The 72,089-nt window shown below is 38.1% G+C and overlaps 1 long non-coding RNA gene across 1 annotated transcript; it reads left to right on the top strand.

Moving 5' to 3' along the window:
• Positions 1–23,969: 23,969 nt before the first annotated feature.
• Positions 23,970–42,306, top strand: LOC142896525 (uncharacterized). The gene is made up of 2 exons (XR_012928369.1): positions 23,970–24,038; positions 42,227–42,306. It is a non-coding gene; the product is annotated as an uncharacterized LOC142896525 (long non-coding RNA).
• The last annotated feature ends 29,783 nt before the right edge of the window (positions 42,307–72,089 follow it).

A 72,089-nucleotide genomic window follows, 5' to 3' on the forward strand; every position in this document is an offset into this window, starting at 1 on the left:
GAAACATCTCTCCTGTTGTTCCTCAGTACATTGTAGGTTCCCCCATAAGGAAATAGTTGAGTTCTCAATTTAACATGAAAACTCATTCAGACAGTGGGATGTCATTTTTTATTGCTCTATTGTGCTTCTCTCGCTGAGTTATGCGCAGTGTGAGCAGAAAGGGTGAACTTGAGTGGAATTGTTATTTTCTACTGAAATACATGAGGGAAACATCTCTCCTGTTGTTCCTCAGTACATTGTAGGTTCCCCCATAAGGAAATAGTTGATTTCTCAATTTAACATGAAAACTCATTCAGACAGTGGGATGTAATTTTTTATTGCTCTATTGTGCTTCTCTCGCTGAGTTATGCGCAGTGTGAGCAGAAAGGGTGAACTTGAGTGGAATTGTTATTTTCTACTGAAATACATGAGGGAAACATCTGTCCTGTTGTTCCTCAGTACATTGTAGGTTCCCCCATAAGGAAATAGTTGATTTCTCAATTTAACATGAAAACTCATTCAGACAGTGGGATGTCATTTTTTATTGCTCTATTGTGCTTCTCTCGCTGAGTTATGCGCAGTGTGAGCAGAAAGGGTGAACTTTGAGTGGAACTGTTATTTTCTGCTGAAATACATGAGGAAAAACATCTCTCCTGTTGTTCCTCAGTACATTGTAGGTTCCCCCATAAGGAAATAGTTGATTTCTCAATTTAACATGAAAACTCATTCAGACAGTGGGATGTCATTTTTTATTGCTCTATTGTGCTTCTCTCGCTGAGTTATGCGCAGTGTGAGTAGAAAGGGTGAACTTGAGTAGAATTGTTATTTTCTGCTGAAATACATGAGGAAAACATCTGTCCTGTTGTTCCTCAGTACATTGTAGGTTCCCCCATAAGGAAATAGTTGATTTCTCAATTTAACATGAAAATTCATTCAGACAGTGGGATGTCATTTTTTATTGCTCTATTGTGCTTCTCTCGCTGAATTATGCGCAGTGTGAGCAGAAAGGGTGAACTTTGAGTGGAACTGTTATTTTCTGCTGAAATACATGGGGGAAACATCTCTCCTGTTGTTCCTCAGTACATTGTAGGTTCCCCCATAAGGAAATAGTTGATTTCCCAATTTAACATGAAAACTCATTCAGACAGTGGGCTGTCATTTTTTATTGCTCTATTGTGCTTCTCTCGCTGAGTTATGCGCAGTGTGAGCAGAAAGGGTGAACTTGAGTGGAATTGTTATTTTCTACTGAAATACATGAGGGAAACATCTGTCCTGTTGTTCCTCAGTACATTGTAGGTCCCCCCATAAGGAAATAGTTGATTTCTTAATTTAACATGAAAACTCATTCAGACAGTGGGATGTCATTTTTTATTGCTCTATTGTGCTTCTCTCGCTGAGTTATGCGCAGTGTGAGTAGAAAGGGTGAACTTGAGTGGAATTGTTATTTTCTGCTGAAATACATGAGGAAAACATCTGTCCTGTTGTTCCTCAGTACATTGTAGGTTCCCCCATAAGGAAATAGTTGATTTCCCAATTTAACATGAAAACTCATTCAGACAGTGGGATGTCATTTTTTATTGCTCTATTGTGCTTCTCTCGCTGAGTTATGTGCAGTGTGAGCAGAAAGGGTGAACTTGAGTGGAATTGTTATTTTCTGCTGAAATACATGAGGGAAACAGCTCTCCTGTTGTTCCTCACTACATTGTAGGTTCCCCCATAAGGAAATAGTTGATTTCTCAATTTAACATGAAAACTCATTCAGACAGTGGGATGTCATTTTTTATTGCTCTATTGTGCTTCTCTCGCTGAGTTATGCGCAGTGTGAGCAGAAAGGGTGAACTTGAGTGGAATTGTTATTTTCTGCTGAAATACATGAGGGAAACATCTGTCCTGTTGTTCCTCAGTACATTGTAGGTTCCCCCATAAGGAAATAGTTGAATACTCAATTTAACATGAAAACTCATTCAGACAGTGGGATGTCATTTTTTATTGCTCTATTGTGCTTCTCTCGCTGAATTATGCGCAGTGTGAGCAGAAAGGGTGAACTTGAGTGGAATTGTTATTTTCTGCTGAAATACATGAGGGAAACATCTCTCCTGTTGTTCCTGAGTACATTGTAGGTCCCCCCATAAGGAAATAGTTGATTTCTCAATTTAACATGAAAACTCATTCAGACAGTGGGATGTCTTTTTTTATTGCTCTATTGTGCTTCTCTCGCTGAGTTATGCGCAGTGTGAGCAGAAAGGGTGAACTTGAGTGGAATTGTTATTTTCTGCTGAAATACATGGGGGAAACATCTCTCCTGTTGTTCCTCTGTACATTGTAGGTTCCCCCATAAGGAAATAGTTGATTTCCCAATTTAACATGAAAACTCATTCAGACAGTGGGATGTCATTTTTTATTGCTTTATTGTGCTTCTCTCGCTGAGTTATGCGCAGTGTGAGCAGAAAGGGTGAACTTGAGTGGAATTGTTATTTTCTGCTGAAATACATGAGGGAAACATCTCTCCTGTTGTTCCTCACTACATTGTAGGTTCCCCCATAAGGAAATAGTTGAATTCTTTTTTTTGAAGGAGCAGCAGTGATATCTGTGCTGACTGACTGTAAAATAACTCCTAATTCATTTCAGAAACAGGAGAAAAATCCTGTTTCTGAAATGAATTAAAGTCTCTATGCAAGTAAACGGCTGCACTGAGCTGCACACAGCCTTAAACTTGAACATTCATTCATATTCATCTGCCTGGAGGAATAAACAAAGCAAAACTAAGATTCAAATGAGACTGACAATAGAGGAACAACAGGAAAGATTTTTTCCTTATTTTTTCCACCAGAGAATTACAATTCCATTCAAGTTCACCTTTTATGCTCGCATTGAGCATAAAGCTCTTGTTTTCTTTCACAAATTCCTGAATTCACTAATTCCGTGCCCCCACTCCCCCCCCCACACACTGATTAAATCAGATAACTTTTGAAATGTTTTTATTGTTTTTTCTTAAATAAAATTATTCCAGTTATTGATGAAAAAATTTCTATCTTGTTTCAGTGGTGTCGATTCCTTTTCATGGTTGATTTGATCTTATGCGTTTGGTGATGTGCAGTGGCACCATTACTCCTGTGGGTGGAGACACAGACCGTGTGATGAATATCAGGTGACGATCGATCACAGTCGACACTCTGTTGGTCTGAGATTGAGGGGCACTGTGCGTATTCCGTTGCTTGATGAACACTGACCTGGTGTATTGTCAGTCTCATTTGAATCTTTGTTTTGCTAGTGTTAAAATGTAAAGCTGTGTGCAGCTCTATGCAGCTGTTTTCTTTCATAGAGACTTTAATTCAGCTCAGAAACAGGAGACACAAAGTTCTTTAAGAGTAAGTCAGCACAGATATCACTGCTGCTCCTTCAAAAAAAAAGACAACATCTCAACTTGTTGAGATAAGGCCCATAACCACAATAAAAAAAGAAATCCAAGTGGTTGAATGAGTTTTCTTTTCAAAATTTGTGTGCGACTGTTTACTTTCATAGTTGTCTTGATTCAGCTGAGGAAAAAGAGAGAGAAAAAAAAATCCAACCTGTTATTCCACACACAATACAATTTGCTCAATAAAAAATGCTGCTGCTTGAAGAAAACAGACATCAAAGTGATGGAATGCGTGTTCAAACATTTTCAAAAACTTTGAAGTGTGAAGTTGTTTGTAAACAGACTTTTAGGTCTGATGATCAAAGCCGTTCAAACGCTTTGAAGTCTGAAGTTGTTTGTAAACAGACTTGTAAGTCTGATTACAAACCAATTAAAGTGCTTCTGCAGCTGCTGGCGTTGCTGATGCTGATTCTGCTGCTTGAATAACACTCAATTTACTGGGGAACACTAGAAAAAATATAAAAAAAAAAACTCTTTATGAATACAGGAGGAGCAGAAAATATTTTTTCACGCCATGACTGATGACAGACCTCTGTTGGTCTGAGAGGGAGGGGCACTGTGCGTATTCCGTTGCTTAATGTACACTGACCTGGTGTATTGTCAGTTTCATTTGAATCTTTGTTTTGCTGTGTTTATTCCTTCAGGCCCATGTGTATGAATGAGTGTTCAAGTGTAAAGCTGTGTGCAGCTCTGTGCAGCTGTTGTCTTGCATGGAGACTTTTATTCAGCTCAGAAACAGGAGAAACAGAGTTCTTTCAGAGTAAGTCAGCACAGATATAACTGCTGCTCCTTCAAAAAAAAAAAGACAACATCTCAACTTGTTTAGATAAGGCCCATAACCACAATAAAAAAAGAAATCCAAGTGGTTGAATGAGTTTTCTTTTCAAAATCTGTATGCGACTGTTTACTTTAATAGATGTCTTGATTCAGCTGAGGAACAAGAGAGAAAAAAAAATCCAACCTGTTATTCCACACAGAATACAATTTGTTCAATAAAAAATGCTGCTGCTTGAAGAAAACAGACATCAAAGTGATGGAATTCGTGTTCAAACATTTTCAAAAACTTTGAAGTCTGAAGTTGTTTGTAAACAGACTTTTAGGTCTGATGATCAAAGCCGTTCAAACGCTTTGAAGTCTGAAGTTGTTTGTAAACAGATTTGTAAGTCTGATTACAAACCAATTAAAGTGCTTCAGCAGCTGCTGGCGTTGCTGATGCTGCTTCTGCTGCTTGAATAACACTCAATTTACTGGGGAACATTAAAAAAGATATTAAAAAAAACTCTTTATGAACACAGGAGGAGCAGAAAATATTTTTTCACGCCATGACTGATGACAGACCTCTGTTGGTCTGAGAGGGAGGGGCACTGTGCGTATTCCGTTGCTTAATGTACACTGACCTGGTGTATTGTCAGTCTCATTTGAATCTTTGTTTTGCTAGTGTTCAAATGTAAAGCTGTGTGCAGCTCTATGCAGCTGTTTTCTTGCATAGAGACTTTAATTCAGCTCAGAAACAGGAGACGCAAAGTTCTTTCAGAGTAAGTCAGCACAGATATCACAGCTGCTCTTTCAAAAAAAAGACAACATCTCAACTTGTTTAGATAAGGCCCATAACCACAATAAAAAAAGAAATCCAAGTGGTTGAATGAGTTTTCTTTTCAAAATCTGTATGTGACTGTTTACTTTCATAGATGTCTTGATTCAGCTGAGGAACAAGAGAGAAAAAAAAAATCCAACCTGTTATTCCACACAGAATACAATTTGCTCAATAAAAAATGCTGCTGCTTGAAGAAAATAGACATCAAAGTGATGGAATGCGTGTTCAAACATTATCAAAAACTTTGAAGTCTGAAGTTGTTTGTAAACAGACTTTATAGGTCTGATGATCAAAGCCGTTCAAACGCTTTGAAGTCTGAAGTTGTTTGTAAACAGACTTTTAGGTCTGATGATCAAAGCCGTTCAAACGCTTTGAAGTCTGAAGTTGTTTGTAAACAGACTTGTAATTCTGATTACAAACCAATTAAAGTGCTTCAGCAGCTGCTGGCGTTGCTGATGCTGCTTCTGCTGCTTGAATAACACTCAATTTACTGGTGAACATTAAAAAAGATATAAAAAAAAACTCTTTATGAACACAGGAGGAGCAGAAAATATTTTTTCACGCCATGACTGATGACAGACCTCTGTTGGTCTGAGAGGGAGGGGCACTGTGCGTATTCCGTTGCTTAATGTACACTGACCTGGTGTATTGTCAGTTTCATTTGAATCTTTGTTTTGCTATGTTTATTCCTTCAGGCTCATGTGTATGAATGAGTGTTCAAGTGTAAAGCTGTGTGCAGCTATGTGCAGCTGTTGTCTTGCATGGAGACTTTCATTCAGCTCAGAAATAGGAGAAACAGATTTCTTTCAGAGTAAGTCAGCACAGATATCACAGCTGCTCCTTCAAAAAAAAAGACAACATCTCAACTTGTTGAGATAAGGCCCAATAACCACAATAAAAAAAGAAATCCAAGTGGTTGAATGAGTTTTCTTTTCAAAATCTGTATGCGACTGTTTACTTTCATAGATGTCTTGATTCAGCTGAGGAACAAGAGAGAGAAAAAAAAATCCAACCTGTTAACTTGAGTGGAATTGTTATTTTCTGCTGAAATACATGAGGGAAACATCTCTCCTCTTGTTCTTCAGTACATTTTAGGTTCCCCCATAAGGAAATAGTTGAATTCTCAATTTAACATAAAAACTCATTCAGACAGTGGGATGTAATTTTTTATTGCTCTATTGTGCTTGTCTCGCTGAGTTATGCGCAGTGTGAGCAGAAAGGGTGAACTTTCGTGGAATTCTTATTTTCTACTGAAATACATGAGGGAAAAATGTCTCCTGTTGTTCCTCAGTACATTGTAGGTTCCCCCATAAGGAAATAGTTGAATTCTTTTTTTTGAATGAGCAGCAGTGATATCTGTGCTGACTTACTCTGAAAGAACTCTGTTTCTCTTGTTTCTGAGCTGAATTAAAATCTCTATGCAAGAAAACAGCTGCACAGAGCTGCACACAGCTTTACACTTGAACACTCATTCATACTCATCAGCCTGGAGGAATAAACAAAGCAAAACAAAGATTCAAGTGAGACTGACAATACACCAGGAAAAACAGGAGAGATGTTTTCCTAATTTTTTTCACCAGAGAATTACAATTCTATTCAAGTTCACCGTTTATGCTCGCAATGAGCATAAAGCACTTGTTTTCGTTCACAAATTCCTGAATTCACTAATTCAGTGCCCCCATTCCCCTACACACACCGATTAAAGCAGATAACTTTTGAAATGTTTTTATTGTTTTTTCTTAAATAAAATTATTCCAGTTATTGATGAAAAAATTTCTATCTTGTTTCAGTGGTGTCGATTCATTTGCATGGTTGATTTGTTCTTATGCGTTTGGTGATGTGCAGTGGCACCATTACGCCTGTGGGTGGGGACACAGACCGTGTGATGAATATCAGGTGACGATCGATCACAGTCGACTCTCTGTTGGTCGAAAATTGAGGGGCACTGTGCGTATTCCGTTGCTTGATGAACACTGACCTGGTGTATTGTCAGTCTCATTTGAATCTTTGTTTTGCTATGTTTATTCCTCCAGTCTCATGTGTATGAATGAGTGTTCAAATGTAAAGCTGTGTTCAGCTCTGTGCAGCTGATTTCTTGCATGGAGACTTTAATTCAGATCAGAAACAGGAGACACAAAGTTCTTTAAGAGTAAGTCAGCACAGATATCACTGCTGCTCCTTCAAAAAAAAAGATAACATCTCAACTTGTTGAGATAAGGCCCATAACCACAATAAAAAAAGAAATCCAAGTGGTTGAATGAGTTTTCTTTTCAAAATTTGTATGCGACTGTTTACTTTCATAGATGTCTTGATTCAGCTGAGGAACAAGACAGAGAAAAAAAAAAATCCAACCTGTTATTCCACACACAATACAATTTGTTCAATAAAAAATGCTGCTGCTTGAAGAAAACAGACATCAAAGTGATGGAATGCGTGTTCAAACATTTTCAAAAACTTTGAAGTCTGAAGTTGTTTGTAAATAGACTTTTAGGTCTGATGATCAAAGCCGTTCAAACGCTTTGAAGTCTGAAGTTGTTTTTTAAACAGACTTGTAAGTCTGATTACAAACCAATTAAAGTGCTTCTGCAGCTGCTGGCGTTGCTGATGCTGCTTCTGCTGCTTGAATAACACTCAATTTACAGGGGAACACTAAAAAAGATATAAAAAAAAAACTCTTTATGAACACAGGAGGAGCAGAAAATATTTTTTCACGCCATGACTGATGACAGACCTCTGTTGGTCTGAGAGGGAGGGGCACTGTGCGTATTCCGTTGCTTAATGTACACTGACCTGGTGTATTGTCAGTTTCATTTGAATCTTTGTTTTGATATATTTATTCCTTCAGGCTCATGTGTATGAATGAGTGTTCAAGTGTAAAGCTGAGTGCAGCTCTGTGCAGCTGTTGTCTTGCATGGAGACTTTCATTCAGCTCAGAAACAGGAGAAACAGAGTTCTTTCAGAGTAAGTCAGCACAGATATCACAGCTGCTCCTTCAAAAAAAAAAAGATAACATCTCAACTTGTTTAAATAAGGCCTATAACCACAATAAAAAAAGAAATCCAAGTGGTTGAATGAGTTTTCTTTTCAAAATCTGTATGCGACTGTTTACTTTCATAGTTGTCTTGATTCAGCTGAGGAACAAGAGAGAAAAAAAAAATCCAACCTGTTATTCCACACACAATCCAATTTGCTCAATAAAAAATGCTGCTGCTTGAAGAAAACAGACATCAAAGTGATGGAATGCGTGTTCAAACATTTTCAAAAACTTTGAAGTCTGAAGTTGTTTGTAAACAGACTTATAGGTCTGATGATCAAAACCGTTCAAACGCTTTGAAGTCTGAAGTTGTTTGTAAACAGACTTGTAATTCTGATTACAAACCAATTAAAGTGCTTCAGCAGCTGCTGGCGTTGCTGATGCTGCTTCTGCTGCTTGAATAACACTCAATTTACTGGTGAACATTAAAAAAGATATAAAAAAAAAACTCTTTATGAACACAGGAGGAGCAGAAAATATTTTTTCACGCCATGACTGATGACAGACCTCTGTTGGTCTGAGAGGGAGGGGCACTGTGCGTATTCCGTTGCTTAATGTACACTGACCTGGTGTATTGTCAGTTTCATTTGAATCTTTGTTTTGCTAGTGTTCAAATGTAAAGCTGTGTGCAGCTCTATGCAGCTGTTTTCTTGCATAGAGACTTTAATTCAGCTCAGAAACAGGAGACGCAAAGTTCTTTCAGAGTAAGTCAGCACAGATATCACAGCTGCTCCTTCAAAAAAAAGACAACATCTAAACTTGTTTAGATAAGGCCCATAACCACAATAAAAAAAGAAATCCAAGTGGTTGAATGAGTTTTCTTTTCAAAATCTGTATGTGACTGTTTACTTTCATAGATGTCTTGATTCAGCTGAGGAACAAGAGAGAAAAAAAAAAATCCAACCTGTTATTCCACACAGAATACAATTTGCTCAATAAAAAATGCTGCTGCTTGAAGAAAATAGACATCAAAGTGATGGAATGCGTGTTCAAACATTATCAAAAACTTTGAAGTCTGAAGTTGTTTGTAAACAGACTTTATAGGTCTGATGATCAAAGCCGTTCAAACGCTTTGAAGTCTGAAGTTGTTTGTAAACAGACTTTTAGGTCTGATGATCAAAGCCGTTCAAACGCTTTGAAGTCTGAAGTTGTTTGTAAACAGACTTGTAATTCTGATTACAAACCAATTAAAGTGCTTCAGCAGCTGCTGGCGTTGCTGATGCTGCTTCTGCTGCTTGAATAACACTCAATTTACTGGTGAACATTAAAAAAGATATAAAAAAAAACTCTTAATGAACACAGGAGGAGCAGAAAATATTTTTTCACGCCATGACTGATGACAGACCTCTGTTGGTCTGAGAGGGAGGGGCACTGTGCGTATTCCGTTGCTTAATGTACACTGACCTGGTGTATTGTCAGTTTCATTTGAATCTTTGTTTTGCTATGTTTATTCCTTCAGGCTCATGTGTATGAATGAGTGTTCAAGTGTAAAGCTGTGTGCAGCTATGTGCAGCTGTTGTCTTGCATGGAGACTTTCATTCAGCTCAGAAATAGGAGAAACAGAGTTCTTTCAGAGTAAGTCAGCACAGATATCACAGCTGCTCCTTCAAAAAAAAAGACAACATCTCAACTTGTTGAGATAAGGCCCAATAACCACAATAAAAAAAGAAATCCAAGTGGTTGAATGAGTTTTCTTTTCAAAATCTGTATGCGACTGTTTACTTTCATAGATGTCTTGATTCAGCTGAGGAACAAGAGAGAGAAAAAAAAATCCAACCTGTTAACTTGAGTGGAATTGTTATTTTCTGCTGAAATACATGAGGGAAACATCTCTCCTCTTGTTCTTCAGTACATTTTAGGTTCCCCCATAAGGAAATAGTTGAATTCTCAATTTAACATAAAAACTCATTCAGACAGTGGGATGTAATTTTTTATTGCTCTATTGTGCTTGTCTCGCTGAGTTATGCGCAGTGTGAGCAGAAAGGGTGAACTTTCGTGGAATTCTTATTTTCTACTGAAATACATGAGGGAAAAATGTCTCCTGTTGTTCCTCAGTACATTGTAGGTTCCCCCATAAGGAAATAGTTGAATTCTTTTTTTTGAATGAGCAGCAGTGATATCTGTGCTGACTTACTCTGAAAGAACTCTGTTTCTCTTGTTTCTGAGCTGAATTAAAATCTCTATGCAAGAAAACAGCTGCACAGAGCTGCACACAGCTTTACACTTGAACACTCATTCATACTCATCAGCCTGGAGGAATAAACAAAGCAAAACAAAGATTCAAGTGAGACTGACAATACACCAGGAAAAACAGGAGAGATGTTTTCCTAATTTTTTTCACCAGAGAATTACAATTCTATTCAAGTTCACCGTTTATGCTCGCAATGAGCATAAAGCACTTGTTTTCGTTCACAAATTCCTGAATTCACTAATTCAGTGCCCCCACTCCCCCTACACACACCGATTAAAGCAGATAACTTTTGAAATGTTTTTATTGTTTTTTCTTAAATAAAATTATTCCAGTTATTGATGAAAAAATTTCTATCTTGTTTCAGTGGTGTCGATTCATTTGCATGGTTGATTTGTTCTTATGCGTTTGGTGATGTGCAGTGGCACCATTACGCCTGTGGGTGGGGACACAGACCGTGTGATGAATATCAGGTGACGATCGATCACAGTCGACTCTCTGTTGGTCTATAATTGAGGGGCACTGTGCGTATTCCGTTGCTTGATGAACACTGACCTGGTGTATTGTCAGTCTCATTTGAATCTTTGTTTTGCTATGTTTATTCCTCCAGGCTCATGTGTATGAATGAGTGTTCAAATGTAAAGCTGTGTTCAGCTCTGTGCAGCTGATTTCTTGCATGGAGACTTTAATTCAGATCAGAAACAGGAGACACAAAGTTCTTTAAGAGTAAGTCAGCACAGATATCACTGCTGCTCCTTCAAAAAAAAAGATAACATCTCAACTTGTTGAGATAAGGCCCATAACCACAATAAAAAAAGAAATCCAAGTGGTTGAATGAGTTTTCTTTTCAAAATTTGTATGCGACTGTTTACTTTCATAGATGTCTTGATTCAGCTGAGGAACAAGACAGAGAAAAAAAAAAATCCAACCTGTTATTCCACACACAATACAATTTGTTCAATAAAAAATGCTGCTGCTTGAAGAAAACAGACATCAAAGTGATGGAATGCGTGTTCAAACATTTTCAAAAACTTTGAAGTCTGAAGTTGTTTGTAAATAGACTTTTAGGTCTGATGATCAAAGCCGTTCAAACGCTTTGAAGTCTGAAGTTGTTTTTTAAACAGACTTGTAAGTCTGATTACAAACCAATTAAAGTGCTTCTGCAGCTGCTGGCGTTGCTGATGCTGCTTCTGCTGCTTGAATAACACTCAATTTACAGGGGAACACTAAAAAAGATATAAAAAAAAAACTCTTTATGAACACAGGAGGAGCAGAAAATATTTTTTCACGCCATGACTGATGACAGACCTCTGTTGGTCTGAGAGGGAGGGGCACTGTGCGTATTCCGTTGCTTAATGTACACTGACCTGGTGTATTGTCAGTTTCATTTGAATCTTTGTTTTGATATATTTATTCCTTCAGGCTCATGTGTATGAATGAGTGTTCAAGTGTAAAGCTGAGTGCAGCTCTGTGCAGCTGTTGTCTTGCATGGAGACTTTCATTCAGCTCAGAAACAGGAGAAACAGAGTTCTTTCAGAGTAAGTCAGCACAGATATCACAGCTGCTCCTTCAAAAAAAAAAAGATAACATCTCAACTTGTTTAAATAAGGCCTATAACCACAATAAAAAAAGAAATCCAAGTGGTTGAATGAGTTTTCTTTTCAAAATCTGTATGCGACTGTTTACTTTCATAGTTGTCTTGATTCAGCTGAGGAACAAGAGAGAAAAAAAAAAATCCAACCTGTTATTCCACACACAATCCAATTTGCTCAATAAAAAATGCTGCTGCTTGAAGAAAACAGACATCAAAGTGATGGAATGCGTGTTCAAACATTTTCAAAAACTTTGAAGTCTGAAGTTGTTTGTAAACAGACTTATAGGTCTGATGATCAAAACCGTTCAAACGCTTTGAAGTCTGAAGTTGTTTGTAAACAGACTTTTAGGTCTGATGATCAAAGCCGTTCAAACGCTTTGAAGTCTGAAGTTGTTTGTAAACAGACTTGTAAGTCTGATTACAAACCAATTAAAGTGCTTCTGCAGCTGCTGGCGTTGCTGATGCTGATTCTGCTGCTTGAATAACACTCAATTTACTGGGGAACACTAGAAAAGATATAAAAAAAAAAACTCTTTATGAACACAGGAGGAGCAGAAAATATTTTTTCACGCCATGACTGATGACAGACCTCTGTTGGTCTGAGAGGGAGGGGCACTGTGCGTATTCCGTTGCTTAATGTACACTGACCTGGTGTATTGTCAGTTTCATTTGAATCTTTGTTTTGCTGTGTTTATTCCTTCAGGCTCATGTGTATGAATGAGTGTTCAAGTGTAAAGCTGTGTGCAGCTCTGTGCAGCTGTTGTCTTGCATGGAGACTTTTATTCAGCTCAGAAACAGGAGAAACAGAGTTCTTTCAGAGTAAGTCAGCACAGATATAACTGCTGCTCCTTCAAAAAAAAAAAGACAACATCTCAACTAGTTTAGATAAGGCCCATAACCACAATAAAAAAAGAAATCCAAGTGGTTGAATGAGTTTTCTTTTCAAAATCTGTATGCGACTGTTTACTTTCATAGTTGTCTTGATTCAGCTGAGGAACAAGAGAGAAAAAAAATCCAACCTGTTATTCCACACAGAATACAATTTGCTTAATAAAAAATGCTGCTGCTTGAAGAAAACAGACATCAAAGTGATGGAATTCGTGTTCAAACATTTTCAAAAACTTTGAAGTCTGAAGTTGTTTGTAAACAGACTTTTAGGTCTGATGATCAAAGCCGTTCAAATGCTTTGAAGTCTGAAGTTGTTTGTAAACAGATTTGTAAGTATGATTACAAACCAATTAAAGTGCTTCAGCAGCTGCTGGCGTTGCTGATGCTGCTTCTGCTGCTTGAATGACACTCAATTTACTGGGGAACATTAAAAAAGATATTAAAAAAAACTCTTTATGAACACAGGAGGAGCAGAAAATATTTTTTCACGCCATGACTGATGACAGACCTCTGTTGGTCTGAGAGGGAGGGGCTCTGTGCGTATTCCGTTGCTTAATGTACACTGACCTGGTGTATTGTCAGTTTCATTTGAATCTTTGTTTTGATATATTTATTCCTTCAGGCTCATGTGTATGAATGAGTGTTCAAGTGTAAAGCTGAGTGCAGCTCTGTGCAGCTGCTGTCTTGCATGGAGACTTTCATTCAGCTCAGAAACAGGAGAAACAGAGTTCTTTCAGAGTAAGTCAGCACAGATATCACAGCTGCTCCTTCAAAAAAAAAAAGACAACATCTCAACTTGTTTAGATAAGGCCCATAACCACAATAAAAAAAGAAATCCAAGTGGTTGAATGAGTTTTCTTTTCAAAATCTGTATGCGACTGTTTACTTTCATAGTTGTCTTGATTCAGCTGAGGAACAAGAGAGAAAAAAAAAATCCAACGTGTTATTCCACACACAATACAATTTGCTCAATAAAAAATGCTGCTGCTTGAAGAAAACAGACATCAAAGTGATGGAATGCGTGTTCAAACATTTTCAAAAACTTTGAAGTCTGAAGTTGTTTGTAAACAGACTTATAGGTTTGATGATCAAAGTCGTTCAAACGCTTTGAAGTCTGAAGTTGTTTGTAAACAGACTTGTAAGTCTGATTACAAACCAATTAAAGTGCTTCTGCAGCTGCTGGCGTTGCTGATGCTGCTTCTGCTGCTTGAATAACACTCAATTTACTGGGGAACACTAGAAAAGATATTAAAAAAAAACTCTTTATGAACACAGGAGGAGCAGAAAATATTTTCTCACGCCATGACTGATGACAGACTTCTGTTGGTCTGAGACAATTTCAACTTTGTCCTAGAGACATGGGGCCACTTGCTATTTCATCAAGAGCCCTAAAGAAGCGCCCACACCAAATTTGGGGTTTCTAATAATTGAAGAACGCAGAAACCCTAACCCTAATTTCAGCTAACCCTAACCCTAACCCTAGTTTCAGCCTTAACGTTAACCCTAATTCAATGCAAGTCTATGGGGTGAAATTTCAACTTTGTCCTAGAGACATGGGGCCACTTGCATTTTCATCAAGAGCACCAAAGAAACACCCACGCAAAATTTGGGGCTTCTAGTACTTGAGGAACGGAGAAATCCTAACCCTAATTTCAACTAACCCTAACCCTAACCCTAGTTTCAGCCTTAACGTTAACCCTAATTCAATGCAAGTCTATGGGGTGAAATTTCAACTTTGTCCTAGAGACATGGGGCCACTTGCATTTTCATCAAGAGCCCCAAAGAAACACCCACGCAAAATTTGGGGCTTCTAGTACTTGAGGAACGCAGAAACCCTAACCCTAATTTCAACTAACCCTAACCCTAACCCTAGTTTCAGCCTTAACGTTAACCCTAATTCAATGCAAGTCTATGGGGTGAAATTTCAACTTTGTCCTAGAGACATGGGGCCACTTGCTATTTCATCAAGAGCCCCAAAGAAGCGCCCACGCCAAATTTGGGGTTTCTAATACTTGAGGAAGACAGAAACCCTAACCCTAATTTCAGCTAACCCTAACCCTAACCCTAACCCTAGTTTCAGCCTTAACGTTAACCCTAATTCAATGCAAGTCTATGGGGTGAAATTTCAACTTTGTCCTAGAGACATGGGGCCACTTGCATTTTCATCAAGAGCCCCAAAGAAACACTCACGCAAAATTTGGGGCTTCTAGTACTTGAGGAACGCAGAAACCCTAACCCTAATTTCAACTAACCCTAACCCTAACCCTAGTTTCAGCCTTAACGTTAACCCTAATTCAATGCAAGTCTATGGGGTGAAATTTCAACTTTGTCCTAGAGACATGGGGCCACTTGCTATTTCATCAAGAGCCCCAAAGAAGCGCCCACGCCAAATTTGGGGTTTCTAATACTTGAGGAAGACAGAAACCCTAACCCTAATTTCAGCTAACCCAAACCATAACCCTAACCCTAGTTTCAGCCTTAATGTTAACCCTAATTCAATTCAAGTCTGATGGGGTTAAAATTCATTCAGACAGTGGGATGTCTTTTTTTTATTGCTCTATTGTGCTTCTCTCGCTGAGTTATGCGCAGTGTGAGCAGAAAGGGTGAACTTGAGTGGAATTGTTATTTTCTGCTGAAATACATGAGGGAAACATCTCTCCTGTTGTTCCTCAGTACATTGTAGGTTCCCCCATAAGGAAATAGTTGAGTTCTCAATTTAACATGAAAACTCATTCAGACAGTGGGATGTCATTTTTTATTGCTCTATTGTGCTTCTCTCGCTGAGTTATGCGCAGTGTGAGTAGAAAGGGTGAACTTGAGTGGAATTGTTATTTTCTACTGAAATACATGAGGGAAACATCTGTCCTGTTGTTCCTCAGTACATTGTAGGTTCCCCCATAAGGAAATAGTTGATTTCTCAATTTAACATGAAAACTCATTCAGACAGTGGGATGTCATTTTTTATTGCTCTATTGTGCTTCTCTCGCTGAGTTATGCGCAGTGTGAGCAGAAAGGGTGAACTTTGAGTGGAACTGTTATTTTCTGCTGAAATACATGAGGGAAACATCTCTCCTGTTGTTCCTCAGTACATTGTAGGTTCCCCCATAAGGAAATAGTTGATTTCTCAATTTAACATGAAAACTCATTCAGACAGTGGGATGTCATTTTTTATTGCTCTATTGTGCTTCTCTCGCTGAGTTATGCGCAGTGTGAGCAGAAAGGGTGAACTTGAGTGGAATTGTTATTTTCTACTGAAATACATGAGGGAAACATCTGTCCTGTTGTTCCTCAGTACATTGTAGGTTTCCCCATAAGGAAATAGTTGATTTCTCAATTTAACATGAAAACTCATTCAGACAGTGGGATGTCATTTTTTATTGCTCTATTGTGCTTCTCTCGCTGAGTTATGCGCAGTGTGAGCAGAAAGGGTGAACTTGAGTGGAATTGTTATTTTCTGCTGAAATACATGAGGGAAACATCTCTCCTGTTGTTCATGAGTACATTGTAGGTTCCCCCATAAGGAAATAGTTGAATTCTCAATTTAACATGAAAACTCATTCAGACAGTGGGATGTCATTTTTTATTGCTCTATTGTGCTTCTCTCGCTGAGTTATGCGCAGTGTGAGCAGAAAGGGTGAACTTGAGTGGAATTGTTATTTTCTGCTGAAATACATGAGGGAAACATCTGTCCTGTTGTTCCTCAGTACATTGTAGGTTCCCCCATAAGGAAATAGTTGAATTCTCAATTTAACATAAAAACTCATTCAGACAGTGGGATGTCATTTTTATTGCTCTATTGTGCTTCTCTCGCTGAGTTATGCGCAGTGTGAGCAGAAAGGGTGTACTTGAGTGGAATTGTTATTTTCTTCTGAAATACATGAGGGAAACATCTCTCCTGTTGTTCCTGAGTACATTGTAGGTCCCCCCATAAGGAAATAGTTGATTTCTCAATTTAACATGAAAACTCATTCAGACAGTGGGATGTCATTTTTTATTGCTCTATTGTGCTTCTCTCGCTGAGTTATGCGCAGTGTGAGCAGAAAGGGTGAACTTGAGTGGAATTGTTATTTTCTGCTGAAATACATGAGGGAAACATCTGTCCTGTTGTTCCTCAGTACATTGTAGGTTCCCCCATAAGGAAATAGTTGATTTCTCAATTTAACATGAAAACTCATTCAGACAGTGGGATGTCATTTTTTATTGCTCTATTGTGCTTCTCTCGCTGAGTTATGCACAGTGTGAGCAGAAAGGGTGAACTTTGAGTGGAACTGTTATTTTCTGCTGAAATACATGAGGGAAACATCTCTCCTGTTGTTCCTCAGTACATTGTAGGTTCCCCCATAAGGAAATAGTTGATTTCTCAATTTAACATGAAAACTCATTCAGACAGTGAGATGTCATTTTTTATTGCTCTATTGTGCTTCTCTCGCTGAGTTATGCGCAGTGTGAGCAGAAAGGGTGAACTTGAGTGGAATTGTTATTTTCTGCTGAAATACATGAGGAAAACATCTGTCCTGTTGTTCCTCAGTACATTGTAGGTTCCCCCATAAGGAAATAGTTGATTTCTCAATTTAACATGAAAACTCATTCAGACAGTGGGATGTCATTTTTTATTGCTCTATTGTGCTTCTCTCGCTGAATTATGCGCAGTGTGAGCAGAAAGGGTGAACTTTGAGTGGAACTGTTATTTTCTGCTGAAATACATGGGGGAAACATCTCTCCTGTTGTTCCTCAGTACATTGTAGGTTCCCCCATAAGGAAATAGTTGATTTCCCAATTTAACATGAAAACTCATTCAGACAGTGGGATGTCATTTTTTATTGCTCTATTGTGCTTCTCTCGCTGAGTTATGTGCAGTGTGAGCAGAAAGGGTGAACTTGAGTGGAATTGTTATTTTCTGCTGAAATACATGAGGGAAACAGCTCTCCTGTTGTTCCTCAGTACATTGTAGGTTCCCCCATAAGGAAATAGTTGATTTCTCAATTTAACATGAAAACTCATTCAGACAGTGGGATGTCATTTTTTATTGCTCTATTGTGCTTCTCTCGCTGAATTATGCGCAGTGTGAGCAGAAAGGGTGAACTTGAGTGGAATTGTTATTTTCTGCTGAAATACATGAAGGAAACATCTCTCCTGTTGTTCCTGAGTACATTGTAGGTCCCCCCATAAGGAAATAGTTGATTTCTCAATTTAACATGAAAACTCATTCAGACAGTGGGATGTCTTTTTTTATTGCTCTATTGTGCTTCTCTCGCTGAGTTATGCGCAGTGTGAGCAGAAAGGGTGAACTTGAGTGGAATTGTTATTTTCTGCTGAAATACATGAGGGAAACATCTCTCCTGTTGTTCCTGAGTACATTGTAGGTTCCCCCATAAGGAAATAGTTGAATTCTAAATTTAACATGAAAACTCATTCAGACAGTGGGATGTCATTTTTTATTGCTCTATTGTGCTTCTCTCGCTGAATTATGCGCAGTGTGAGCAGAAAGGGTGAACTTGAGTGGAATTGTTATTTTCTGCAGAAATACATGAGGGAAACATCTGTCCTGTTGTTCCTCAGTACATTGTAGGTTCCCCCATAAGGAAATAGTTGATTTCTCAATTTAACATGAAAACTCATTCAGACAGTGGGATGTCATTTTTTATTGCTCTATTGTGCTTCTCTCGCTGAATTATGCGCAGTGTGAGCAGAAAGGGTGAACTTGAGTGGAATTGTTATTTTCTGCTGAAATACATGGGGGAAACATCTCTCCTGTTGTTCCTCTGTACATTGTAGGTTCCCCCATAAGGAAATAGTTGATTTCCCAATTTAACATGAAAACTCATTCAGACAGTGGGATGTCATTTTTTATTGCTCTATTGTGCTTCTCTCGCTGAGTTATGCGCAGTGTGAGCAGAAAGGGTGAACTTGAGTGGAATTGTTATTTTCTGCTGAAATACATGAGGGAAACATCTCTCCTGTTGTTCCTCACTACATTGTAGGTTCCCCCATAAGGAAATAGTTGAATTCTTTTTTTTGAAGGAGCAGCAGTGATATCTGTGCTGACTGACTGTAAAATAACTCCTAATTCATTTCAGAAACAGGAGAAAAATCCTGTTTCTGAAATGAATTAAAGTCTCTATGCAAGTAAACGGCTGCACTGAGCTGCACACAGCCTTAAACTTGAACATTCATTCATATTCATCTGCCTGGAGGAATAAACAAAGCAAAACTAAGATTCAAATGAGACTGACAATAGAGGAACAACAGGAAAGATTTTTTCCTTATTTTTTCCACCAGAGAATTACAATTCCATTCAAGTTCACCGTTTATGCTCGCATTGAGCATAAAGCTCTTGTTTTCTTTCACAAATTCCTGAATTCACTAATTCCGTGCCCCCACTCCCCCCCCACACACTGATTAAAGCAGATAACTTTTGAAATGTTTTTATTGTTTTTTCTTAAATAAAATTATTCCAGTTATTGATGAAAAAATTTCTATCTTGTTTCAGTGGTGTCGATTCTTTTCATGGTTGATTTGATCTTATGCGTTTGGTGATGTGCAGTGGCACCATTACTCCTGTGGGTGGAGACACAGACCGTGTGATGAATATCAGGTGACGATCGATCACAGTCGACTCTCTGTTGGTCTGAGATTGAGGGGCACTGTGCGTATTCCGTTGCTTGATGAACACTGACCTGGTGTATTGTCAGTCTCATTTGAATCTTTGTTTTGCTAGTGTTAAAATGTAAAGCTGTGTGCAGCTCTATGCAGCTGTTTTCTTTCATAGAGACTTTAATTCAGCTCAGAAACAGGAGACACAAAGTTCTTTAAGAGTAAGTCAGCACAGATATCACTGCTGCTCCTTCAAAAAAAAAGACAACATCTCAACTTGTTGAGATAAGGCCCATAACCACAATAAAAAAAGAAATCCAAGTGGTTGAATGAGTTTTCTTTTGAAAATTTGTGTGCGACTGTTTACTTTCATAGTTGTCTTGATTCAGCTGAGGAAAAAGAGAGAGAAAAAAAAATCCAACCTGTTATTCCACACACAATACAATTTGCTCAATAAAAAATGCTGCTGCTTGAAGAAAACAGACATCAAAGTGATGGAATGCGTGTTCAAACATTTTCAAAAACTTTGAAGTGTGAAGTTGTTTGTAAACAGACTTTTAGGTCTGATGATCAAAGCCGTTCAAACGCTTTGAAGTCTGAAGTTGTTTGTAAACAGACTTGTAAGTCTGATTACAAACCAATTAAAGTGCTTCTGCAGCTGCTGGCGTTGCTGATGCTGATTCTGCTGCTTGAATAACACTCAATTTACTGGGGAACACTAGAAAAGATATAAAAAAAAAACTCTTTATGAATACAGGAGGAGCATAAAATATTTTTTCACGCCATGACTGATGACAGACCTCTGTTGGTCTGAGAGGGAGGGGCACTGTGCGTATTCCGTTGCTTAATGTACACTGACCTGGTGTATTGTCAGTTTCATTTGAATCTTTGTTTTGCTGTGTTTATTCCTTCAGGCTCATGTGTATGAATGAGTGTTCAAGTGTAAAGCTGTGTGCAGCTCTGTGCAGCTGTTGTCTTGCATGGAGACTTTTATTCAGCTCAGAAACAGGAGAAACAGAGTTCTTTCAGAGTAAGTCAGCACAGATATAACTGCTGCTCCTTCAAAAAAAAAAAGACAACATCTCAACTTGTTTAGATAAGGCCCATAACCACAATAAAAAAAGAAATCCAAGTGGTTGAATGAGTTTTCTTTTCAAAATCTGTATGCGACTGTTTACTTTAATAGATGTCTTGATTCAGCTGAGGAACAAGAGAGAAAAAAAAATCCAACCTGTTATTCCACACAGAATACAATTTGTTCAATAAAAAATGCTGCTGCTTGAAGAAAACAGACATCAAAGTGATGGAATTCGTGTTCAAACATTTTCAAAAACTTTGAAGTCTGAAGTTGTTTGTAAACAGACTTTTAGGTCTGATGATCAAAGCCGTTCAAACGCTTTGAAGTCTGAAGTTGTTTGTAAACAGATTTGTAAGTCTGATTACAAACCAATTAAAGTGCTTCAGCAGCTGCTGGCGTTGCTGATGCTGCTTCTGCTGCTTGAATAACACTCAATTTACTGGGGAACATTAAAAAAGATATTAAAAAAAACTCTTTATGAACACAGGAGGAGCAGAAAATATTTTTTCACGCCATGACTGATGACAGACCTCTGTTGGTCTGAGAGGGAGGGGCACTGTGCGTATTCCGTTGCTTAATGTACACTGACCTGGTGTATTGTCAGTCTCATTTGAATCTTTGTTTTGCTAGTGTTCAAATGTAAAGCTGTGTGCAGCTCTATGCAGCTGTTTTCTTGCATAGAGACTTTAATTCAGCTCAGAAACAGGAGACGCAAAGTTCTTTCAGAGTAAGTCAGCACAGATATCACAGCTGCTCCTTCAAAAAAAAAAAGACAACATCTCAACTTGTTTAGATAAGGCCCATAACCACAATAAAAAAAGAAATCCAAGTGGTTGAATGAGTTTTCTTTTCAAAATCTGTATGTGACTGTTTACTTTCATAGATGTCTTGATTCAGCTGAGGAACAAGAGAGAAAAAAAAATCCAACCTGTTATTCCACACAGAATACAATTTGCTCGATAAAAAATGCTGCTGCTTGAAGAAAATAGACATCAAAGTGATGGAATGCGTGTTCAAACATTATCAAAAACTTTGAAGTCTGAAGTTGTTTGTAAACAGACTTTATAGGTCTGATGATCAAAGCCGTTCAAACGCTTTGAAGTCTGAAGTTGTTTGTAAACAGACTTTTAGGTCTGATGATCAAAGCCGTTCAAACGCTTTGAAGTCTGAAGTTGTTTGTAAACAGACTTGTAATTCTGATTACAAACCAATTAAAGTGCTTCAGCAGCTGCTGGCGTTGCTGATGCTGCTTCTGCTGCTTGAATAACACTCAATTTACTGGTGAACATTAAAAAAGATATAAAAAAAAACTCTTTATGAACACAGGAGGAGCAGAAAATATTTTTTCACGCCATGACTGATGACAGACCTCTGTTGGTCTGAGAGGGAGGGGCACTGTGCGTATTCCGTTGCTTAATGTACACTGACCTGGTGTATTGTCAGTTTCATTTGAATCTTTGTTTTGCTAGTGTTCAAATGTAAAGCTGTGTGCAGCTCTATGCAGCTGTTTTCTTGCATAGAGACTTTAATTCAGCTCAGAAACAGGAGACGCAAAGTTCTTTCAGAGTAAGTCAGCACAGATATCACAGCTGCTCCTTCAAAAAAAAGACAACATCTAAACTTGTTTAGATAAGGCCCATAACCACAATAAAAAAAGAAATCCAAGTGGTTGAATGAGTTTTCTTTTCAAAATCTGTATGTGACTGTTTACTTTCATAGATGTCTTGATTCAGCTGAGGAACAAGAGAGAAAAAAAAAATCATACAATTATACAGAATACAATTTGCTCAATAAAAAATGCTGCTGCTTGAAGAAAATAGACATCAAAGTGATGGAATGCGTGTTCAAACATTATCAAAAACTTTGAAGTCTGAAGTTGTTTGTAAACAGACTTTATAGGTCTGATGATCAAAGCCGTTCAAACGCTTTGAAGTCTGAAGTTGTTTGTAAACAGACTTTTAGGTCTGATGATCAAAGCCGTTCAAACGCTTTGAAGTCTGAAGTTGTTTGTAAACAGACTTGTAATTCTGATTACAAACCAATTAAAGTGCTTCAGCAGCTGCTGGCGTTGCTGATGCTGCTTCTGCTGCTTGAATAACACTCAATTTACTGGTGAACATTAAAAAAGATATAAAAAAAAACTCTTTATGAACACAGGAGGAGCAGAAAATATTTTTTCACGCCATGACTGATGACAGACCTCTGTTGGTCTGAGAGGGAGGGGCACTGTGCGTATTCCGTTGCTTAATGTACACTGACCTGGTGTATTGTCAGTTTCATTTGAATCTTTGTTTTGCTATGTTTATTCCTTCAGGCTCATGTGTATGAATGAGTGTTCAAGTGTAAAGCTGTGTGCAGCTATGTGCAGCTGTTGTCTTGCATGGAGACTTTCATTCAGCTCAGAAATAGGAGAAACAGAGTTCTTTCAGAGTAAGTCAGCACAGATATCACAGCTGCTCCTTCAAAAAAAAAGACAACATCTCAACTTGTTGAGATAAGGCCCAATAACCACAATAAAAAAAGAAATCCAAGTGGTTGAATGAGTTTTCTTTTCAAAATCTGTATGCGACTGTTTACTTTCATAGATGTCTTGATTCAGCTGAGGAACAAGAGAGAGAAAAAAAAATCCAACCTGTTAACTTGAGTGGAATTGTTATTTTCTGCTGAAATACATGAGGGAAACATCTCTCCTCTTGTTCTTCAGTACATTTTAGGTTCCCCCATAAGGAAATAGTTGAATTCTCAATTTAACATAAAAACTCATTCAGACAGTGGGATGTAATTTTTTATTGCTCTATTGTGCTTGTCTCGCTGAGTTATGCGCAGTGTGAGCAGAAAGGGTGAACTTTCGTGGAATTCTTATTTTCTACTGAAATACATGAGGGAAAAATGTCTCCTGTTGTTCCTCAGTACATTGTAGGTTCCCCCATAAGGAAATAGTTGAATTCTTTTTTTTGAATGAGCAGCAGTGATATCTGTGCTGACTTACTCTGAAAGAACTCTGTTTCTCTTGTTTCTGAGCTGAATTAAAATCTCTATGCAAGAAAACAGCTGCACAGAGCTGCACACAGCTTTACACTTGAACACTCATTCATACTCATCAGCCTGGAGGAATAAACAAAGCAAAACAAAGATTCAAGTGAGACTGACAATACACCAGGAAAAACAGGAGAGATGTTTTCCTAATTTTTTTCACCAGAGAATTACAATTCTATTCAAGTTCACCGTTTATGCTCGCAATGAGCATAAAGCACTTGTTTTCGTTCACAAATTCCTGAATTCACTAATTCAGTGCCCCCACTCCCCCTACACACACCGATTAAAGCAGATAACTTTTGAAATGTTTTTATTGTTTTTTCTTAAATAAAATTATTCCAGTTATTGATGAAAAAATTTCTATCTTGTTTCAGTGGTGTCGATTCATTTGCATGGTTGATTTGTTCTTATGCGTTTGGTGATGTGCAGTGGCACCATTACGCCTGTGGGTGGGGACACAGACCGTGTGATGAATATCAGGTGACGATCGATCACAGTCGACTCTCTGTTGGTCTATAATTGAGGGGCACTGTGCGTATTCCGTTGCTTGATGAACACTGACCTGGTGTATTGTCAGTCTCATTTGAATCTTTGTTTTGCTATGTTTATTCCTCCATGCTCATGTGTATGAATGAGTGTTCAAATGTAAAGCTGTGTTCAGCTCTGTGCAGCTGATTTCTTGCATGGAGACTTTAATTCAGATCAGAAACAGGAGACACAAAGTTCTTTAAGAGTAAGTCAGCACAGATATCACTGCTGCTCCTTCAAAAAAAAAGATAACATCTCAACTTGTTGAGATAAGGCCCATAACCACAATAAAAAAAGAAATCCAAGTGGTTGAATGAGTTTTCTTTTCAAAATTTGTATGCGACTGTTTACTTTCATAGATGTCTTGATTCAGCTGAGGAACAAGACAGAGAAAAAAAAAAATCCAACCTGTTATTCCACACACAATACAATTTGTTCAATAAAAAATGCTGCTGCTTGAAGAAAACAGACATCAAAGTGATGGAATGCGTGTTCAAACATTTTCAAAAACTTTGAAGTCTGAAGTTGTTTGTAAATAGACTTTTAGGTCTGATGATCAAAGCCGTTCAAACGCTTTGAAGTCTGAAGTTGTTTTTTAAACAGACTTGTAAGTCTGATTACAAACCAATTAAAGTGCTTCTGCAGCTGCTGGCGTTGCTGATGCTGCTTCTGCTGCTTGAATAACACTCAATTTACAGGGGAACACTAAAAAAGATATAAAAAAAAAACTCTTTATGAACACAGGAGGAGCAGAAAATATTTTTTCACGCCATGACTGATGACAGACCTCTGTTGGTCTGAGAGGGAGGGGCACTGTGCGTATTCCGTTGCTTAATGTACACTGACCTGGTGTATTGTCAGTTTCATTTGAATCTTTGTTTTGATATATTTATTCCTTCAGGCTCATGTGTATGAATGAGTGTTCAAGTGTAAAGCTGAGTGCAGCTCTGTGCAGCTGTTGTCTTGCATGGAGACTTTCATTCAGCTCAGAAACAGGAGAAACAGAGTTCTTTCAGAGTAAGTCAGCACAGATATCACAGCTGCTCCTTCAAAAAAAAAAAGATAACATCTCAACTTGTTTAAATAAGGCCTATAACCACAATAAAAAAAGAAATCCAAGTGGTTGAATGAGTTTTCTTTTCAAAATCTGTATGCGACTGTTTACTTTCATAGTTGTCTTGATTCAGCTGAGGAACAAGAGAGAAAAAAAAAAATCCAACCTGTTATTCCACACACAATCCAATTTGCTCAATAAAAAATGCTGCTGCTTGAAGAAAACAGACATCAAAGTGATGGAATGCGTGTTCAAACATTTTCAAAAACTTTGAAGTCTGAAGTTGTTTGTAAACAGACTTATAGGTCTGATGATCAAAACCGTTCAAACGCTTTGAAGTCTGAAGTTGTTTGTAAACAGACTTTTAGGTCTGATGATCAAAGCCGTTCAAACGCTTTGAAGTCTGAAGTTGTTTTTTAAACAGACTTGTAAGTCTGATTACAAACCAATTAAAGTGCTTCTGCAGCTGCTGGCGTTGCTGATGCTGATTCTGCTGCTTGAATAACACTCAATTTACTGGGGAACACTAGAAAAGATATAAAAAAAAAAACTCTTTATGAACACAGGAGGAGCAGAAAATATTTTTTCACGCCATGACTGATGACAGACCTCTGTTGGTCTGAGAGGGAGGGGCACTGTGCGTATTCCGTTGCTTAATGTACACTGACCTGGTGTATTGACAGTTTCATTTGAATCTTTGTTTTGCTGTGTTTATTCCTTCAGGCTCATGTGTATGAATGAGTGTTCAAGTGTAAAGCTGTGTGCAGCTCTGTGCAGCTGTTGTCTTGCATGGATACTTTTATTCAGCTCAGAAACAGGAGAAACAGAGTTCTTTCAGAGTAAGTCAGCACAGATATAACTGCTGCTCCTTCAAAAAAAAAAAAGACAACATCTCAACTAGTTTAGATAAGGCCCATAAACACAATAAAAAAAGAAATCCAAGTGGTTGAATGAGTTTTCTTTTCAAAATCTGTATGCGACTGTTTACTTTCATAGTTGTCTTGATTCAGCTGAGGAACAAGAGAGAAAAAAAATCCAACCTGTTATTCCACACAGAATACAATTTGCTTAATAAAAAATGCTGCTGCTTGAAGAAAACAGACATCAAAGTGATGGAATTCGTGTTCAAACATTTTCAAAAACTTTGAAGTCTGAAGTTGTTTGTAAACAGACTTTTAGGTCTGATGATCAAAGCCGTTCAAATGCTTTGAAGTCTGAAGTTGTTTGTAAACAGATTTGTAAGTATGATTACAAACCAATTAAAGTGCTTCAGCAGCTGCTGGCGTTGCTGATGCTGCTTCTGCTGCTTGAATGACACTCAATTTACTGGGGAACATTAAAAAATATATTAAAAAAAACTCTTTATGAACACAGGAGGAGCAGAAAATATTTTTTCACGCCATGACTGATGACAGACCTCTGTTGGTCTGAGAGGGAGGGGCACTGTGCGTATTCCGTTGCTTAATGTACACTGACCTGGTGTATTGTCAGTTTCATTTGAATCTTTGTTTTGATATATTTATTCCTTCAGGCTCATGTGTATGAATGAGTGTTCAAGTGTAAAGCTGAGTGCAGCTCTGTGCAGCTGCTGTCTTGCATGGAGACTTTCATTCAGCTCAGAAAAAGGAGAAACAGAGTTCTTTCAGAGTAAGTCAGCACAGATATCACAGCTGCTCCTTCAAAAAAAAAAAGACAACATCTCAACTTGTTTAGATAAGGCCCATAACCACAATAAAAAAAGAAATCCAAGTGGTTGAATGAGTTTTCTTTTCAAAATCTGTATGCGACTGTTTACTTTCATAGTTGTCTTGATTCAGCTGAGGAACAAGAGAGAAAAAAAAAAATCCAACGTGTTATTCCACACACAATACAATTTGCTCAATAAAAAATGCTGCTGCTTGAAGAAAACAGACATCAAAGTGATGGAATGCGTGTTCAAACATTTTCAAAAACTTTGAAGTCTGAAGTTGTTTGTAAACAGACTTATAGGTTTGATGATCAAAGCCGTTCAAACGCTTTGAAGTCTGAAGTTGTTTGTAAACAGACTTTTAGGTCTGATGATCAAAGCCGTTCAAACGCTTTCAAGTCTGAAGTTGTTTGTAAACAGACTTGTAAGTCTGATTACAAACCAATTAAAGTGCTTCTGCAGCTGCTGGCGTTGCTGATGCTGCTTCTGCTGCTTGAATAACACTCAATTTACTGGGGAACACTAGAAAAGATATAAAAAAAAAAACTCTTTATGAACACAGGAGGAGCAGAAAATATTTTTTCACGCCATGACTGATGACAGACCTCTGTTGGTCTGAGAGGGAGGGGCACTGTGCGTATTCCGTTGCTTAATGTACACTGACCTGGTGTATTGTCAGTCTCATTTGAATCTTTGTTTTGCTAGTGTTCAAATGTAAAGCTGTGTGCAGCTCTATGCAGCTGTTTTCTTGCATAGAGACTTTAATTCAGCTCAGAAACAGGAGACGCAAAGTTCTTTCAGAGTAAGTCAGCACAGATATCACAGCTGCTCCTTCAAAAAAAAGACAACATCTAAACTTGTTTAGATAAGGCCCATAACCACAATAAAAAAAGAAATCCAAGTGGTTGAATGAGTTTTCTTTTCAAAATCTGTATGTGACTGTTTACTTTCATAGATGTCTTGATTCAGCTGAGGAACAAGAGAGAAAAAAAAAATCCAACCTGTTATTCCACACAGAATACAATTTGCTCAATAAAAAATGCTGCTGCTTGAAGAAAATAGACATCAAAGTGATGGAATGTGTGTTCAAACATTATCAAAACCTTTAAGTCTGAAGTTGTTTGTAAACAGACTTTATAGGTCTGATGATCAAAGCCGTTCAAACGCTTTGAAGTCTGAAGTTGTTTGTAAACAGACTTTTAGGTCTGATGATCAAAGCCGTTCAAACGCTTTGAAGTCTGAAGTTGTTTGTAAACAGACTTGTAATTCTGATTACAAACCAATTAAAGTGCTTCAGCAGTTGCTGGCGTTGCTGATGCTGCTTCTGCTGCTTGAATAACACTCAATTTACTGGTGAACATTAAAAAAGATATAAAAAAAAACTCTTTATGAACACAGGAGGAGCAGAAAATATTTTTTCACGCCATGACTGATGACAGACCTCTGTTGGTCTGAGAGGGAGGGGCACTGTGCGTATTCCGTTGCTTAATGTAGACTGACCTGGTGTATTGTCAGTTTCATTTGAATCTTTGTTTTGCTATGTTTATTCCTTCAGGCTCATGTGTATGAATGAGTGTTCAAGTGTAAAGCTGTGTGCAGCTCTGTGCAGCTGTTGTCTTGCATGGAGACTTTCATTCAGCTCAGAAATAGGAGAAACAGAGTTCTTTCAGAGTAAGTCAGCACAGATATCACAGCTGCTCCTTCAAAAAAAAAGACAACATCTCAACTTGTTGAGATAAGGCCCAATAACCACAATAAAAAAAGAAATCCAAGTGGTTGAATGAGTTTTCTTTTCAAAATCTGTATGCGACTGTTTACTTTCATAGATGTCTTGATTCAGCTGAGGAACAAGAGAGAGAAAAAAAAATCCAACCTGTTAACTTGAGTGGAATTGTTATTTTCTGCTGAAATACATGAGGGAAACATCTCTCCTCTTGTTCTTCAGTACATTTTAGGTTCCCCCATAAGGAAATAGTTGAATTCTCAATTTAACATAAAAACTCATTCAGACAGTGGGATGTAATTTTTTATTGCTCTATTGTGCTTGTCTCGCTGAGTTATGCGCAGTGTGAGCAGAAAGGGTGAACTTTCGTGGAATTCTTATTTTCTACTGAAATACATGAGGGAAAAATGTCTCCTGTTGTTCCTCAGTACATTGTAGGTTCCCCCATAAGGAAATAGTTGAATTCTTTTTTTTGAATGAGCAGCAGTGATATCTGTGCTGACTTACTCTGAAAGAACTCTGTTTCTCTTGTTTCTGAGCTGAATTAAAATCTCTATGCAAGAAAACAGCTGCACAGAGCTGCACACAGCTTTACACTTGAACACTCATTCATACTCATCAGCCTGGAGGAATAAACAAAGCAAAACAAAGATTCAAGTGAGACTGACAATACACCAGGAAAAACAGGAGAGATGTTTTCCTAATTTTTTTCACCAGAGAATTACAATTCTATTCAAGTTCACCGTTTATGCTCGCAATGAGCATAAAGCACTTGTTTTCGTTCACAAATTCCTGAATTCACTAATTCAGTGCCCCCACTCCCCCTACACACACCGATTAAAGCAGATAACTTTTGAAATGTTTTTATTGTTTTTTCTTAAATAAAATTATTCCAGTTATTGATGAAAAAATTTCTATCTTGTTTCAGTGGTGTCGATTCATTTGCATGGTTGATTTGTTCTTATGCGTTTGGTGATGTGCAGTGGCACCATTACGCCTGTGGGTGGGGACACAGACCGTGTGATGAATATCAGGTGACGATCGATCACAGTCGACTCTCTGTTGGTCGAAAATTGAGGGGCACTGTGCGTATTCCGTTGCTTGATGAACACTGACCTGGTGTATTGTCAGTCTCATTTGAATCTTTGTTTTGCTATGTTTATTCCTCCAGGCTCATGTGTATGAATGAGTGTTCAAATGTAAAGCTGTGTTCAGCTCTGTGCAGCTGATTTCTTGCATGGAGACTTTAATTCAGATCAGAAACAGGAGACACAAAGTTCTTTAAGAGTAAGTCAGCACAGATATCACTGCTGCTCCTTCAAAAAAAAAGATAACATCTCAACTTGTTGAGATAAGGCCCATAACCACAATAAAAAAAGAAATCCAAGTGGTTGAATGAGTTTTCTTTTCAAAATTTGTATGCGACTGTTTACTTTCATAGATGTCTTGATTCAGCTGAGGAACAAGACAGAGAAAAAAAAAAATCCAACCTGTTATTCCACACACAATACAATTTGTTCAATAAAAAATGCTGCTGCTTGAAGAAAACAGACATCAAAGTGATGGAATGCGTGTTCAAACATTTTCAAAAACTTTGAAGTCTGAAGTTGTTTGTAAATAGACTTTTAGGTCTGATGATCAAAGCCGTTCAAACGCTTTGAAGTCTGAAGTTGTTTTTTAAACAGACTTGTAAGTCTGATTACAAACCAATTAAAGTGCTTCTGCAGCTGCTGGCGTTGCTGATGCTGCTTCTGCTGCTTGAATAACACTCAATTTACAGGGGAACACTAAAAAAGATATAAAAAAAAAACTCTTTATGAACACAGGAGGAGCAGAAAATATTTTTTCACGCCATGACTGATGACAGACCTCTGTTGGTCTGAGAGGGAGGGGCACTGTGCGTATTCCGTTGCTTAATGTACACTGACCTGGTGTATTGTCAGTTTCATTTGAATCTTTGTTTTGATATATTTATTCCTTCAGGCTCATGTGTATGAATGAGTGTTCAAGTGTAAAGCTGAGTGCAGCTCTGTGCAGCTGTTGTCTTGCATGGAGACTTTCATTCAGCTCAGAAACAGGAGAAACAGAGTTCTTTCAGAGTAAGTCAGCACAGATATCACAGCTGCTCCTTCAAAAAAAAAAAGATAACATCTCAACTTGTTTAAATAAGGCCTATAACCACAATAAAAAAAGAAATCCAAGTGGTTGAATGAGTTTTCTTTTCAAAATCTGTATGCGACTGTTTACTTTCATAGTTGTCTTGATTCAGCTGAGGAACAAGAGAGAAAAAAAAAAATCCAACCTGTTATTCCACACACAATCCAATTTGCTCAATAAAAAATGCTGCTGCTTGAAGAAAACAGACATCAAAGTGATGGAATGCGTGTTCAACCATTTTCAAAAACTTTGAAGTCTGAAGTTGTTTGTAAACAGACTTATAGGTCTGATGATCAAAACCGTTCAAACGCTTTGAAGTCTGAAGTTGTTTGTAAACAGACTTGTAAGTCTGATTACAAACCAATTAAAGTGCTTCTGCAGCTGCTGGCGTTGCTGATGCTGCTTCTGCTGCTTGAATAACACTCAATTTACTGGGGAACACTAGAAAAGATATAAAAAAAAAAACTCTTTATGAACACAGGAGGAGCAGAAAATATTTTTTCACGCCATGACTGATGACAGACCTCTGTTGGTCTGAGAGGGAGGGGCACTGTGCGTATTCCGTTGCTTAATGTACACTGACCTGGTGTATTGACAGTTTCATTTGAATCTTTGTTTTGCTGTGTTTATTCCTTCAGGCTCATGTGTATGAATGAGTGTTCAAGTGTAAAGCTGAGTGCAGCTCTGTGCAGCTGTTGTCTTGCATGGAGACTTTTATTCAGCTCAGAAACAGGAGAAACAGAGTTCTTTCAGAGTAAGTCAGCACAGATATAACTGCTGCTCCTTCAAAAAAAAAAAGACAACATCTCAACTTGTTGAGATAAGGCCCAATAACCACAATAAAAAAAGAAATCCAAGTGGTTGAATGAGTTTTCTTTTCAAAATCTGTATGCGACTGTTTACTTTCATAGATGTCTTGATTCAGCTGAGGAACAAGAGAGAGAAAAAAAAATCCAACCTGTTAACTTGAGTGGAATTGTTATTTTCTGCTGAAATACATGAGGGAAACATCTCTCCTCTTGTTCTTCAGTACATTTTAGGTTCCCCCATAAGGAAATAGTTGAATTCTCAATTTAACATAAAAACTCATTCAGACAGTGGGATGTAATTTTTTATTGCTCTATTGTGCTTGTCTCGCTGAGTTATGCGCAGTGTGAGCAGAAAGGGTGAACTTTCGTGGAATTCTTATTTTCTACTGAAATACATGAGGGAAAAATGTCTCCTGTTGTTCCTCAGTACATTGTAGGTTCCCCCATAAGGAAATAGTTGAATTCTTTTTTTTGAATGAGCAGCAGTGATATCTGTGCTGACTTACTCTGAAAGAACTCTGTTTCTCTTGTTTCTGAGCTGAATTAAAATCTCTATGCAAGAAAACAGCTGCACAGAGCTGCACACAGCTTTACACTTGAACACTCATTCATACTCATCAGCCTGGAGGAATAAACAAAGCAAAACAAAGATTCAAGTGAGACTGACAATACACCAGGAAAAACAGGAGAGATGTTTTCCTAATTTTTTTCACCAGAGAATTACAATTCTATTCAAGTTCACCGTTTATGCTCGCAATGAGCATAAAGCACTTGTTTTCGTTCACAAATTCCTGAATTCACTAATTCAGTGCCCCCACTCCCCCTACACACACCGATTAAAGCAGATAACTTTTGAAATGTTTTTATTGTTTTTTCTTAAATAAAATTATTCCAGTTATTGATGAAAAAATTTCTATCTTGTTTCAGTGGTGTCGATTCATTTGCATGGTTGATTTGTTCTTATGCGTTTGGTGATGTGCAGTGGCACCATTACGCCTGTGGGTGGGGACACAGACCGTGTGATGAATATCAGGTGACGATCGATCACAGTCGACTCTCTGTTGGTCGAAAATTGAGGGGCACTGTGCGTATTCCGTTGCTTGATGAACACTGACCTGGTGTATTGTCAGTCTCATTTGAATCTTTGTTTTGCTATGTTTATTCCTCCAGGCTCATGTGTATGAATGAGTGTTCAAATGTAAAGCTGTGTTCAGCTCTGTGCAGCTGATTTCTTGCATGGAGACTTTAATTCAGATCAGAAACAGGAGACACAAAGTTCTTTAAGAGTAAGTCAGCACAGATATCACTGCTGCTCCTTCAAAAAAAAAGATAACATCTCAACTTGTTGAGATAAGGCCCATAACCACAATAAAAAAAGAAATCCAAGTGGTTGAATGAGTTTTCTTTTCAAAATTTGTATGCGACTGTTTACTTTCATAGATGTCTTGATTCAGCTGAGGAACAAGACAGAGAAAAAAAAAAATCCAACCTGTTATTCCACACACAATACAATTTGTTCAATAAAAAATGCTGCTGCTTGAAGAAAACAGACATCAAAGTGATGGAATGCGTGTTCAAACATTTTCAAAAACTTTGAAGTCTGAAGTTGTTTGTAAATAGACTTTTAGGTCTGATGATCAAAGCCGTTCAAACGCTTTGAAGTCTGAAGTTGTTTTTTAAACAGACTTGTAAGTCTGATTACAAACCAATTAAAGTGCTTCTGCAGCTGCTGGCGTTGCTGATGCTGCTTCTGCTGCTTGAATAACACTCAATTTACAGGGGAACACTAAAAAAGATATAAAAAAAAAACTCTTTATGAACACAGGAGGAGCAGAAAATATTTTTTCACGCCATGACTGATGACAGACCTCTGTTGGTCTGAGAGGGAGGGGCACTGTGCGTATTCCGTTGCTTAATGTACACTGACCTGGTGTATTGTCAGTTTCATTTGAATCTTTGTTTTGATATATTTATTCCTTCAGGCTCATGTGTATGAATGAGTGTTCAAGTGTAAAGCTGAGTGCAGCTCTGTGCAGCTGTTGTCTTGCATGGAGACTTTCATTCAGCTCAGAAACAGGAGAAACAGAGTTCTTTCAGAGTAAGTCAGCACAGATATCACAGCTGCTCCTTCAAAAAAAAAAAGATAACATCTCAACTTGTTTAAATAAGGCCTATAACCACAATAAAAAAAGAAATCCAAGTGGTTGAATGAGTTTTCTTTTCAAAATCTGTATGCGACTGTTTACTTTCATAGTTGTCTTGATTCAGCTGAGGAACAAGAGAGAGAAAAAAAAAATCCAACCTGTTATTCCACACACAATCCAATTTGCTCAATAAAAAATGCTGCTGCTTGAAGAAAACAGACATCAAAGTGATGGAATGCGTGTTCAAACATTTTCAAAAACTTTGAAGTCTGAAGTTGTTTGTAAACAGACTTATAGGTCTGATGATCAAAACCGTTCAAACGCTTTGAAGTCTGAAGTTGTTTGTAAACAGACTTTTAGGTCTGATGATCAAAGCCGTTCAAACGCTTTGAAGTCTGAAGTTGTTTGTAAACAGACTTGTAAGTCTGATTACAAACCAATTAAAGTGCTTCTGCAGCTGCTGGCGTTGCTGATGCTGATTCTGCTGCTTGAATAACACTCAATTTACTGGGGAACACTAGAAAAGATATAAAAAAAAAAACTCTTTATGAACACAGGAGGAGCAGAAAATATTTTTTCACGCCATGACTGATGACAGACCTCTGTTGGTCTGAGAGGGAGGGGCACTGTGCGTATTCCGTTGCTTAATGTACACTGACCTGGTGTATTGTCAGTTTCATTTGAATCTTTGTTTTGCTGTGTTTATTCCTTCAGGCTCATGTGTATGAATGAGTGTTCAAGTGTAAAGCTGTGTGCAGCTCTGTGCAGCTGTTGTCTTGCATGGAGACTTTTATTCAGCTCAGAAACAGGAGAAACAGAGTTCTTTCAGAGTAAGTCAGCACAGATATAACTGCTGCTCCTTCAAAAAAAAAAAGACAACATCTCAACTAGTTTAGATAAGGCCCATAACCACAATAAAAAAAGAAATCCAAGTGGTTGAATGAGTTTTCTTTTCAAAATCTGTATGCGACTGTTTACTTTCATAGTTGTCTTGATTCAGCTGAGGAACAAGAGAGAAAAAAAATCCAACCTGTTATTCCACACAGAATACAATTTGCTTAATAAAAAATGCTGCTGCTTGAAGAAAACAGACATCAAAGTGATGGAATTCGTGTTCAAACATTTTCAAAAACTTTGAAGTCTGAAGTTGTTTGTAAACAGACTTTTAGGTCTGATGATCAAAGCCGTTCAAATGCTTTGAAGTCTGAAGTTGTTTGTAAACAGATTTGTAAGTATGATTACAAACCAATTAAAGTGCTTCAGCAGCTGCTGGCGTTGCTGATGCTGCTTCTGCTGCTTGAATGACACTCAATTTACTGGGGAACATTAAAAAAGATATTAAAAAAAACTCTTTATGAACACAGGTGGAGCAGAAAATATTTTTTCACGCCATGACTGATGACAGACCTCTGTTGGTCTGAGAGGGAGGGGCTCTGTGCGTATTCCGTTGCTTAATGTACACTGACCTGGTGTATTGTCAGTTTCATTTGAATCTTTGTTTTGCTGTGTTTATTCCTTCAGGCTCATGTGTATGAATGAGTGTTCAAGTGTAAAGCTGAGTGCAGCTCTGTGCAGCTGCTGTCTTGCATGGAGACTTTCATTCAGCTCAGAAACAGGAGAAACAGAGTTCTTTCAGAGTAAGTCAGCACAGATATCACAGCTGCTCCTTCAAAAAAAAAAAGACAACATCTCAACTTGTTTAGATAAGGCCCATAACCACAATAAAAAAAGAAATCCAAGTGGTTGAATGAGTTTTCTTTTCAAAATCTGTATGCGACTGTTTACTTTCATAGTTGTCTTGATTCAGCTGAGGAACAAGAGAGAAAAAAAAAATCCAACGTGTTATTCCACACACAATACAATTTGCTCAATAAAAAATGCTGCTGCTTGAAGAAAACAGACATCAAAGTGATGGAATGCGTGTTCAAACATTTTCAAAAACTTTGAAGTCTGAAGTTGTTTGTAAACAGACTTATAGGTTTGATGATCAAAGCCGTTCAAACGCTTTGAAGTCTGAAGTTGTTTGTAAACAGACTTTTAGGTCTGATGATCAAAGCCGTTCAAACGCTTTGAAGTCTGAAGTTGTTTGTAAACAGACTTGTAAGTCTGATTACAAACCAATTAAAGTGCTTCTGCAGCTGCTGGCGTTGCTGATGCTGCTTCTGCTGCTTGAATACCACTCAATTTACTGGGGAACACTAGAAAAGATATTAAAAAAAAACTCTTTATGAACACAGGAGGAGCAGAAAATATTTTCTCACGCCATGACTGATGACAGACTTCTGTTTGTCTGAGACAATTTCAACTTTGTCCTAGAGACATGGGGCCACTTGCTATTTCATCAAGAGCCCTAAAGAAGCGCCCACACCAAATTTGGGGTTTCTAATAATTGAAGAACGCAGAAACCCTAACCCTAATTTCAGCTAACCCTAACCCTAACCCTAGTTTCAGTCTTAACGCAACCCTAATTCAATGCAAGTCTATGGGGTGAAATTTCAACTTTGTCCTAGAGACATGGGGCCACTTGCATTTTCATCAAGAGCCCCAAAGAAACACCCACGCAAAATTTGGGGCTTCTAGTACTTGAGGAACGCAGAAACCCTAACCCTAATTTCAACTAACCCTAACCCTAACCCTAGTTTCAGCCTTAACGTTAACCCTAATTCAATGCAAGTCTATGGGGTGAAATTTCAACTTTGTCCTACAGACATGGGGCCACTTGCTATTTCATCAAGAGCCCCAAAGAAGCGCCCACGCCAAATTTGGGGTTTCTAATACTTGAGGAAGACAGAAACCCTAACCCTAATTTCAGCTAACCCTAACCCTAACCCTAACCCTAGTTTCAGCCTTAACGTTAACCCTAATTCAATGCAAGTCTATGGGGTGAAATTTCAACTTTGTCCTAGAGACATGGGGCCACTTGCTATTTCATCAAGAGCCCCAAAGAAGCGCCAACGCCAAATTTGGGGTTTCTAATACTTGAGGAAGACAGAAACCCTAACCCTAATTTCAGCTAACCCTAACCCTAACCCTAACCCTAGTTTCAGCCTTAATGTTAACCCTAATTCAATTCAAGTCTGATGGGGTTAAAATTCATTCAGACAGTGGGATGTCTTTTTTTATTGCTCTATTGTGCTTCTCTCGCTGAGTTATGCGCAGTGTGAGCAGAAAGGGTGAACTTGAGTGGAATTGTTATTTTCTGCTGAAATACATGAGGGAAACATCTGTCCTGTTGTTCCTCAGTACATTGTAGGTTCCCCCATAAGGAAATAGTTGATTTCTCAATTTAACATGAAAACTCATTCAGACAGTGGGATGTCATTTTTTATTGCTCTATTGTGCTTCTCTCGCTGAGTTATGCACAGTGTGAGCAGAAAGGGTGAACTTTGAGTGGAACTGTTATTTTCTGCTGAAATACATGAGGGAAACATCTCTCCTGTTGTTCCTCAGTACATTGTAGGTTCCCCCATAAGGAAATAGTTGATTTCTCAATTTAACATGAAAACTCATTCAGACAGTGGGATGTCATTTTTTATTGCTCTATTGTGCTTCTCTCGCTGAGTTATGCGCAGTGTGAGCAGAAAGGGTGAACTTGAGTGGAATTGTTATTTTCTACTGAAATACATGAGGGAAACATCTGTCCTGTTGTTCCTCAGTACATTGTAGGTTCCCCCATAAGGAAATAGTTGATTTCTCAATTTAACATGAAAACTCATTCAGACAGTGGGATGTCATTTTTTATTGCTCTATTGTGCTTCTCTCGCTGAGTGATGCGCAGTGTGAGCAGAAAGGGTGAACTTTGAGTGGAACTGTTATTTTCTGCTGAAATACATGAGGGAAACATCTCTCCTGTTGTTCCTCAGTACATTGTAGGTTCCCCCATAAGGAAATAGTTGATTTCTCAATTTAACATGAAAACTCATTCAGACAGTGGGATGTCATTTTTTATTGCTCTATTGTGCTTCTCTCGCTGAGTTATGCGCAGTGTGAGCAGAAAGGGTGAACTTGAGTGGAATTGTTATTTTCTGCTGAAATACATGAGGGAAAAATCTCTCCTGTTGTTCCTGAGTACATTGTAGGTCCCCCCATAAGGAAATAGTTGATTTCTCAATTTAACATGAAAACTCATTCAGACAGTGGGATGTCATTTTTTATTGCTCTATTGTGCTTCTCTCGCTGAGTTATGCGCAGTATGAGCAGAAAGGGTGAACTTGAGTGGAATTGTTATTTTCTGCTGAAATACATGAGGGAAACATCTGTCCTGTTGTTCCTCAGTACATTGTAGGTTCCCCCATAAGGAAATAGTTGATTTCTCAATTTAACATGAAAACTCATTCAGACAGTGGGATGTCATTTTTTATTGCTCTATTGTGCTTCTCTCGCTGAGTTATGCGCAGTGTGAGCAGAAAGGGTGAACTTGAGTGGAATTGTTATTTTCTGCTGAAATACATGAGGGAAACATCTGTCCTGTTGTTCCTCAGTACATTGTAGGTTCCCCCATAAGGAAATAGTTGATTTCTCAATTTAACATGAAAACTCATTCAGACAGTGGGATGTCATTTTTTATTGCTCTATTGTGCTTCTCTCGCTGAGTTATGCACAGTGTGAGCAGAAAGGGTGAACTTTGAGTGGAACTGTTATTTTCTGCTGAAATACATGAGGGAAACATCTCTCCTGTTGTTCCTCAGTACATTGTAGGTTCCCCCATAAGGAAATAGTTGATTTCTCAATTTAACATGAAAACTCATTCAGACAGTGGGATGTCATTTTTTATTGCTCTATTGTGCTTCTCTCGCTGAGTTATGCGCAGTGTGAGCAGAAAGGGTGAACTTGAGTGGAATTGTTATTTTCTACTGAAATACATGAGGGAAACATCTGTCCTGTTGTTCCTCAGTACATTGTAGGTTCCCCCATAAGGAAATAGTTGATTTCTCAATTTAACATGAAAACTCATTCAGACAGTGGGATGTCATTTTTTATTGCTCTATTGTGCTTCTCTCGCTGAGTGATGCGCAGTGTGAGCAGAAAGGGTGAACTTTGAGTGGAACTGTTATTTTCTGCTGAAATACATGAGGGAAACATCTCTCCTGTTGTTCCTCAGTACATTGTAGGTTCCCCCATTAGGAAATAGTTGATTTCTCAATTTAACATGAAAACTCATTCAGACAGTGGGATGTCATTTTTTATTGCTCTATTGTGCTTCTCTCGCTGAGTTATGCGCAGTGTGAGCAGAAAGGGTGAACTTGAGTGGAATTGTTATTTTCTGCTGAAATACATGAGGGAAACATCTCTCCTGTTGTTCCTGAGTACATTGTAGGTCCCACCATAAGGAAATAGTTGATTTCTCAATTTAACATGAAAACTCATTCAGACAGTGGGATGTCATTTTTTATTGCTCTATTGTGCTTCTCTCGCTGAGTTATGCGCAGTATGAGCAGAAAGGGTGAACTTGAGTGGAATTGTTATTTTCTGCTGAAATACATGAGGGAAACATCTGTCCTGTTGTTCCTCAGTACATTGTAGGTTCCCCCATAAGGAAATAGTTGATTTCTCAATTTAACATGAAAACTCATTCAGACAGTGGGATGTCATTTTTTATTGCTCTATTGTGCTTCTCTCGCTGAGTTATGCACAGTGTGAGCAGAAAGGGTGAACTTTGAGTGGAACTGTTATTTTCTGCTGAAATACATGAGGGAAACATCTCTCCTGTTGTTCCTCAGTACATTGTAGGTTCTCCCATAAGGAAATAGTTGATTTCTCAATTTAACATGAAAACTCATTCAGACAGTGGGATGTCATTTTTTATTGCTCTATTGTGCTTCTCTCGCTGAGTTATGCGCAGTGTGAGCAGAAAGGGTGAACTTGAGTGGAATTGTTATTTTCTGCTGAAATACATGAGGAAAACATCTGTCCTGTTGTTCCTCAGTACATTGTAGGTTCCCCCATAAGGAAATAGTTGATTTCTCAATTTAACATGAAAACTCATTCAGACAGTGGGATGTCATTTTTTATTGCTCTATTGTGCTTCTCTCGCTGAATTATGCGCAGTGTGAGCAGAAAGGGTGAACTTGAGTGGAATTGTTATTTTCTGCTGAAATACATGAGGGAAACAGCTCTCCTGTTGTTCCTTAGTACATTGTAGGTTCCCCCATAAGGAAATAGTTGATTTCTCAATTTAACATGAAAACTCATTCAGACAGTGGGATGTCATTTTTTATTGCTCTATTGTGCTTCTCTCGCTGAATTATGCGCAGTGTGAGCAGAAAGGGTGAACTTGAGTGGAATTGTTATTTTCTGCTGAAATACATGAGGGAAACATCTCTCCTGTTGTTCCTGAGTACATTGTAGGTTCCCCCATAAGGAAATAGTTGATTTCTCAATTTAACATGAAAACTCATTCAGACAGTGGGATGTCATTTTTTATTGCTCTATTGTGCTTCTCTCGCTGAGTTATGCGCAGTGTGAGCAGAAAGGGTGAACTTGAGTGGAATTGTTATTTTCTGCTGAAATACATGAGGAAAACATCTGTCCTGTTGTTCCTCAGTACATTGTAGGTTCCCCCATAAGGAAATAGTTGATTTCTCAATTTAACATGAAAACTCATTCAGACAGTGGGATGTCATTTTTTATTGCTCTATTGTGCTTCTCTCGCTGAATTATGCGCAGTGTGAGCAGAAAGGGTGAACTTTGAGTGGAACTGTTATTTTCTGCTGAAATACATGGGGGAAACATCTCTCCTGTTGTTCCTCAGTACATTGTAGGTTCCCCCATAAGGAAATAGTTGATTTCCCAATTTAACATGAAAACTCATTCAGACAGTGGGATGTCATTTTTTATTGCTCTATTGTGCTTCTCTCGCTGAGTTATGTGCAGTGTGAGCAGAAAGGGTGAACTTGAGTGGAATTGTTATTTTCTGCTGAAATACATGAGGGAAACAGCTCTCCTGTTGTTCCTCAGTACATTGTAGGTTCCCCCATAAGGAAATAGTTGATTTCTCAATTTAACATGAAAACTCATTCAGACAGTGGGATGTCATTTTTTATTGCTCTATTGTGCTTCTCTCGCTGAGTTATGCGCAGTGTGAGCAGAAAGGGTGAACTTGAGTGGAATTGTTATTTTCTGCTGAAATACATGAGGGAAACATCTCTCCTGTTGTTCCTCACTACATTGTAGGTTCCCCCATAAGGAAATAGTTGAATTCTTTTTTTTGAAGGAGCAGCAGTGATATCTGTGCTGACTGACTGTAAAATAACTCCTAATTCATTTCAGAAACAGGAGAAAAATCCTGTTTCTGAAATGAATTAAAGTCTCTATGCAAGTAAACAGCTGCACTGAGCTGCACACAGCCTTAAACTTGAACATTCATTCATATTCATCTGCCTGGAGGAATAAACAAAGCAAAACTAAGATTCAAATGAGACTGACAATAGAGGAACAACAGGAAAGATTTTTTCCTTATTTTTTCCACCAGAGAATTACAATTCCATTCAAGTTCACCTTTTATGCTCGCATTGAACATAAAGCTCTTGTTTTCTTTCACAAATTCCTGAATTCACTAATTCCGTGCCCCCACTCCCCCCCCCACACACTGATTAAAGCAGATAACTTTTGAAATGTTTTTATTGTTTTTTCTTAAATACAATTATTCCAGTTATTGATGAAAAAATTTCTATCTTGTTTCAGTGGTGTCGATTCCTTTTCATGGTTGATTTGATCTTATGCGTTTGGTGATGTGCAGTGGCACCATTACTCCTGTGGGTGGAGACACAGACCGTGTGATGAATATCAGGTGACGATCGATCACAGTCGACTCTCTGTTGGTCTGAGATTGAGGGGCACTGTGCGTATTCCGTTGCTTGATGAACACTGACCTGGTGTATTGTCAGTCTCATTTGAATCTTTGTTTTGCTAGTTTTAAAATGTAAAGCTGTGTGCAGCTCTATGCAGCTGTTTTCTTTCATAGAGACTTTAATTCAGCTCAGAAACAGGAGACACAAAGTTCTTTAAGAGTAAGTCAGCACAGATATCACTGCTGCTCCTTCAAAAAAAAAGACAACATCTCAACTTGTTGAGATAAGGCCCATAACCACAATAAAAAAAGAAATCCAAGTGGTTGAATGAGTTTTCTTTTCAAAATTTGTGTGCGACTGTTTACTTTCATAGTTGTCTTGATTCAGCTGAGGAAAAAGAGAGAGAAAAAAAAATCCAACCTGTTATTCCACACACAATACAATTTGCTCAATAAAAAATGCTGCTGCTTGAAGAAAACAGACATCAAAGTGATGGAATGCGTGTTCAAACATTTTCAAAAACTTTGAAGTGTGAAGTTGTTTGTAAACAGACTTTTAGGTCTGATGATCAAAGCCGTTCAAACGCTTTGAAGTCTGAAGTTGTTTGTAAACAGACTTGTAAGTCTGATTACAAACCAATTAAAGTGCTTCAGCAGCTGCTGGCGTTGCTGATGCTGATTCTGCTGCTTGAATAACACTCAATTTACTGGGGAACACTAGAAAAGATATAAAAAAAAAACTCTTTATGAATACAGGAGGAGCAGAAAATATTTTTTCACGCCATGACTGATGACAGACCTCTGTTGGTCTGAGAGGGAGGGGCACTGTGCGTATTCCGTTGCTTAATGTACACTGACCTGGTGTATTGTCAGTTTCATTTGAATCTTTGTTTTGCTGTGTTTATTCCTTCAGGCTCATGTGTATGAATGAGTGTTCAAGTGTAAAGCTGTGTGCAGCTCTGTGCAGCTGTTTTCTTGCATAGAGACTTTAATTCAGCTCAGAAACAGGAGACGCAAAGTTCTTTCAGAGTAAGTCAGCACAGATATCACAGCTGCTCCTTCAAAAAAAAAAAGACAACATCTAAACTTGTTTAGATAAGGCCCATAACCACAATAAAAAAAGAAATCCAAGTGGTTGAATGAGTTTTCTTTTCAAAATCTGTATGTGACTGTTTACTTTCATAGATGTCTTGATTCAGCTGAGGAACAAGAGAGAAAAAAAAAATCCAACCTGTTATTCCACACAGAATACAATTTGCTCAATAAAAAATGCTGCTGCTTGAAGAAAATAGACATCAAAGTGATGGAATGCGTGTTCAAACATTATCAAAAACTTTGAAGTCTGAAGTTGTTTGTAAACAGACTTTATAGGTCTGATGATCAAAGCCGTTCAAACGCTTTGAAGTCTGAAGTTGTTTGTAAACAGACTTTTAGGTCTGATGATCAAAGCCGTTCAAACGCTTTGAAGTCTGAAGTTGTTTGTTAACAGACTTGTAATTCTGATTACAAACCAATTAAAGTGCTTCAGCAGCTGCTGGCGTTGCTGATGCTGCTTCTGCTGCTTGAATAACACTCAATTTACTGGTGAACATTAAAAAAGATATAAAAAAAAACTCTTTATGAACACAGGAGGAGCAGAAAATATTTTTTCACGCCATGACTGATGACAGACCTCTGTTGGTCTGAGAGGGAGGGGCACTGTGCGTATTCCGTTGCTTAATGTACACTGACCTGGTGTATTGTCAGTTTCATTTGAATCTTTGTTTTGCTAGTGTTCAAATGTAAAGCTGTGTGCAGCTCTATGCAGCTGTTTTCTTGCATAGAGACTTTAATTCAGCTCAGAAACAGGAGACGCAAAGTTCTTTCAGAGTAAGTCAGCACAGATATCACAGCTGCTCCTTCAAAAAAAAGACAACATCTAAACTTGTTTAGATAAGGCCCATAACCACAATAAAAAAAGAAATCCAAGTGGTTGAATGAGTTTTCTTTTCAAAATCTGTATGTGACTGTTTACTTTCATAGATGTCTTGATTCAGCTGAGGAACAAGAGAGAAAAAAAAAATCATACCTGTTATTCCACACAGAATACAATTTGCTCAATAAAAAATGCTGCTGCTTGAAGAAAATAGACATCAAAGTGATGGAATGCGTGTTCAAACATTATCAAAAACTTTGAAGTCTGAAGTTGTTTGTAAACAGACTTTATAGGTCTGATGATCAAAGCCGTTCAAACGCTTTGAAGTCTGAAGTTGTTTGTAAACAGACTTTTAGGTCTGATGATCAAAGCCGTTCAAACGCTTTGAAGTCTGAAGTTGTTTGTAAACAGACTTGTAATTCTGATTACAAACCAATTAAAGTGCTTCAGCAGCTGCTGGCGTTGCTGATGCTGCTTCTGCTGCTTGAATAACACTCAATTTACTGGTGAACATTAAAAAAGATATAAAAAAAAACTCTTTATGAACACAGGAGGAGCAGAAAATATTTTTTCACGCCATGACTGATGACAGACCTCTGTTGGTCTGAGAGGGAGGGGCACTGTGCGTATTCCGTTGCTTAATGTACACTGACCTGGTGTATTGTCAGTTTCATTTGAATCTTTGTTTTGCTATGTTTATTCCTTCAGGCTCATGTGTATGAATGAGTGTTCAAGTGTAAAGCTGTGTGCAGCTATGTGCAGCTGTTGTCTTGCATGGAGACTTTCATTCAGCTCAGAAATAGGAGAAACAGAGTTCTTTCAGAGTAAGTCAGCACAGATATCACAGCTGCTCCTTCAAAAAAAAAGACAACATCTCAACTTGTTGAGATAAGGCCCAATAACCACAATAAAAAAAGAAATCCAAGTGGTTGAATGAGTTTTCTTTTCAAAATCTGTATGCGACTGTTTACTTTCATAGATGTCTTGATTCAGCTGAGGAACAAGAGAGAGAAAAAAAAATCCAACCTGTTAACTTGAGTGGAATTGTTATTTTCTGCTGAAATACATGAGGGAAACATCTCTCCTCTTGTTCTTCAGTACATTTTAGGTTCCCCCATAAGGAAATAGTTGAATTCTCAATTTAACATAAAAACTCATTCAGACAGTGGGATGTCATTTTTTATTGCTCTATTGTGCTTGTCTCGCTGAGTTATGCGCAGTGTGAGCAGAAAGGGTGAACTTTCGTGGAATTCTTATTTTCTACTGAAATACATGAGGGAAAAATGTCTCCTGTTGTTCCTCAGTACATTGTAGGTTCCCCCATAAGGAAATAGTTGAATTCTTTTTTTTGAATGAGCAGCAGTGATATCTGTGCTGACTTACTCTGAAAGAACTCTGTTTCTCTTGTTTCTGAGCTGAATTAAAATCTCTATGCAAGAAAACAGCTGCACAGAGCTGCACACAGCTTTACACTTGAACACTCATTCATACTCATCAGCCTGGAGGAATAAACAAAGCAAAACAAAGATTCAAGTGAGACTGACAATACACCAGGAAAAACAGGAGAGATGTTTTCCTAATTTTTTTCACCAGAGAATTACAATTCTATTCAAGTTCACCGTTTATGCTCGCAATGAGCATAAAGCACTTGTTTTCGTTCACAAATTCCTGAATTCACTAATTCAGTGCCCCCACTCCCCCTACACACACCGATTAAAGCAGATAACTTTTGAAATGTTTTTATTGTTTTTTCTTAAATAAAATTATTCCAGTTATTGATGAAAAAATTTCTATCTTGTTTCAGTGGTGTCGATTCATTTGCATGGTTGATTTGTTCTTATGCGTTTGGTGATGTGCAGTGGCACCATTACGCCTGTGGGTGGGGACACAGACCGTGTGATGAATATCAGGTGACGATCGATCACAGTCGACTCTCTGTTGGTCTATAATTGAGGGGCACTGTGCGTATTCCGTTGCTTGATGAACACTGACCTGGTGTATTGTCAGTCTCATTTGAATCTTTGTTTTGCTATGTTTATTCCTCCAGGCTCATGTGTATGAATGAGTGTTCAAATGTAAAGCTGTGTTCAGCTCTGTGCAGCTGATTTCTTGCATGGAGACTTTAATTCAGATCAGAAACAGGAGACACAAAGTTCTTTAAGAGTAAGTCAGCACAGATATCACTGCTGCTCCTTCAAAAAAAAAGATAACATCTCAACTTGTTGAGATAAGGCCCATAACCACAATAAAAAAAGAAATCCAAGTGGTTGAATGAGTTTTCTTTTCAAGATTTGTATGCGACTGTTTACTTTCATAGATGTCTTGATTCAGCTGAGGAACAAGACAGAGAAAAAAAAAAATCCAACCTGTTATTCCACACACAATACAATTTGTTCAATAAAAAATGCTGCTGCTTGAAGAAAACAGACATCAAAGTGATGGAATGCGTGTTCAAACATTTTCAAAAACTTTGAAGTCTGAAGTTGTTTGTAAATAGACTTTTAGGTCTGATGATCAAAGCCGTTCAAACGCTTTGAAGTCTGAAGTTGTTTTTTAAACAGACTTGTAAGTCTGATTACAAACCAATTAAAGTGCTTCTGCAGCTGCTGGCGTTGCTGATGCTGCTTCTGCTGCTTGAATAACACTCAATTTACAGGGGAACACTAAAAAAGATATAAAAAAAAAACTCTTTATGAACACAGGAGGAGCAGAAAATATTTTTTCACGCCATGACTGATGACAGACCTCTGTTGGTCTGAGAGAGGGGCACTGTGCGTATTCCGTTGCTTAATGTACACTGACCTGGTGTATTGTCAGTTTCATTTGAATCTTTGTTTTGATATATTTATTCCTTCAGGCTCATGTGTATGAATGAGTGTTCAAGTGTAAAGCTGAGTGCAGCTCTGTGCAGCTGTTGTCTTGCATGGAGACTTTCATTCAGCTCAGAAACAGGAGAAACAGAGTTCTTTCAGAGTAAGTCAGCACAGATATCACAGCTGCTCCTTCAAAAAAAAAAAAGATAACATCTCAACTTGTTTAAATAAGGCCTATAACCACAATAAAAAAAGAAATCCAAGTGGTTAAATGAGTTTTCTTTTCAAAATCTGTATGCGACTGTTTACTTTCATAGTTGTCTTGATTCAGCTGAGGAACAAGAGAGAAAAAAAAAAAATCCAACCTGTTATTCCACACACAATCCAATTTGCTCAATAAAAAATGCTGCTGCTTGAAGAAAACAGACATCAAAGTGATGGAATGCGTGTTCAAACATTTTCAAAAACTTTGAAGTCTGAAGTTGTTTGTAAACAGACTTATAGGTCTGATGATCAAAACCGTTCAAACGCTTTGAAGTCTGAAGTTGTTTGTAAACAGACTTTTAGGTCTGATGATCAAAGCCGTTCAAACGCTTTGAAGTCTGAAGTTGTTTGTAAACAGACTTGTAAGTCTGATTACAAACCAATTAAAGTGCTTCTGCAGCTGCTGGCGTTGCTGATGCTGATTCTGCTGCTTGAATAACACTCAATTTACTGGGGAACACTAGAAAAGATATAAAAAAAAAAACTCTTTATGAACACAGGAGGAGCAGAAAATATTTTTTCACGCCATGACTGATGACAGACCTCTGTTGGTCTGAGAGGGAGGGGCACTGTGCGTATTCCGTTGCTTAATGTACACTGACCTGGTGTATTGTCAGTTTCATTTGAATCTTTGTTTTGCTATGTTTATTCCTTCAGGCTCATGTGTATGAATGAGTGTTCAAGTGTAAAGCTGTGTGCAGCTCTGTGCAGCTGTTGTCTTGCATGGAGACTTTTATTCAGCTCAGAAACAGGAGAAACAGAGTTCTTTCAGAGTAAGTCAGCACAGATATAACTGCTGCTCCTTCAAAAAAAAAAAGACAACATCTCAACTAGTTTAGATAAGGCCCATAACCACAATAAAAAAAGAAATCCAAGTGGTTGAATGAGTTTTCTTTTCAAAATCTGTATGCGACTGTTTACTTTCATAGTTGTCTTGATTCAGCTGAGGAAAAAGAGAGAAAAAAAAATCCAACCTGTTATTCCACACAGAATACAATTTGCTTAATAAAAAATGCTGCTGCTTGAAGAAAACAGACATCAAAGTGATGGAATTCGTGTTCAAACATTTTCAAAAACTTTGAAGTCTGAAGTTGTTTGTAAACAGACTTTTAGGTCTGATGATCAAAGCCGTTCAAATGCTTTGAAGTCTGAAGTTGTTTGTAAACAGATTTGTAAGTCTGATTACAAACCAATTAAAGTGCTTCAGCAGCTGCTGGCGTTGCTGATGCTGCTTCTGCTGCTTGAATGACACTCAATTTACTGGGGAACATTAAAAAAGATATTAAAAAAAACTCTTTATGAACACAGGAGGAGCAGAAAATATTTTTTCACGCCATGACTGATGACAGACCTCTGTTGGTCTGAGAGGGAGGGGCACTGTGCGTATTCCGTTGCTTAATGTACACTGACCTGGTGTATTGTCAGTTTCATTTGAATCTTTGTTTTGATATATTTATTCCTTCAGGCTCATGTGTATGAATGAGTGTTCAAGTGTAAAGCTGAGTGCAGCTCTGTGCAGCTGCTGTCTTGCATGGAGACTTTCATTCAGCTCAGAAACAGGAGAAACAGAGTTCTTTCAGAGTAAGTCAGCACAGATATCACAGCTGCTCCTTCAAAAAAAAAAAGACAACATCTCAACTTGTTTAGATAAGGCCCATAACCACAATAAAAAAAGAAATCCAAGTGGTTGAATGAGTTTTCTTTTCAAAATCTGTATGCGACTGTTTACTTTCATAGTTGTCTTGATTCAGCTGAGGAACAAGAGAGAAAAAAAAAATCCAACGTGTTATTCCACACACAATACAATTTGCTCAATAAAAAATGCTGCTGCTTGAAGAAAACAGACATCAAAGTGATGGAATGCGTGTTCAAACATTTTCAAAAACTTTGAAGTCTGAAGTTGTTTGTAAACAGACTTATAGGTTTGATGATCAAAGCCGTTCAAACGCTTTGAAGTCTGAAGTTGTTTGTAAACAGACTTTTAGGTCTGATGATCAAAGCCGTTCAAACGCTTTGAAGTCTGAAGTTGTTTGTAAACAGACTTGTAAGTCTGATTACAAACCAATTAAAGTGCTTCTGCAGCTGCTGGCGTTGCTGATGCTGCTTCTGCTGCTTGAATAACACTCAATTTACTGGGGAACACTAGAAAAGATATTAAAAAAAAAACTCTTTATGAACACAGAAGGAGCAGAAAATATTTTCTCACGCCATGACTGATGACAGACTTCTGTTGGTCTGAGACAATTTCAACTTTGTCCTAGAGACATGGGGCCACTTGCTATTTCATCAAGAGCCCCAAAGAAGCGCCCACACCAAATTTGGGGTTTCTAATAATTGAAGAACGCAGAAACCCTAACCCTAATTTCAGCTAACCCTAACCCTAACCCTAGTTTCAGTCTTAACGCAACCCTAATTCAATGCAAGTCTATAGGTTGAAATTTCAACTTTGTCGTAGAGACATGGGGCCACTTGCATTTTCATCAAGAGCACCAAAGAAACACCCACGCAAAATTTGGGGCTTCTAGTATTTGAGGAACGGAGAAATCCTAACCCTAATTTCAACTAACCCTAACCCTAACCCTAGTTTCAGCCTTAACGTTAACCCTAATTCAATGCAAGTCTATGGGGTGAAATTTCAACTTTGTCCTAGAGACATGGGGCCACTTGCTATTTCATCAAGAGCCCCAAAGAAGCGCCCACGCCAAATTTGGGGTTTCTAATACTTGAGGAAGAAAGAAACCCTAACCCTAATTTCAGCTAACCCTAACCATAACCCTAACCCTAGTTTCAGCCTTAATGTTAACCCTAATTCAATTCAAGTCTGATGGGGTTAAAATTCATTCAGACAGTGGGATTTCATTTTTTATTGCTCTATTGTGCTTCTCTCGCTGAGTTATGCGCAGTGTGAGCAGAAAGGGTGAACTTGAGTGGAATTGTTATTTTCTGCTGAAATACATGAGGGAAACATCTCTCCTGTTGTTCCTCAGTACATTGTAGGTTCCCCCATAAGGAAATAGTTGAGTTCTCAATTTAACATGAAAACTCATTCAGACAGTGGGATGTCATTTTTTATTGCTCTATTGTGCTTCTCTCGCTGAGTTATGCGCAGTGTGAGCAGAAAGGGTGAACTTGAGTGGAATTGTTATTTTCTGCTGAAATACATGAGGGAAACATCTGTCCTTTTGTTCCTCAGTACATTGTAGGTTCCCCCATAAGGAAATAGTTGATTTCTCAATTTAACATGAAAACTCATTCAGACAGTGGGATGTCATTTTTATTGCTCTATTGTGCTTCTCTCGCTGAGTTATGCGCAGTGTGAGCAGAAAGGGTGAACTTGAGTGGAATTGTTATTTTCTGCTGAAATACATGAGGGAAACATCTCTCCTGTTGTTCCTCAGTACATTGTAGGTTCACCCATAAGGAAATAGTTGAATTCTCAATTTAACATGAAAACTCATTCAGACAGTGGGATGTCATTTTTTATTGCTCTATTGTGCTTCTCTCGCTGAGTTATGCGCAGTGTGAGCAGAAAGGGTGAACTTGAGTGGAATTGTTATTTTCTGCTGAAATACATGAGGGAAACATCTCTCCTGTTGTTCCTCAGTACATTGTAGGTTCCCCCATAAGGAAATAGTTGAGTTCTCAATTTAACATGAAAACTCATTCAGACAGTTGGGATGTCATTTTTTATTGCTCTATTGTGCTTCTCTCGTTGAGTTATGCGCAGTGTGAGCAGAAAGGGTGAACTTGAGTGGAATTGTTATTTTCTACTGAAATACATGAGGGAAACATCTGTCCTGTTGTTCCTCAGTACATTGTAGGTTCCCCCATAAGGAAATAGTTGATTTCTCAATTTAACATGAAAACTCATTCAGACAGTGGGATGTCATTTTTTATTGCTCTATTGTGCTTCTCTCGCTGAGTGATGCGCAGTGTGAGCAGAAAGGGTGAACTTTGAGTGGAACTGTTATTTTCTGCTGAAATACATGAGGGAAACATCTCTCCTGTTGTTCCTCAGTACATTGTAGGTTCCCCCATAAGGAAATAGTTGATTTCTCAATTTAACATGAAAACTCATTCAGACAGTGGGATGTCATTTTTTATTGCTCTATTGTGCTTCTCTCGCTGAGTTATGCGCAGTGTGAGCAGAAAGGGTGAACTTGAGTGGAATTGTTATTTTCTGCTGAAATACATGAGGGAAACATCTCTCCTGTTGTTCATGAGTACATTGTAGGTTCCCCCATAAGGAAATAGTTGAATTCTCAATTTAACATGAAAACTCATTCAGACAGTGGGATGTCATTTTTTATTGCTCTATTGTGCTTCTCTCGCTGAGTTATGCGCAGTGTGAGCAGAAAGGGTGAACTTGAGTGGAATTGTTATTTTCTGCTGAAATACATGAGGGAAACATCTCTCCTGTTGTTCATGAGTACATTGTAGGTTCACCCATAAGGAAATAGTTGAATTCTCAATTTAACATGAAAACTCATTCAGACAGTGGGATGTCATTTTTTATTGCTCTATTGTGCTTCTCTCGCTGAGTTATGCGCAGTGTGAGCAGAAAGGGTGAACTTGAGTGGAATTGTTATTTTCTGCTGAAATACATGAGGGAAACATCTCTCCTGTTGTTCCTCAGTACATTGTAGGTTCCCCCATAAGGAAATAGTTGAGTTCTCAATTTAACATGAAAACTCATTCAGACAGTTGGGATGTCATTTTTTATTGCTCTATTGTGCTTCTCTCGTTGAGTTATGCGCAGTGTGAGCAGAAAGGGTGAACTTGAGTGGAATTGTTATTTTCTACTGAAATACATGAGGGAAACATCTGTCCTGTTGTTCCTCAGTACATTGTAGGTTCCCCCATAAGGAAATAGTTGATTTCTCAATTTAACATGAAAACTCATTCAGACAGTGGGATGTCATTTTTTATTGCTCTATTGTGCTTCTCTCGCTGAGTGATGCGCAGTGTGAGCAGAAAGGGTGAACTTTGAGTGGAACTGTTATTTTCTGCTGAAATACATGAGGGAAACATCTCTCCTGTTGTTCCTCAGTACATTGTAGGTTCCCCCATAAGGAAATAGTTGATTTCTCAATTTAACATGAAAACTCATTCAGACAGTGGGATGTCATTTTTTATTGCTCTATTGTGCTTCTCTCGCTGAGTTATGCGCAGTGTGAGCAGAAAGGGTGAACTTGAGTGGAATTGTTATTTTCTGCTGAAATACATGAGGGAAACATCTCTCCTGTTGTTCATGAGTACATTGTAGGTTCCCCCATAAGGAAATAGTTGAATTCTCAATTTAACATGAAAACTCATTCAGACAGTGGGATGTCATTTTTTATTGCTCTATTGTGCTTCTCTCGCTGAGTTATGCGCAGTGTGAGCAGAAAGGGTGAACTTGAGTGGAATTGTTATTTTCTGCTGAAATACATGAGGGATACATCTCTCCTGTTGTTCCTGAGTACATTGTAGGTCCCCCCATAAGGAAATAGTTGAATTCTCAATTTAACATGAAAACTCATTCAGACAGTGGGATGTCATTTTTTATTGCTCTATTGTGCTTCTCTCGCTGAGTTATGCGCAGTGTGAGCAGAAAGGGTGAACTTGAGTGGAATTGTTATTTTCTGCTGAAATACATGAGGGAAACATCTGTCCTGTTGTTCCTCACTACATTGTAGGTTCCCCCATAAGGAAATAGTTGATTTCTCAATTTAACATGAAAACTCATTCAGACAGTGGGATGTCATTTTTTATTGCTCTATTGTGCTTCTCTCGCTGAGTTATGCGCAGTGTGAGCAGAAAGGGTGAACTTGAGTGGAATTGTTATTTTCTGCTGAAGTAAATGAGGAAAACATCTGTCCTGTTGTTCCTCAGTACATTGTAGGTTCCCCCATAAGGAAATAGTTGATTTCTCAATTTAACATGAAAACTCATTCAGACAGTGGGATGTCATTTTTTATTGCTCTATTGTGCTTCTCTCGCTGAGTTATGTGCAGTGTGAGCAGAAAGGGTGAACTTGAGTGGAATTGTTATTTTCTGCTGAAATACATGAGGGAAACAGCTCTCCTGTTGTTCCTCAGTACATTGTAGGTTCCCCCATAAGGAAATAGTTGAATTCTCAATTTAACATGAAAACTCATTCAGACAGTGGGATGTCATTTTTTATTGCTCTATTGTGCTTCTCTCGCTGAGTTATGCGCAGTGTGAGCAGAAAGGGTGAACTTGAGTGGAATTGTTATTTTCTGCTGAAATACATGAGGGAAACATCTCTCCTGTTGTTCCTCTGTACATTGTAGGTTCCCCCATAAGGAAATAGTTGAATTCTAAATTTAACATGAAAACTCATTCAGACAGTGGGATGTCATTTTTTATTGCTCTATTGTGCTTCTCTCGCTGAATTATGCGCAGTGTGAGCAGAAAGGGTGAACTTGAGTGGAATTGTTATTTTCTGCAGAAATACATGAGGGAAACATCTGTCCTGTTGTTCCTCAGTACATTGTAGGTTCCCCCATAAGGAAATAGTTGATTTCTCAATTTAACATGAAAACTCATTCAGACAGTGGGATGTCATTTTTTATTGCTCTATTGTGCTTCTCTCGCTGAATTATGCGCAGTGTGAGCAGAAAGGGTGAACTTGAGTGGAATTGTTATTTTCTGCTGAAATACATGGGGGAAACATCTCTCCTGTTGTTCCTCACTACATTGTAGGTTCCCCCATAAGGAAATAGTTGAATTCTTTTTTTTGAAGGAGCAGCAGTGATATCTGTGCTGACTGACTGTAAAATAACTCCTAATTCATTTCAGAAACAGGAGAAAAATCCTGTTTCTGAAATGAATTAAAGTCTCTATGCAAGTAAACGGCTGCACTGAGCTGCACACAGCCTTAAACTTGAACATTCATTCATATTCATCTGCCTGGAGGAATAAACAAAGCAAAACTAAGATTCAAATGAGACTGACAATAGAGGAACAACAGGAAAGATTTTTTCCTTATTTTTTCCACCAGAGAATTACAATTCCATTCAAGTTCACCTTTTATGCTCGCATTGAGCATAAAGCTCTTGTTTTCTTTCACAAATTCCTGAATTCACTAATTCCGTGCCCCCACTCCCCCCCCACACACTGATTAAAGCAGATAACTTTTGAAATGTTTTTATTGTTTTTTCTTAAATAAAATTATTCCAGTTATTGATGAAAAAATTTCTATCTTGTTTCAGTGGTGTCGATTCCTTTTCATGGTTGATTTGATCTTATGCGTTTGGTGATGTGCAGTGGCACCATTACTCCTGTGGGTGGAGACACAGACCGTGTGATGAATATCAGGTGACGATCGATCACAGTCGACTCTCTGTTGGTCTGAGATTGAGGGGCACTGTGCGTATTCCGTTGCTTGATGAACACTGACCTGGTGTATTGTCAGTCTCATTTGAATCTTTGTTTTGCTAGTGTTAAAATGTAAAGCTGTGTGCAGCTCTATGCAGCTGTTTTCTTTCATAGAGACTTTAATTCAGATCAGAAACAGGAGACACAAAGTTCTTTAAGAGTAAGTCAGCACAGATATCACTGCTGCTCCTTCAAAAAAAAAGACAACATCTCAACTTGTTGAGATAAGGCCCATAACCACAATAAAAAAAGAAATCCAAGTGGTTGAATGAGTTTTCTTTTCAAAATTTGTGTGCGACTGTTTACTTTCATAGTTGTCTTGATTCAGCTGAGGAAAAAGAGAGAGAAAAAAAAATCCAACCTGTTATTCCACACACAATACAATTTGCTCAATAAAAAATGCTGCTGCTTGAAGAAAACAGACATCAAAGTGATGGAATGCGTGTTCAAACATTTTCAAAAACTTTGAAGTCTGAAGTTGTTTGTAAACAGACTTATAGGTCTGATGATCAAAACCGTTCAAACGCTTTGAAGTCTGAAGTTGTTTGTAAACAGACTTGTAAGTCTGATTACAAACCAATTAAAGTGCTTCTGCAGCTGCTGGCGTTGCTGATGCTGCTTCTGCTGCTTGAATAACACTCAATTTACTGGGGAACACTAAAAAAGATATAAAAAAAAACTCTTTATGAACAGAGGAGGAGCAGAAAATATTTTTTCACGCCATGACTGATGACAGACCTCTGTTGGTCTGAGAGGGAGGGGCACTGTGCGTATTCCGTTGCTTAATGTACACTGACCTGGTGTATTGTCAGTTTCATTTGAATCTTTGTTTTGCTGTGTTTATTCCTTCAGGCTCATGTGTATGAATGAGTGTTCAAGTGTAAAGCTGTGTGCAGCTCTGTGCAGCTGTTGTCTTGCATGGAGACTTTTATTCAGCTCAGAAACAGGAGAAACAGAGTTCTTTCAGAGTAAGTCAGCACAGATATAACTGCTGCTCCTTCAAAAAAAAAAAGACAACATCTCAACTTGTTTAGATAAGGCCCATAACCACAATAAAAAAAGAAATCCAAGTGGTTGAATGAGTTTTCTTTTCAAAATCTGTATGCGACTGTTTACTTTCATAGATGTCTTGATTCAGCTGAGGAACAAGAGAGAAAAAAAAATCCAACCTGTTATTCCACACACAATACAATTTGTTCAATAAAAAATGCTGCTGCTTGAAGAAAACAGACATCAAAGTGATGGAATTCGTGTTCAAACATTTTCAAAAACTTTGAAGTCTGAAGTTGTTTGTAAACAGACTTTTAGGTCTGATGATCAAAGCCGTTCAAACGCTTTGAAGTCTGAAGTTGTTTGTAAACAGACTTGTAATTCTGATTACAAACCAATTAAAGTGCTTCAGCAGCTGCTGGCGTTGCTGATGCTGCTTCTGCTGCTTGAATAACACTCAATTTACTGGTGAACATTAAAAAAGATATAAAAAAAAACTCTTTATGAACACAGGAGGAGCAGAAAATATTTTTTCACGCCATGACTGATGACAGACCTCTGTTGGTCTGAGAGGGAGGGGCACTGTGCGTATTCCGTTGCTTAATGTACACTGACCTGGTGTATTGTCAGTTTCATTTGAATCTTTGTTTTGCTAGTGTTCAAATGTAAAGCTGTGTGCAGCTCTATGCAGCTGTTTTCTTGCATAGAGACTTTAATTCAGCTCAGAAACAGGAGACGCAAATTTCTTTCAGAGTAAGTCAGCACAGATATCACAGCTGCTCCTTCAAAAAAAAGACAACATCTAAACTTGTTTAGATAAGGCCCATAACCACAATAAAAAAAGAAATCCAAGTGGTTGAATGAGTTTTCTTTTCAAAATCTGTATGTGACTGTTTACTTTCATAGATGTCTTGATTCAGCTGAGGAACAAGAGAGAAAAAAAAAATCCAACGTGTTATTCCACACAGAATACAATTTGCTCAATAAAAAATGCTGCTGCTTGAAGAAAATAGACATCAAAGTGATGGAATGCGTGTTCAAACATTATCAAAAACTTTGAAGTCTGAAGTTGTTTGTAAACAGACTTTATAGGTCTGATGATCAAAGCCGTTCAAACGCTTTGAAGTCTGAAGTTGTTTGTAAACAGACTTTTAGGTCTGATGATCAAAGCCGTTCAAACGCTTTGAAGTCTGAAGTTGTTTGTAAACAGACTTGTAATTCTGATTACAAACCAATTAAAGTGCTTCAGCAGCTGCTGGCGTTGCTGATGCTGCTTCTGCTGCTTGAATAACACTCAATTTACTGGTGAACATTAAAAAAGATATAAAAAAAAACTCTTTATGAACACAGGAGGAGCAGAAAATATTTTTTCACGCCATGACTGATGACAGACCTCTGTTGGTCTGAGAGGGAGGGGCACTGTGCGTATTCCGTTGCTTAATGTACACTGACCTGGTGTATTGTCAGTTTCATTTGAATCTTTGTTTTGCTATGTTTATTCCTTCAGGCTCATGTGTATGAATGAGTGTTCAAGTGTAAAGCTGTGTGCAGCTATGTGCAGCTGTTGTCTTGCATGGAGACTTTCATTCAGCTCAGAAATAGGAGAAACAGAGTTCTTTCAGAGTAAGTCAGCACAGATATCACAGCTGCTCCTTCAAAAAAAAAGACAACATCTCAACTTGTTGAGATAAGGCCCAATAACCACAATAAAAAAAGAAATCCAAGTGGTTGAATGAGTTTTCTTTTCAAAATCTGTATGCGACTGTTTACTTTCATAGATGTCTTGATTCAGCTGAGGAACAAGAGAGAGAAAAAAAAATCCAACCTGTTAACTTGAGTGGAATTGTTATTTTCTGCTGAAATACATGAGGGAAACATCTCTCCTCTTGTTCTTCAGTACATTTTAGGTTCCCCCATAAGGAAATAGTTGAATTCTCAATTTAACATAAAAACTCATTCAGACAGTGGGATGTCATTTTTTATTGCTCTATTGTGCTTGTCTCGCTGAGTTATGCGCAGTGTGAGCAGAAAGGGTGAACTTTCGTGGAATTCTTATTTTCTACTGAAATACATGAGGGAAAAATGTCTCCTGTTGTTCCTCAGTACATTGTAGGTTCCCCCATAAGGAAATAGTTGAATTCTTTTTTTTGAATGAGCAGCAGTGATATCTGTGCTGACTTACTCTGAAAGAACTCTGTTTCTCTTGTTTCTGAGCTGAATTAAAATCTCTATGCAAGAAAACAGCTGCACAGAGCTGCACACAGCTTTACACTTGAACACTCATTCATACTCATCAGCCTGGAGGAATAAACAAAGCAAAACAAAGATTCAAGTGAGACTGACAATACACCAGGAAAAACAGGAGAGATGTTTTCCTAATTTTTTTCACCAGAGAATTACAATTCTATTCAAGTTCACCGTTTATGCTCGCAATGAGCATAAAGCACTTGTTTTCGTTCACAAATTCCTGAATTCACTAATTCAGTGCCCCCACTCCCCCTACACACACCGATTAAAGCAGATAACTTTTGAAATGTTTTTATTGTTTTTTCTTAAATAAAATTATTCCAGTTATTGATGAAAAAATTTCTATCTTGTTTCAGTGGTGTCGATTCATTTGCATGGTTGATTTGTTCTTATGCGTTTGGTGATGTGCAGTGGCACCATTACGCCTGTGGGTGGGGAAACAGACCGTGTGATGAATATCAGGTGACGATCGATCACAGTCGACTCTCTGTTGGTCTATAATTGAGGGGCACTGTGCGTATTCCGTTGCTTGATGAACACTGACCTGGTGTATTGTCAGTCTCATTTGAATCTTTGTTTTGCTATGTTTATTCCTCCAGGCTCATGTGTATGAATGAGTGTTCAAGTGTAAAGCTGAGTGCAGCTCTGTGCAGCTGTTGTCTTGCATGGAGACTTTCATTCAGCTCAGAAACAGGAGAAACAGAGTTCTTTCAGAGTAAGTCAGCACAGATATCACAGCTGCTCCTTCAAAAAAAAAAAGATAACATCTCAACTTGTTTAAATAAGGCCTATAACCACAATAAAAAAAGAAATCCAAGTGGTTGAATGAGTTTTCTTTTCAAAATCTGTATGCGACTGTTTACTTTCATAGTTGTCTTGATTCAGCTGAGGAACAAGAGAGAAAAAAAAAATCCAACCTGTTATTCCACACACAATCCAATTTGCTCAATAAAAAATGCTGCTGCTTGAAGAAAACAGACATCAAAGTGATGGAATGCGTGTTCAAACATTTTCAAAAACTTTGAAGTCTGAAGTTGTTTGTAAACAGACTTATAGGTCTGATGATCAAAACCGTTCAAACGCTTTGAAGTCTGAAGTTGTTTGTAAACAGACTTTTAGGTCTGATGATCAAAGCCGTTCAAACGCTTTGAAGTCTGAAGTTGTTTGTAAACAGACTTGTAAGTCTGATTACAAACCAATTAAAGTGCTTCTGCAGCTGCTGGCGTTGCTGATGCTGATTCTGCTGCTTGAATAACACTCAATTTACTGGGGAACACTAGAAAAGATATAAAAAAAAAAACTCTTTATGAACACAGGAGGAGCAGAAAATATTTTTTCACGCCATGACTGATGACAGACCTCTGTTGGTCTGAGAGGGAGGGGCACTGTGCGTATTCCGTTGCTTAATGTACACTGACCTGGTGTATTGTCAGTTTCATTTGAATCTTTGTTTTGCTGTGTTTATTCCTTCAGGCTCATGTGTATGAATGAGTGTTCAAGTGTAAAGCTGTGTGCAGCTCTGTGCAGCTGTTGTCTTGCATGGAGACTTTTATTCAGCTCAGAAACAGGAGAAACAGAGTTCTTTCAGAGTAAGTCAGCACAGATATAACTGCTGCTCCTTCAAAAAAAAAAAGACAACATCTCAACTAGTTTAGATAAGGCCCATAACCACAATAAAAAAAGAAATCCAAGTGGTTGAATGAGTTTTCTTTTCAAAATCTGTATGCGACTGTTTACTTTCATAGTTGTCTTGATTCAGCTGAGGAACAAGAGAGAAAAAAAATCCAACCTGTTATTCCACACACAATACAATTTGCTTAATAAAAAATGCTGCTGCTTGAAGAAAACAGACATCAAAGTGATGGAATTCGTGTTCAAACATTTTCAAAAACTTTGAAGTCTGAAGTTGTTTGTAAACAGACTTTTAGGTCTGATGATCAAAGCCGTTCAAATGCTTTGAAGTCTGAAGTTGTTTGTAAACAGATTTGTAAGTCTGATTACAAACCAATTAAAGTGCTTCAGCAGCTGCTGGCGTTGCTGATGCTGCTTCTGCTGCTTGAATGACACTCAATTTACTGGGGAACATTAAAAAAGATATTTAAAAAAACTCTTTATGAACACAGGAGGAGCAGAAAATATTTTTTCACGCCATGACTGATGACAGACCTCTGTTGGTCTGAGAGGGAGGGGCACTGTGCGTATTCCGTTGCTTAATGTACACTGACCTGGTGTATTGTCAGTTTCATTTGAATCTTTGTTTTGATATATTTATTCCTTCAGGCTCATGTGTATGAATGAGTGTTCAAGTGTAAAGCTGAGTGCAGCTCTGTGCAGCTGCTGTCTTGTATGGAGACTTTCATTCAGCTCAGAAACAGGAGAAACAGAGTTCTTTCAGAGTAAGTCAGCACAGATATCACTGCTGCTCCTTCAAAAAAAAAAAGACAACATCTCAACTTGTTTAGATAAGGCCCATAACCACAATAAAAAAAGAAATCCAAGTGGTTGAATGAGTTTTCTTTTCAAAATCTGTATGCGACTGTTTACTTTCATAGTTGTCTTGATTCAGCTGAGGAACAAGAGAGAAAAAAAAAATCCAACGTGTTATTCCACACACAATACAATTTGCTCAATAAAAAATGCTGCTGCTTGAAGAAAACAGACATCAAAGTGATGGAATGCGTGTTCAAACATTTTCAAAAACTTTGAAGTCTGAAGTTGTTTGTAAACAGACTTATAGGTTTGATGATCAAAGCCGTTCAAACGCTTTGAAGTCTGAAGTTGTTTGTAAACAGACTTTTAGGTCTGATGATCAAAGCCGTTCAAACGCTTTGAAGTCTGAAGTTGTTTGTAAACAGACTTGTAAGTCTGATTTACAAACCAATTAAAGTGCTTCTGCAGCTGCTGGCGTTGCTGATGCTGCTTCTGCTGCTTGAACAACACTCAATTTACTGGGGAACACTAGAAAAGATATTAAAAAAAAACTCTTTATGAACACAGGAGGAGCAGAAAATATTTTCTCACGCCATGACTGATGACAGACTTCTGTTGGTCTGAGACAATTTCAACTTTGTCCTAGAGACATGGGGCCACTTGCTATTTCATCAAGAGCCCCAAAGAAGCGCCCACACCAAATTTGGGGTTTCTAATAATTGAAGAACGCAGAAACCCTAACCCTAATTTCAGCTAACCCTAACCCTAACCCTAGTTTCAGTCTTAACGCAACCCTAATTCAATGCAAGTCTATAGGTTGAAATTTCAACTTTGTCGTAGAGACATGGGGCCACTTGCATTTTCATCAAGAGCACCAAAGAAACACCCACGCAAAATTTGGGGCTTCTAGTACTTGAGGAACGGAGAAATCCTAACCCTAATTTCAACTAACCCTAACCCTAACCCTAGTTTCAGCCTTAACGTTAACCCTAATTCAATGCAAGTCTATGGGGTGAAATTTCAACTTTGTCCTAGAGACATGGGGCCACTTGCTATTTCATCAAGAGCCCCAAAGAAGCGCCCACGCCAAATTTGGGGTTTCTAATACTTGAGGAAGACAGAAACCCTAACCCTAATTTCAGCTAACCCTAACCCTAACCCTAACCCTAGTTTCAGCCTTAACGTTAACCCTAATTCAATGCAAGTCTATGGGGTGAAATTTCAACTTTGTCCTAGAGACATGGGGCCACTTGCATTTTCATCAAGAGCCCCAAAGAAACACCCACGCAAAATTTGGGGCTTCTAGTACTTGAGGAAAGCAGAAACCCTAACCCTAATTTCAACTAACCCTAACCCTAACCCTAGTTTCAGCCTTAACGTTAACCCTAATTCAATGCAAGTCTATGGGGTGAAATTTCAACTTTGTCCTAGAGACATGGGGCCACTTGCTATTTCATCAAGAGCCCCAAAGAAGCGCCCACGCCAAATTTGGGGTTTCTAATACTTGAGGAAGACAGAAACCCTAACCCTAATTTCAGCTAACCCTAACCATAACCCTAACCCTAGTTTCAGCCTTAATGTTAACCCTAATTCAATTCAAGTCTGATGGGGTTAAAATTCATTCAGACAGTGGGATGTCTTTTTTTATTGCTCTATTGTGCTTCTCTCGCTGAGTTATGCGCAGTGTGAGCAGAAAGGGTGAACTTGAGTGGAATTGTTATTTTCTGCTGAAATACATGAGGGAAACATCTCTCCTGTTGTTCCTCAGTACATTGTAGGTTCCCCCATAAGGAAATAGTTGAGTACTCAATTTAACATGAAAACTCATTCAGACAGTGGGATGTCATTTTTTATTGCTCTATTGTGCTTCTCTCGCTGAGTTATGCGCAGTGTGAGCAGAAAGGGTGAACTTGAGTGGAATTGTTATTTTCTACTGAAATACATGAGGGAAACATCTGTCCTGTTGTTCCTCAGTACATTGTAGGTTCCCCCATAAGGAAATAGTTGATTTCTCAATTTAACATGAAAACTCATTCAGACAGTGGGATGTCATTTTTTATTGCTCTATTGTGCTTCTCTCGCTGTGTGATGCGCAGTGTGAGCAGAAAGGGTGAACTTTGAGTGGAACTGTTATTTTCTGCTGAAATACATGAGGGAAACATCTCTCCTGTTGTTCCTCAGTACATTGTAGGTTCCCCCATAAGGAAATAGTTGATTTCTCAATTTAACATGAAAACTCATTCAGACAGTGGGATGTCATTTTTTATTGCTCTATTGTGCTTCTCTCGCTGAGTTATGCGCAGTGTGAGCAGAAAGGGTGAACTTGAGTGGAATTGTTATTTTCTGCTGAAATACATGAGGGAAACATCTCTCCTGTTGTTCCTGAGTACATTGTAGGTCCCCCCATAAGGAAATAGTTGATTTCTCAATTTAACATGAAAACTCATTCAGACAGTGGGATGTCATTTTTTATTGCTCTATTGTGCTTCTCTCGCTGAGTTATGCGCAGTGTGAGCAGAAAGGGTGAACTTGAGTGGAATTGTTATTTTCTGCTGAAATACATGAGGGAAACATCTGTCCTGTTGTTCCTCACTACATTGTAGGTTCCCCCATAAGGAAATAGTTGATTTCTCAATTTAACATGAAAACTCATTCAGACAGTGGGATGTCATTTTTTATTGCTCTATTGTGCTTCTCTCGCTGAGTTATGCACAGTGTGAGCAGAAAGGGTGAACTTTGAGTGGAACTGTTATTTTCTGCTGAAATACATGAGGGAAACATCTCTCCTGTTGTTCCTCAGTACATTGTAGGTTCCCCCATAAGGAAATAGTTGATTTCTCAATTTAACATGAAAACTCATTCAGACAGTGGGATGTCATTTTTTATTGCTCTATTGTGCTTCTCTCGCTGAGTTATGCGCAGTGTGAGCAGAAAGGGTGAACTTGAGTGGAATTGTTATTTTCTGCTGAAGTAAATGAGGAAAACATCTGTCCTGTTGTTCCTCAGTACATTGTAGGTTCCCCCATAAGGAAATAGTTGATTTCTCAATTTAACATGAAAACTCATTCAGACAGTGGGATGTCATTTTTTATTGCTCTATTGTGCTTCTCTCGCTGAGTTATGCGCAGTGTGAGCAGAAAAGGTGAACTTGAGTGGAATTGTTATTTTCTGCTGAAATACATGAGGGAAACATCTGTCCTGTTGTTCCTCAGTACATTGTAGGTTCCCCCATAAGGAAATAGTTGATTTCTCAATTTAACATGAAAACTCATTCAGACAGTGGGATGTCATTTTTTATTGCTCTATTGTGCTTCTCTCGCTGAATTATGCGCAGTGTGAGCAGAAAGGGTGAACTTGAGTGGAATTGTTATTTTCTGCTGAAATACATGAGGGAAACATCTCTCCTGTTGTTCCTGAGTACATTGTAGGTCCCCCCATAAGGAAATAGTTGATTTCTCAATTTAACATGAAAACTCATTCAGACAGTGGGATGTCTTTTTTTATTGCTCTATTGTGCTTCTCTCGCTGAGTTATGCGCAGTGTGAGCAGAAAGGGTGAACTTGAGTGGAATTGTTATTTTCTACTGAAATACATGAGGGAAACATCTGTCCTGTTGTTCCTCAGTACATTGTAGGTTCCCCCATAAGGAAATAGTTGATTTCTCAATTTAACATGAAAACTCATTCAGACAGTGGGATGTCATTTTTTATTGCTCTATTGTGCTTCTCTCGCTGAGTGATGCGCAGTGTGAGCAGAAAGGGTGAACTTTGAGTGGAACTGTTATTTTCTGCTGAAATACATGAGGGAAACATCTCTCCTGTTGTTCCTCAGTACATTGTAGGTTCCCCCATAAGGAAATAGTTGATTTCTCAATTTAACATGAAAACTCATTCAGACAGTGGGATGTCATTTTTTATTGCTCTATTGTGCTTCTCTCGCTGAGTTATGCGCAGTGTGAGCAGAAAGGGTGAACTTGAGTGGAATTGTTATTTTCTGCTGAAATACATGAGGGAAACATCTCTCCTGTTGTTCATGAGTACATTGTAGGTTCCCCCATAAGGAAATAGTTGAATTCTCAATTTAACATGAAAACTCATTCAGACAGTGGGATGTCATTTTTTATTGCTCTATTGTGCTTCTCTCGCTGAGTTATGCGCAGTGTGAGCAGAAAGGGTGAACTTGAGTGGAATTGTTATTTTCTGCTGAAATACATGAGGGATACATCTCTCCTGTTGTTCCTGAGTACATTGTAGGTCCCCCCATAAGGAAATAGTTGAATTCTCAATTTAACATGAAAACTCATTCAGACAGTGGGATGTCATTTTTTATTGCTCTATTGTGCTTCTCTCGCTGAGTTATGCGCAGTGTGAGCAGAAAGGGTGAACTTGAGTGGAATTGTTATTTTCTGCTGAAATACATGAGGGAAACATCTGTCCTGTTGTTCCTCACTACATTGTAGGTTCCCCCATAAGGAAATAGTTGATTTCTCAATTTAACATGAAAACTCATTCAGACAGTGGGATGTCATTTTTTATTGCTCTATTGTGCTTCTCTCGCTGAGTTATGCGCAGTGTGAGCAGAAAGGGTGAACTTGAGTGGAATTGTTATTTTCTGCTGAAGTAAATGAGGAAAACATCTGTCCTGTTGTTCCTCAGTACATTGTAGGTTCCCCCATAAGGAAATAGTTGATTTCTCAATTTAACATGAAAACTCATTCAGACAGTGGGATGTCATTTTTTATTGCTCTATTGTGCTTCTCTCGCTGAGTTATGTGCAGTGTGAGCAGAAAGGGTGAACTTGAGTGGAATTGTTATTTTCTGCTGAAATACATGAGGGAAACAGCTCTCCTGTTGTTCCTCAGTACATTGTAGGTTCCCCCATAAGGAAATAGTTGAATTCTCAATTTAACATGAAAACTCATTCAGACAGTGGGATGTCATTTTTTATTGCTCTATTGTGCTTCTCTCGCTGAGTTATGCGCAGTGTGAGCAGAAAGGGTGAACTTGAGTGGAATTGTTATTTTCTGCTGAAATACATGAGGGAAACATCTCTCCTGTTGTTCCTCTGTACATTGTAGGTTCCCCCATAAGGAAATAGTTGAATTCTAAATTTAACATGAAAACTCATTCAGACAGTGGGATGTCATTTTTTATTGCTCTATTGTGCTTCTCTCGCTGAATTATGCGCAGTGTGAGCAGAAAGGGTGAACTTGAGTGGAATTGTTATTTTCTGCAGAAATACATGAGGGAAACATCTGTCCTGTTGTTCCTCAGTACATTGTAGGTTCCCCCATAAGGAAATAGTTGATTTCTCAATTTAACATGAAAACTCATTCAGACAGTGGGATGTCATTTTTTATTGCTCTATTGTGCTTCTCTCGCTGAATTATGCGCAGTGTGAGCAGAAAGGGTGAACTTGAGTGGAATTGTTATTTTCTGCTGAAATACATGGGGGAAACATCTCTCCTGTTGTTCCTCACTACATTGTAGGTTCCCCCATAAGGAAATAGTTGAATTCTTTTTTTTGAAGGAGCAGCAGTGATATCTGTGCTGACTGACTGTAAAATAACTCCTAATTCATTTCAGAAACAGGAGAAAAATCCTGTTTCTGAAATGAATTAAAGTCTCTATGCAAGTAAACGGCTGCACTGAGCTGCACACAGCCTTAAACTTGAACATTCATTCATATTCATCTGCCTGGAGGAATAAACAAAGCAAAACTAAGATTCAAATGAGACTGACAATAGAGGAACAACAGGAAAGATTTTTTCCTTATTTTTTCCACCAGAGAATTACAATTCCATTCAAGTTCACCTTTTATGCTCGCATTGAGCATAAAGCTCTTGTTTTCTTTCACAAATTCCTGAATTCACTAATTCCGTGCCCCCACTCCCCCCCCACACACTGATTAAAGCAGATAACTTTTGAAATGTTTTTATTGTTTTTTCTTAAATAAAATTATTCCAGTTATTGATGAAAAAATTTCTATCTTGTTTCAGTGGTGTCGATTCCTTTTCATGGTTGATTTGATCTTATGCGTTTGGTGATGTGCAGTGGCACCATTACTCCTGTGGGTGGAGACACAGACCGTGTGATGAATATCAGGTGACGATCGATCACAGTCGACTCTCTGTTGGTCTGAGATTGAGGGGCACTGTGCGTATTCCGTTGCTTGATGAACACTGACCTGGTGTATTGTCAGTCTCATTTGAATCTTTGTTTTGCTAGTGTTAAAATGTAAAGCTGTGTGCAGCTCTATGCAGCTGTTTTCTTTCATAGAGACTTTAATTCAGATCAGAAACAGGAGACACAAAGTTCTTTAAGAGTAAGTCAGCACAGATATCACTGCTGCTCCTTCAAAAAAAAAGACAACATCTCAACTTGTTGAGATAAGGCCCATAACCACAATAAAAAAAGAAATCCAAGTGGTTGAATGAGTTTTCTTTTCAAAATTTGTGTGCGACTGTTTACTTTCATAGTTGTCTTGATTCAGCTGAGGAAAAAGAGAGAGAAAAAAAAATCCAACCTGTTATTCCACACACAATACAATTTGCTCAATAAAAAATGCTGCTGCTTGAAGAAAACAGACATCAAAGTGATGGAATGCGTGTTCAAACATTTTCAAAAACTTTGAAGTCTGAAGTTGTTTGTAAACAGACTTATAGGTCTGATGATCAAAACCGTTCAAACGCTTTGAAGTCTGAAGTTGTTTGTAAACAGACTTGTAAGTCTGATTACAAACCAATTAAAGTGCTTCTGCAGCTGCTGGCGTTGCTGATGCTGCTTCTGCTGCTTGAATAACACTCAATTTACTGGGGAACACTAAAAAAGATATAAAAAAAAACTCTTTATGAACAGAGGAGGAGCAGAAAATATTTTTTCACGCCATGACTGATGACAGACCTCTGTTGGTCTGAGAGGGAGGGGCACTGTGCGTATTCCGTTGCTTAATGTACACTGACCTGGTGTATTGTCAGTTTCATTTGAATCTTTGTTTTGCTGTGTTTATTCCTTCAGGCTCATGTGTATGAATGAGTGTTCAAGTGTAAAGCTGTGTGCAGCTCTGTGCAGCTGTTGTCTTGCATGGAGACTTTTATTCAGCTCAGAAACAGGAGAAACAGAGTTCTTTCAGAGTAAGTCAGCACAGATATAACTGCTGCTCCTTCAAAAAAAAAAAGACAACATCTCAACTTGTTTAGATAAGGCCCATAACCACAATAAAAAAAGAAATCCAAGTGGTTGAATGAGTTTTCTTTTCAAAATCTGTATGCGACTGTTTACTTTCATAGATGTCTTGATTCAGCTGAGGAACAAGAGAGAAAAAAAAATCCAACCTGTTATTCCACACACAATACAATTTGTTCAATAAAAAATGCTGCTGCTTGAAGAAAACAGACATCAAAGTGATGGAATTCGTGTTCAAACATTTTCAAAAACTTTGAAGTCTGAAGTTGTTTGTAAACAGACTTTTAGGTCTGATGATCAAAGCCGTTCAAACGCTTTGAAGTCTGAAGTTGTTTGTAAACAGACTTGTAATTCTGATTACAAACCAATTAAAGTGCTTCAGCAGCTGCTGGCGTTGCTGATGCTGCTTCTGCTGCTTGAATAACACTCAATTTACTGGTGAACATTAAAAAAGATATAAAAAAAAACTCTTTATGAACACAGGAGGAGCAGAAAATATTTTTTCACGCCATGACTGATGACAGACCTCTGTTGGTCTGAGAGGGAGGGGCACTGTGCGTATTCCGTTGCTTAATGTACACTGACCTGGTGTATTGTCAGTTTCATTTGAATCTTTGTTTTGCTAGTGTTCAAATGTAAAGCTGTGTGCAGCTCTATGCAGCTGTTTTCTTGCATAGAGACTTTAATTCAGCTCAGAAACAGGAGACGCAAATTTCTTTCAGAGTAAGTCAGCACAGATATCACAGCTGCTCCTTCAAAAAAAAGACAACATCTAAACTTGTTTAGATAAGGCCCATAACCACAATAAAAAAAGAAATCCAAGTGGTTGAATGAGTTTTCTTTTCAAAATCTGTATGTGACTGTTTACTTTCATAGATGTCTTGATTCAGCTGAGGAACAAGAGAGAAAAAAAAAATCCAACGTGTTATTCCACACAGAATACAATTTGCTCAATAAAAAATGCTGCTGCTTGAAGAAAATAGACATCAAAGTGATGGAATGCGTGTTCAAACATTATCAAAAACTTTGAAGTCTGAAGTTGTTTGTAAACAGACTTTATAGGTCTGATGATCAAAGCCGTTCAAACGCTTTGAAGTCTGAAGTTGTTTGTAAACAGACTTTTAGGTCTGATGATCAAAGCCGTTCAAACGCTTTGAAGTCTGAAGTTGTTTGTAAACAGACTTGTAATTCTGATTACAAACCAATTAAAGTGCTTCAGCAGCTGCTGGCGTTGCTGATGCTGCTTCTGCTGCTTGAATAACACTCAATTTACTGGTGAACATTAAAAAAGATATAAAAAAAAACTCTTTATGAACACAGGAGGAGCAGAAAATATTTTTTCACGCCATGACTGATGACAGACCTCTGTTGGTCTGAGAGGGAGGGGCACTGTGCGTATTCCGTTGCTTAATGTACACTGACCTGGTGTATTGTCAGTTTCATTTGAATCTTTGTTTTGCTATGTTTATTCCTTCAGGCTCATGTGTATGAATGAGTGTTCAAGTGTAAAGCTGTGTGCAGCTATGTGCAGCTGTTGTCTTGCATGGAGACTTTCATTCAGCTCAGAAATAGGAGAAACAGAGTTCTTTCAGAGTAAGTCAGCACAGATATCACAGCTGCTCCTTCAAAAAAAAAGACAACATCTCAACTTGTTGAGATAAGGCCCAATAACCACAATAAAAAAAGAAATCCAAGTGGTTGAATGAGTTTTCTTTTCAAAATCTGTATGCGACTGTTTACTTTCATAGATGTCTTGATTCAGCTGAGGAACAAGAGAGAGAAAAAAAAATCCAACCTGTTAACTTGAGTGGAATTGTTATTTTCTGCTGAAATACATGAGGGAAACATCTCTCCTCTTGTTCTTCAGTACATTTTAGGTTCCCCCATAAGGAAATAGTTGAATTCTCAATTTAACATAAAAACTCATTCAGACAGTGGGATGTCATTTTTTATTGCTCTATTGTGCTTGTCTCGCTGAGTTATGCGCAGTGTGAGCAGAAAGGGTGAACTTTCGTGGAATTCTTATTTTCTACTGAAATACATGAGGGAAAAATGTCTCCTGTTGTTCCTCAGTACATTGTAGGTTCCCCCATAAGGAAATAGTTGAATTCTTTTTTTTGAATGAGCAGCAGTGATATCTGTGCTGACTTACTCTGAAAGAACTCTGTTTCTCTTGTTTCTGAGCTGAATTAAAATCTCTATGCAAGAAAACAGCTGCACAGAGCTGCACACAGCTTTACACTTGAACACTCATTCATACTCATCAGCCTGGAGGAATAAACAAAGCAAAACAAAGATTCAAGTGAGACTGACAATACACCAGGAAAAACAGGAGAGATGTTTTCCTAATTTTTTTCACCAGAGAATTACAATTCTATTCAAGTTCACCGTTTATGCTCGCAATGAGCATAAAGCACTTGTTTTCGTTCACAAATTCCTGAATTCACTAATTCAGTGCCCCCACTCCCCCTACACACACCGATTAAAGCAGATAACTTTTGAAATGTTTTTATTGTTTTTTCTTAAATAAAATTATTCCAGTTATTGATGAAAAAATTTCTATCTTGTTTCAGTGGTGTCGATTCATTTGCATGGTTGATTTGTTCTTATGCGTTTGGTGATGTGCAGTGGCACCATTACGCCTGTGGGTGGGGAAACAGACCGTGTGATGAATATCAGGTGACGATCGATCACAGTCGACTCTCTGTTGGTCTATAATTGAGGGGCACTGTGCGTATTCCGTTGCTTGATGAACACTGACCTGGTGTATTGTCAGTCTCATTTGAATCTTTGTTTTGCTATGTTTATTCCTCCAGGCTCATGTGTATGAATGAGTGTTCAAGTGTAAAGCTGAGTGCAGCTCTGTGCAGCTGTTGTCTTGCATGGAGACTTTCATTCAGCTCAGAAACAGGAGAAACAGAGTTCTTTCAGAGTAAGTCAGCACAGATATCACAGCTGCTCCTTCAAAAAAAAAAAGATAACATCTCAACTTGTTTAAATAAGGCCTATAACCACAATAAAAAAAGAAATCCAAGTGGTTGAATGAGTTTTCTTTTCAAAATCTGTATGCGACTGTTTACTTTCATAGTTGTCTTGATTCAGCTGAGGAACAAGAGAGAAAAAAAAAATCCAACCTGTTATTCCACACACAATCCAATTTGCTCAATAAAAAATGCTGCTGCTTGAAGAAAACAGACATCAAAGTGATGGAATGCGTGTTCAAACATTTTCAAAAACTTTGAAGTCTGAAGTTGTTTGTAAACAGACTTATAGGTCTGATGATCAAAACCGTTCAAACGCTTTGAAGTCTGAAGTTGTTTGTAAACAGACTTTTAGGTCTGATGATCAAAGCCGTTCAAACGCTTTGAAGTCTGAAGTTGTTTGTAAACAGACTTGTAAGTCTGATTACAAACCAATTAAAGTGCTTCTGCAGCTGCTGGCGTTGCTGATGCTGATTCTGCTGCTTGAATAACACTCAATTTACTGGGGAACACTAGAAAAGATATAAAAAAAAAAACTCTTTATGAACACAGGAGGAGCAGAAAATATTTTTTCACGCCATGACTGATGACAGACCTCTGTTGGTCTGAGAGGGAGGGGCACTGTGCGTATTCCGTTGCTTAATGTACACTGACCTGGTGTATTGTCAGTTTCATTTGAATCTTTGTTTTGCTGTGTTTATTCCTTCAGGCTCATGTGTATGAATGAGTGTTCAAGTGTAAAGCTGTGTGCAGCTCTGTGCAGCTGTTGTCTTGCATGGAGACTTTTATTCAGCTCAGAAACAGGAGAAACAGAGTTCTTTCAGAGTAAGTCAGCACAGATATAACTGCTGCTCCTTCAAAAAAAAAAAGACAACATCTCAACTAGTTTAGATAAGGCCCATAACCACAATAAAAAAAGAAATCCAAGTGGTTGAATGAGTTTTCTTTTCAAAATCTGTATGCGACTGTTTACTTTCATAGTTGTCTTGATTCAGCTGAGGAACAAGAGAGAAAAAAAATCCAACCTGTTATTCCACACACAATACAATTTGCTTAATAAAAAATGCTGCTGCTTGAAGAAAACAGACATCAAAGTGATGGAATTCGTGTTCAAACATTTTCAAAAACTTTGAAGTCTGAAGTTGTTTGTAAACAGACTTTTAGGTCTGATGATCAAAGCCGTTCAAATGCTTTGAAGTCTGAAGTTGTTTGTAAACAGATTTGTAAGTCTGATTACAAACCAATTAAAGTGCTTCAGCAGCTGCTGGCGTTGCTGATGCTGCTTCTGCTGCTTGAATGACACTCAATTTACTGGGGAACATTAAAAAAGATATTTAAAAAAACTCTTTATGAACACAGGAGGAGCAGAAAATATTTTTTCACGCCATGACTGATGACAGACCTCTGTTGGTCTGAGAGGGAGGGGCACTGTGCGTATTCCGTTGCTTAATGTACACTGACCTGGTGTATTGTCAGTTTCATTTGAATCTTTGTTTTGATATATTTATTCCTTCAGGCTCATGTGTATGAATGAGTGTTCAAGTGTAAAGCTGAGTGCAGCTCTGTGCAGCTGCTGTCTTGTATGGAGACTTTCATTCAGCTCAGAAACAGGAGAAACAGAGTTCTTTCAGAGTAAGTCAGCACAGATATCACTGCTGCTCCTTCAAAAAAAAAAAGACAACATCTCAACTTGTTTAGATAAGGCCCATAACCACAATAAAAAAAGAAATCCAAGTGGTTGAATGAGTTTTCTTTTCAAAATCTGTATGCGACTGTTTACTTTCATAGTTGTCTTGATTCAGCTGAGGAACAAGAGAGAAAAAAAAAATCCAACGTGTTATTCCACACACAATACAATTTGCTCAATAAAAAATGCTGCTGCTTGAAGAAAACAGACATCAAAGTGATGGAATGCGTGTTCAAACATTTTCAAAAACTTTGAAGTCTGAAGTTGTTTGTAAACAGACTTATAGGTTTGATGATCAAAGCCGTTCAAACGCTTTGAAGTCTGAAGTTGTTTGTAAACAGACTTTTAGGTCTGATGATCAAAGCCGTTCAAACGCTTTGAAGTCTGAAGTTGTTTGTAAACAGACTTGTAAGTCTGATTTACAAACCAATTAAAGTGCTTCTGCAGCTGCTGGCGTTGCTGATGCTGCTTCTGCTGCTTGAACAACACTCAATTTACTGGGGAACACTAGAAAAGATATTAAAAAAAAACTCTTTATGAACACAGGAGGAGCAGAAAATATTTTCTCACGCCATGACTGATGACAGACTTCTGTTGGTCTGAGACAATTTCAACTTTGTCCTAGAGACATGGGGCCACTTGCTATTTCATCAAGAGCCCCAAAGAAGCGCCCACACCAAATTTGGGGTTTCTAATAATTGAAGAACGCAGAAACCCTAACCCTAATTTCAGCTAACCCTAACCCTAACCCTAGTTTCAGTCTTAACGCAACCCTAATTCAATGCAAGTCTATAGGTTGAAATTTCAACTTTGTCGTAGAGACATGGGGCCACTTGCATTTTCATCAAGAGCACCAAAGAAACACCCACGCAAAATTTGGGGCTTCTAGTACTTGAGGAAC

Source organism: Nelusetta ayraudi, unplaced genomic scaffold (assembly GCF_046127955.1).
Source record: "Nelusetta ayraudi isolate G7.1 ecotype Tasmania unplaced genomic scaffold, CSIRO-AGI_Nayr_v1 ptg000055l, whole genome shotgun sequence".
In the NCBI taxonomy this organism is placed as follows: Eukaryota; Metazoa; Chordata; class Actinopteri; order Tetraodontiformes; family Monacanthidae; genus Nelusetta; species Nelusetta ayraudi.